Genomic DNA, 57,936 nt, shown 5'->3' with positions numbered 1-57,936 from the left:
GCTCTTCTCTTCCACCCCCTCCAAGCCTTTGTTTGCGGGGGTGGGGGGAGTTGTTTTGTTTCCCTCCCTACCCCCCTTTCCCCTGCCATAATGAGCTTGTGTAGGCAGGTCCTAAAACTATTGTTGTACCTCTTTGGGGATCTACTGGACATCTCATTAAGCGGCTGAGGGTAGGTGAAGCACTTTTTCAAGAGCTTGTTATCGGCCCTCTTGAGTGTGGGTAGCATCTGTGGTTCGTGCTCCTAGCTTTGTGCATCTTTCTTTTGGAACAGAGGTTTGCTTCTGCCACTTTTGCTTGCATAACTAATTGTGGTCAGTGCCGGAGATGCGCCCACCCACCTCCTAAGTCTCTCTTCAAATCAAAATCTTTCTCTCTCCCCCCCCCTCCACTAACTGAGATGCTTAATGAGGTCCCAGGGGGACCCTGCAGAGAGAGAACTAATTAGGGACTTGGATGCAAAACCATCGAACGGCACAAGACGAAACGAGGGCTTCCTTGAACCCACCTTTTGTGACAGACCATGGGGGAGGAATACCAGATGTCCTCCTTCCTCGTTCTGCACATCGGGGTGAGGCTGAAGCCTCCCCCCAGCCTCCGCTGGCCTGCCCAAGCAGCTGGTGCAGAGGCAGAGGCGACACTTAATACATTTTAATTAGCATCATTAAACTCTTTCAATTTGCTAATTGTTTCTCCTTTTGATCTTCTCTTCTGACCAAATTAACCCTCCAGGGAAGGAAAGGGATGATATGTGTGTGCTTTAGAACCGCTTCCAGCCAGGTGAAGACTTCATTATCCATTGTGATGGAGACCCCTATGGGCAAAGCTGGCTGCCAAGATGGGGTGGGGTGCGGAAATGACCATGGCGGAGGATGCAATCTGAGAGGTAGACCGCAAGATGCTTTGCACTGTTGCAGGGACACTGGGGCACACCTCGGATTGGACATGGTAGCCACTGGAGGCAACAAAACGAATATGCTGTGCTTGTATGATGCTGCAGAATAGATTTTTCCTCCTTGATAGGTCTAGCTAAGATGACTTAATGTTACTTGCATCTAGCTCGGTTGGTTAGAGCACCGTGATGATAATGCCAAGGTTGCAGGTTCAAACCCTGTATGAGGCAGCTGCATATTCTTGAATTGCAGGCAGTTGCGCTAGATCAGCATTTCCCAAACTTTTTAATGTCTAATGTTTTACAGTTTTTTAGGTGTTGTAAGCAACCCAGAGTGGCTGGGGCAGGGGTCGGCAACCCGTGGCTCTGGAGCCGCATGTGGCTCTTTTACACCTTTGCCGCGACTCCGGGGCGGATACTAGCGAGGGGAGGAGGCGCATTGTGCGCCCCAACACTCCCCACTGTGGCGGGTGCTGTATTGGCTGTGACGTCGCATGGGGGCGGTGTGTGCGTTAGTCACGCACCGTCCCGACGTCACCTTCCCGCCCACCCGCCCGCTACATTGTAAGGGGCATGTACGCTGGTCACTGCATTGAGAGGGGGCATGTACGCTGGTCACTGTTTTGAAGGGGAGTGAAGAACACACACACAAAAAAGGTAACTTGTTAATTTAACGTTTATTTCTATGAGGAGGGGTAATTCTGAGGGGTCAAACAAAGAAATAATTTTAAAAAGTGACAAAAAAGTTATTTTTATAATGACGAGTTTTGCGGCTCCCAGTTTTTTTTTCCCTTTGGAAACTGGTCCAAGTGGCTCTTTTTGTCTTAAAGGTTGCAGACCCCTGGGCTGGGGAAACCCAGCCAGATGGGTGGGGTATTATTGTTATTATCATTATTATTATTATTAACAGGAATGGAGGTATATTTAACTAGTGCGGCATTCACATGGGACTGCATCTCTCTCCTAGCCTTTAAAAAAGTCATTTAAACTAGTTCATGAACTTCCTGCCGTGGTGGCCTCCCAGAGTAGTTTGATACTGGAATGCCTGTATGAATGGGTTCCGCAGGAGGAACCAATTAATCCAGCTTCCCTGGGCAGAAATTTATAGCTTAAAGAGCTTCCAATTGTAGTCACATGGCTGCCAGGGCAGCAGGAGGAGAGGAATCTGCAAGAGGATATAGGACGGCTTCCTTGTATTCAGTGTAGTTATGGAGAAAAGCAAGAGGAAGCCAGGACAAATCAGTTCTATATAAGGAATGCATGCAGCCCTGCAGTTTAGTGCCGAAATTAGTTAGGAGAGTTGGTTCAGCATATGCTAGTTAAACATGGGGGGGGGGGAGAGAATCATGTGAATCAGTGCTATTTTTCTAGAAAAAGAGGCGCTGGAACTCACCACGAATGCCTCCCTTGTTCTCTTGTGAGGGCAATGGCGCCCACCTGAGAGGTGCTGGAACTGGGTGTCAGTGAGTTCCGGCTCCCAAAAAGCTCTGATGTGAATCCATCCACTAAAGCACTCATATTTGTTTGGCAGGTGTCAAATTGCCATGCTTCCTTGACTTCTTTTCCTCCCCTGGGACATCAACTCAAGGCCATCATCCAATTATTGAGATCCTGGTTTTTTCCCAGTCTGCAGAAACTTATATGTACACACACACACACACACACACACACACAGAGCAGCCGGCAACATTCTGCAAACCCTCCCACCCCTGGCAGAAGCACCAAAGAGTCAGCTTGCTGCTTAAAAATAGCGGAGGTCATATCCATTACGTATATGTGAGTTTTGTACATGCATATGTGAGTTTTGTAGAATAAACTACTGTACTCATTGTTTGTTTCAATTAATTTGCACAAGGGTGTGTGTGTGTGTGTGTGTGTGTGTGTATGTGTGTGTGTGTGTGTGTGTATATATATATATATATATATATATATGTATGTATATGTGTGTGTGTGTGTGTGTATGTATATGTATGTATATGTATATATGTATGTTTCTAGTGAAATTGAGTATAGCACTATAACATCATTCCATAACTTTTTCTCTTTTTTTCCAAATTAGTTTTTAAACCATTTCTGGTTGCTGCCATTAACCATGTTTCTAAAATGTTGGAGACTGGCAAGTATTTATTTCTTTTTGAAAAATAAAACAAAATACAGTGGTGCCCCACAAGACGAATGCCTCGCAAGACGAAAAACTCGCTAGACGAAAGAGTTTTCCGTTTTTTGAGTCGTTCCGCAAGACGAATTTCCCTATGGGCTTGCTTCACAAGACGAAACTTCTTGCGAGTTTGTTTCCTTTTTCTTAAAGCCGCTAAGCCGTTAATAGCCGCTAAGCCGCTAATAGCCGTGCTTCGCAAGACGAAAAAACCGCAAGACGAAGAGATTCGCGGAACGGATTAATTTCGTCTTGCGAGGCACCACTGTAGCACTTTGGAATTGTACTGCTCCAGCACCCACCCACAGCATCTATGCCATGCCCACTGGTGTGGACAGAATATTGTGGGGTAATGCTACATACAGTTTGGAAGCAAACTGCCATAGAATTCCACATGTGTTAAGACCTATCATTCCTGCTGGGAAACAGATTGTGCCTGCTGTTGCATTGTTAGTCTTTATTTTATGATGGCCTAGAGAGAGAAAAAGAAAGTTGTCGGCAACTAAATCTCTGTCTCTCTACACACTCTGATTTCAAGGCACCTTCAAAGCACCTTCTTTCCCTCAAAGAATGCTGGGCGCTATAGTTAGCTAAGAATCATAATTCTGTGGGTGGTAACCCACAGTGCCCATAACTCTTCTAGGGAAAGAAGGTCCTTTCAAAGATGCTTTTTTAAAGGCGCCGTGAGTGCACAGCCTGGTTTTTGTGTTGGTTAGACCTAAAATTGTTTCCTGGGAGGGCAGCTTTGCTGTAGCATTTGTGTGAGCATTGCGGTGCTAGCAGAGATAAAAATGAGCTTGTGTGTTGATTTTTCTGACTGCTCAGGACAATTTACCGTACTTTTCTGTGTATAAGACTAGGTTTTCTTTTTTACTAAAAAATTATGTTAAAAAAGGGGGGTAGTCTTATACATGGGGGCACTCCCCCCCCTTTTCTTAATTTTGAGTTCCCCAATATAGAGGGTGTCTTATACATGGGGGCGTCTTATAGGCGGAAAAATACGGTACATAAGCAACGCATAGGGGTGTGTATTTCTTCTCCTCTGAAAAGCCAGCCTCCTCACTGCTGAGCGGCTTCTAACTGTTACAGAAAAGTTAAAATCTTATTCATGCTAAGAGTTAGCACACTCAGATCTAAATTATTGTATAAATCTTAAGGATAAGGTAAAGGTAAAGGGACCCCTGACCATTAGGTCCAGTCGTGACCGACTCTAGGGTTGCGGTGCTCATCTCGCTTTATTGCCGCGGGAGCCGGCATACAGCTTCCGGGTCATGTGGCCAGCATGACTAAGCTGCTTCTGAAGAACCAGAGCAGTGCACGGAAATGCCGATTACCTTCCCGCCGGAGCAGTACCTATTTATCTACTTGCACTTTGATGTGCTTTCGAACTGCTGGGTTGGCAGGAGCAGAGACCGAGCAACGGGAGCTCACCCCGTCGTGGGGATTTGAACCGCCGACCTTCTGATTGGCAAGTCCTAGGCTCAGTGGTTTAACCCACAGCACCACCCGCGTCCCTAAATTCTTGTATAAATGCCCAAATAAAGAGAAACTGAGGAGCAAGGGGATTCCGAGGATTTCTGAAACATTTACTTAGAGCCATGGGTGCCCCAAGGATTTTCAGGTTTCTATTTTGAAGGCATCCCGCCCACCCAGACCACTGATTTACAAAGCAGACCTTGCAAAAAGTTGCTGCTCCTAAGTTTACAACATGATGATGATGATGCCTGGGACCCTTATAAGAAAGAGCAGCTGCCCAGGTGTTGTTGTTTTTTTACTTTTGCTCTCTCTCAACACTTTTGTGGGGAATGCTTTCTGCCCTTTTTTCAGGCACAGGAATGTACATTTTTAAGGTACTTTTTCAATACCTTAAAAATGTTAAATACATTGTTTTTGAATTTTTATCCTTTACATTTGTGTGTTTATCAGTCATGCATGCTTTAGTTGAGATTCCTGCATTGGGGGGGGGGGGGGTTTGGACTAGATGGTCCTTCGCGCTCTTACAGTTATGTTTTTCTATTCTTTGTGAGCTGCCTTGAGGGGCTCTTTTGGCTGAAAGGCAGCATTTAAATAAATGATAAGATCTTAAGAAGATAGGATATAAGATAATGGATTGTTAATCCTGCCTCCGCCTAGGCTCTTGACAATTGCCTATACAGTCATACCTCGGGTTACAGACTTTGGGTTGGGGCCGAAACCCGGAAATACCGGAATGGGTTACTTCCGGGTTTTGGCAGTCGTGCATGCACAGAAGCGCTGAATCGCTCTTTGCGCATGCACAGAAGTGCTGAATCGCAACCCGCTCGTGCGCAGACGCGCTGCTGCGGGTTGCGGACGTGCATCCTGCACGGATCACGTTCGCAACCGGAGTGTCCACTGTACTGACATTGACAAGACTATGGCTCAGCCGCACAAGCATCAATGGCTCATATCATTTAATGTAATATCAGTCATGCCGCCTGAGCTTACATGTATGTATACTCTGAAACAGCTCCTTCATCGTTCACCTATTCCCGGTAAAGTCTGCATGGGATCACAATCATGCAATGTAATTCTATATTTATGCAGAAGTTAAGGGTCCAGGGGGGCTTACTTCCTGGTAAGTGTGCACAGGATTCAAGCATTAATAGTTTGTGATGCGTCTCTCTTACTGGTCTGGTGGACCCAAGAAAAACAACAACTGATTCTTGGTAGTTCAGCATAAACCTCTAGGTGAGTCATTCAGTGTCCTAGATTCTGGTTTACAAATTCATCATGCACGGTAGCCGAACAAATTGAAACTCAGCAGTGCCAAATTAGCTTCCTCTGGCTAACCAATTTCTTTCCTACAGTATAAACTCACCTGCTCTGGCTCAGTTTTCTCTATGTGGGAGCATATTCAGCAGTGTTTGCATGGAGGGAACTATTCCAAGCTCTTCATCTTTTCTGGATGAGTTCATTAGGCACAGCTGCAAAATATAATGCTAATTCTCTACATTTTATTTCCAGATGAAAAAACGGTCTCCCTTGCATACACAAAAGAAACGTGCTGATCGTAAAGGAAAAGCTGGCTTCGAAAGGAGTGTTCCCATAGCCCATAGCCACGTTCACGGAAATGAATATTTTTGGTAACCGGTTGTGGCAAACCCATTTAAAAAGCGTGGCGAAACCAAAGACAATGCCATTTAGGTATCATTTGTAGGGCTGTTGGAGCCGTCCCATCCAGGCTGCTCCGTGCAGAAAAATCTTGGCAAAGGTTTCGGTTTGGGGGAAATCAGGATTCGCATAGCAGGCTTAAAAATCCCTGGCTGTTCAGAGACTTAGCAGAGACCGTGACATTTCACAAAACCACAAAGTCATGAGTGAAATCCTATCAGTCTCCTGTGGCTCAAATAAGATGCGGTGGTGATTCTCTCCCTCCCTCCCTCCTTCCCTTTCCCCCTCCCCTCAACTCATGTGGGTATGTCCTCCAAAGTATGGGAAGAGCTCCAGACGTTCTTTTCTAAAGATTAAAAATGCCAAGGCTCCAATTCTGGCCAGTGCCTTTAAATCAAGCGAGGGCAACCCGCAATCCAAAGGAGTAACATTCAGCCTAATTTCATGTGTGTATCATGTATGAGTGAGGTGGGGGTGGCAGAAAGAGAAAGGAAAGGCAGCCTGCTAATTTTTGGCTCTGCCAGCTGCTGACTTTGGCCATGAACTCCAATGGTGTACATCTTGCCAACATATTACCCGCAAGGAAACTAGGCCCTCAATGGGGGAAAAATGGTTCTGCATTCCTGTTACAAATTCTCTGCGGCAGCAAGAAAAGCTACATACCCCAGTCATGGTGACAGCTTCCTTTTTTCTCCCCCTTTCACTCAGAAAATAAAACTTTTCCAATTTAATAGAATATCTCTGTGATTCCACAGGTGAAGGTGACCCAACCTGTCACTAGGTTATGGCCTATATTAAACGTCTCAACTGTTTTCTAGGTTGCGTTCGAGCCATTTCCTTCATTACGGTCCAACTCTGCTCTCTAGGAATCCACTCGTAAGCCTACCCTATCCGAAAGGCATTGCTTTCATGCTGAATTTGTGTGTGTCCCCTGACATTAAATTGTAGCTTGAGTGTGGAGTAATCGTGATCCAAAGTAAATTGGGGGGGGGGGTATTTAAACTTCTCATCACAAACTGTGGTCCCAATGCAGATCACCCCGATTCCAACATTTGGGGCTCACTAGACTACACATTGTTAGACATTTTGCAACTGAGTTGCTATTCTCTTTCCATCTTAAAGCCATGATGTGGTGCTGCTAAAATGTCCACGTCTGGAAGCACCCCAAAGTTTGGGCCATAATTTTATGTGTTGAATTGGCCTTAATCCATGAAGAAAGGGCAAAAACATGTGTGTGTGAATCATATAAACATGCTTTTATTATTATGACACACTACACCAGCTGTAATAATTGTTAAATTGAGACAAAGTATAAATATGCCCACATTTATATTGATTATTTGTAATTAAGATAGTATATGAGAGGATTAACAACATCTGGAGGGTTATGGTCTCCCCACCCATTCCCAGCATTATTCACTCAAACAAAGGCTAAGGAGACTACATTGTTTCATCTTAGTACAATGATGCTAGTATTTAATGACTCTCCCTAGTTATTTTCCCTTCTCTATTTTCCGCCTTAGAATAAAACCGTGAACCTTTACTATAACCAAAGAAGGGTAAATGCCTGATCCAAATGAGTTTGCAATTATTATTTTTGAATCCACTTTTAAAAACCATGTAATGTGAATTGTCTCTCTTCTTTCTAAGTTGATATCTTGTGTTAATTCCCCCGCCCCCCCCCCAGAATACCATAGAATTGGGGGGAGGGGGCACCAGGACAAACTTCTCAAAGATCTGACAACTCTCTGTCTCAAAAAAAGAACCCCGCCAGTTTATGGTAAAATCTAAGCTTTTCACTCATTCCCTGATTTTTAAGAACTCAGGAAGCATATAGGCCACAAGATGGCGCTCTATTACCATTGTCAGAGTAATTTTTTAGACCTTCTAACAAGCTTTGATGTACATATAGCAGACGTGTATGTGCTTTAAATCTGGTACCCTCCCCGATGACTGCAGTGGACTCCAGTTGGCAAAAGCTTACACCAACAGAAACCTGTTAAGTCTTAAAAGGTCTTCATCACATGCATTGCTGTAAGAGATTATCAGCACATTTACCCCTTGGGAAGAGCTTCTCTAAGCCCCTTGATCCATAGTAAAGGTAAAGGGACCTCTGACCATAAGTCCAGTCGTGACCGACTCTGGGGTTGCACTCATCTCGCTTTATTGGCCGAGGGAGCCGGTAAACAGCTTCTGGGTCATGTGGCCAGCATGACTAAGTCGCTTCTGGCAAACTAGCGCAGCGCACGGAAACGCCGTTCACCTTCCCGCCAGAGTGGTACCTATTTATCTACATGCACTTTGATGTGCTTTTGAGCTGCTAGGTTGGCAGGAGCAGGGACCGAGCAATGGGAGCTCACCCCGTCGCGGGGATTCGAACCGCTGACCTTCTGATTGGCAAGTCCTAGGCTTTTTGGTTTAACGGTTTAACCCACAGCACCACACGCGCCCCTTTGATCCATAGTACTGTACAGTTAACTGCTCCTTTCAACACTGAGGATGCTAAAAAGCACACACTGCGATTTAGCCCATTCAGGGGCAGCCAACGTGGTGCCCTCCATTATGTTGCGAACGAGAACTTCCATCACCCATGACCACTGGCCACGCTTGTCGCTTCCACTTTGTCCAGGTATCCAACTTCGTCTAAAAAAAATTGCTTCCATTCATCTTTTCAGTAGGAACCTATTCAATGGTGTTAGTATACCTTTTGGTTCTCGGGAGCAAAATTTCCAATAGCTCAGCCAGGAATTCGTAGTTACACCATCAGGATTGTCCCTCACCATATCATATTCCAAGGGGGGTTGAGTTTGCAGCACTGCATCTATACACTTAAAAGATCCTCTGGTAGCTCTCTTCTTAGCTATAAATTTTGGAGAAACAGCTTGTGGGCAAAAAGTTTGATTGGCCATTGGCCATGCTAGCTTGGGGTTGATGGAAGTACATCACACTGGGCTATCCTTTTAACAAATTTCCACGCTGCGATCTTTTTTGATCGACATTCGTTGTCCCTCTCTAAGTGGAGGCAAAGGAAAAAGCACTGTTGCCACAAAAAAGCGCTGCAGCCATTCAGACCATATAAGAGAGCAAATGTCGGGGGGGCGGGAGGGTGCTCATCAGACAAGAAGCCATCGCTTGTGTTCTTTAAATGACAGCATGCCCTGAAATTTTTTACGGATTATCATGGTACATGGTCATGCATTGCAAGCAGCCCATTTTAATTTCCTGAAACCAAATTCATTGCAAGTTGTAGAAGCTGAGTCCGCTCCATTCTCCGCATCCTCTCACTTCGCTTGCCCTAGGCCATGGGTAGGCAACCTAAGGCCCGGGGGCCGGATCTGGCCCAATCAGCTTCTAAATCTGGCCCACGGACGGTCCAGGAATCAGCATGTTTTTACATTAGTAGAATGTGTCCTTTTATTTAAAATGCATCGCTGGGTTACTTGTGGAGCATAGGAATTCACTCATTTTTTTAAAAAAATTCAAAATATAGTCCGGCCCCCCACAAGGTCTGAGGGACAGTGGACTGGCCCCCTGCTGAAAAATTTTGCTGACCCCTGCCCTAGGCGCTGCTTTGGAAAAAGGCCAAGGCCAACAACTGCTGGGGGATCCCACACGCTCGCCCTCCCCTTTCCAATCCATTTCAAGGGCAGCTTTTGAGGGGGTTGTTGTTGTTGTTTTTAATTCAAAAAATCCGGGCTGCGTGTCACTCTACATTTTTTTCTTTTCGTAGCTCTACTATCGGCCCGCTCCTTCGCTCCTCCTCCCAAGCGTTCGCGGCGGAGAGTCGGGGCCCCGCCCCGCCCCGATCTCGCGAGAGCAGCGGCTTCAAGAACGCGGACAATGGGGGGGGGGCGCACCGGAAGTAGACGTCTCTCTTCCGTTTCCTTGGCCAGAAGCGGAAGGAACCCCTTCAGGCCGGCATGGCGGCTGCGTGGCTGGGCTTCCTGCTCCTATGCGGCCTGGTTGCCTTCGGCGCTTCGGCGCCGGCGGGCACAGAGGAGGATGCCTCGGAGAAGGAAGGGATTGCTGACCCAGGTAGGTGGGGAGTTTGTTTCCCGCAAGCGTCCCTCCCAGCCCCCCCCCCCTTTTGAGAAGCGCTGAGGGAGAGCCGCGCTCTTGGGCGCTCTTATCCGAGTTATTTTGCCTCCTGCGTTTGACGGCGTTTCCACCTCTTTCTCCTCTGCGCCATTGGCCCTTCCGTGGGGAATAAGTTCAGGGTCTGAACTCTGAACCCGCATTTCCCTGGAGTTAAGGCCAAGTTAAGGTGTTACGGGGGGGGGGCGTTACTGGTTGTGGAGGCGGCGGCGTAGTATGGTCAGAGCAGGCCTTTTGCGGGGTGGGAGCAGTGCCGGATTTACGTATAAGCTAAACAAGCTATAGCTTAGGGCCCCACTTTCTTGGGGCCCCCCAAAAAACTAAAGAAAAAAACTGGATGTACATTTCCAAAATATAAGATAAAAAAACAAATAAAATAAAACCTACGTACAGCAACAGTGTTTTGTGTTGTGTAGGCTCCTATTTGTTATGTGCAAATGGCTTTAGATACCTACTAGGTCCATAAGTTACTATATAGCATATAGTAAAGGTAAAGGGACCCCTGACCATTAGGTCCAGTCGTGACCAACTCTGGGGTTGCGGTGCTCATCTCGCTTTATTGCCGTGGGAGCCGGCATACAACTTCTGGGTCATGTGGCCAGCATGACTAAGCCGCTTCTGGCGAACCAGAGCAGCGCACGGAAATGCCATTTACCTTCCCGCCAGAGCGGTACCTATTTATCTACTTGCACTTTGACGTGCTTTCAAACTGCTAGGTTGGCAGGAGCAGGGACCAAGCAACGGGAGCTCACCCTGTCGCGGGGATTCAAACCACCGACCTTCTGATCAGCAAGTCCTAGGCTCTGTGGTTTAACCCACAGCGCCACCCACGTCCCATATAGCATATATTCAACACAAAAAACAGTGACAATTTGTTGTTGACAAAGGACAGCTGGACATATAAAGGGCCCCATTACCTTTAGTAGCTTAGGGCCTCATCAAACCTAAATCCGGCCCAGGGTGGGGGTAGAAGTGGGGCCAAAACAGTGGGAGGCCCCTGACCACAGCAGAGCTCTCCAACCATGTTTAGCGACAAGCGAGGCCATCCTGGATCAGCCATGAAGTCCATTGCCTAAAATTGCTTGTTAGTCAGTAGTTACTCCTTAAAGTTGGCTACCTGGACCCTCTCTGGGAAAGTGGCTCCTTTCATTTGGGAAGATGGTGAGGTGCAAGTCGGTTAATGGGAGACACAGGGCATATTAGCGATGGGGGATAATGGGCGCTGTGAAGATGAGATGAGCTTTGATGAATGCACAATTGAACTGCAGTATAGAACACTGCACTACTCGTTTCTGTAGTAGATATGCTTCAAAACATGCTTGGCAGAATGGAAAAAGACAACAGGGGCACACCTCAAGAGATTTAGAAAGTGGAGGTTTGAGCACCAGGTGGCCTACCAGTTCAACTGGCGCACAGCACAGCAGTATATTTACATTTGTGTGCAAACTACATGGTGTGACATACTAAATGTTCTTTCTTTTTTTCATTTCAGGGACTCCCATTGGGAATACAGTTCATGAACAACCCCAAGGTGATGAGTCTCTTCCCAAAGAGCTAAAACCTGTTGATCCCAAGCAACTCCTCCAACAGGCAGATGCCCCTGGAAGCTCCCACGGTCTTGAGTCTCATGCACAGTCTTCTCCCGATAAAGCAAAATCTGTTGATTCCGATCGACCTCCCCAACAGCCAGGTGCCCCTGGAAGCTCCAAAGGTGATGAGTCTCAAGCACAGTCTTCTCCCGATAAGGCAAAAACTGTTGATTCCGATCAACCTCCCCAACAGCCAGGTGCCCCTGGAAGCTCCAAAGGTGATGAGTCTCAAGCACAGTCTGCTCCCGATAAGGCAAAAACTGTTGATTCCGATCAACCTCCCCAACAGCCAGGTGCCCCTGGAAGCTCCAAAGGTGATGAGTCTCAAGCACAGTCTTCTCCCGATAAAGCAAAATCTGTTGATTCCGATCGACCTCCCCAACAGCCAGGTGCCCCTGGAAGCTCCAAAGGTGATGAGTCTCATGCACAGTCTTCTCCCGATAAGGCAAAACCTCTTGATTCCGATCGACCTCCCCAACAGCCAGGTGCCCCTGGAAGCTCCAAAGGTGATGAGTCTCAAGCACAGTCTTCTCCCGATAAGGCAAAAACTGTTGATTCTGATCGACCTCCCCAACAGCCAGGTGCCCCTGGAAGCTCCAAAGGTGATGAGTCTCAAGCACAGTCTTCTCCCGATAAGGCAAAACCTGTTGATTCCGATCGACCTCCCCAACAGCCAGGTGCCCCTGGAAGCTCCAAAGGTGATGAGTCTCATGCACAGTCTTCTCCCGGTAAGACAAAACCTGTTGATTCCGATCGACCTCCCCAGCAGCCAGGTGCCCGTGGAAACTTTCAAGATGATCAGTCTGAAGAAGATCAAGAGGACGACAAAGAAGGTGGAGAGGGAGAGGGGACTCTTGAAGACACCCAGCCTAAGCATGATATGGGGAACTCCCGGGCTAGTCCAACGCCCAAGAATGGACCTGAAAACAGCCACTTCTTTGCCTATTTGGTGACCACAGCCATTGTTGTTGCTGCCTTATATATTGCTTACCACAATAAACGAAAGGTGGGTGTTTTAACTTTTGTGAGTGTGAGCCAGTCTTGGTGCTTGGCAGAATATGTGCAGTAGTGACAGAAGTTTGGCTAGACATAATAGTGCTGTGGTCATTAAAAGAAGGATCATTATATTTCTCAGTCAAACTTACCGTATTTTTCGCCCCATAGGACGCACTTGAAGGGGAGATCTGTGTGCGTCCTATGGGGCGAATGCAGGCTTTCGCTGAAGCTGGGAGAGCGAGAGGGGTCGGTGCGCACTGACCCCTCTCGCTCTCCAGGCTTCAGGAAGCTATCAGCAAGCCTGGGGAGCGCGCGGGAGTTCCCGCAGGGCTCCCTAGGCTGCGGATAGCAGCCTGCTGCCTGGAGCACGGGGCGCCCTCCGGAGGGCACCCCGTGCTTCGTGCAGGTGTCCGCAAGCCTTGAGAGCCCGGCGGGAGTTGCCGCTGGGCTCGCAAGGCTTGCGGATAGCAGCCTGTTCTGGGGTCGGGGGAAGCTCGGGCGTCCCCCGCCCCAGCCCGGTGGCTGGGGGGGGGGAAATAATTTTTTTTTTATTCATTCCCTCCCCCCCAAAAGGGGGTGCGTCCTATAGGCCAGTGCGTCCTATAGGGCGAAAAATACGGTATTTTCAAGTGAAGGCTGGGACAAGAAGCATTCATTGACATTAGTGTGATAAGTGGGCTTTTCTAATTACAGCACATTTAATCTACCCCCCTGCTCTCTGTGCAGGATTATGCTCCTTGGTCTGACTTTCTCCCATCTTCCTGAGTGGTGCAGAATATAAGAGTTTCCATTAAATTAGTGGGATGTGTAGGGATGGATTGCCTTCTCTTACTTTGTTTTAGAATTTGTAGCTCGTTGTGCATTTCCAGGGAGGTCCTTTGGAGATGTGTTTCCGTATACTAAACTTAGCCATCACCAGTCCCAATATGCGTCATGGGTGTGTAGTGGGACCACTTTCTTGGACCAATCAGAGGTGTGCTTTAGGCCTGTATGATACATCGGCGAGGACCAGGGCCAGGATACATTGGTTTGTGTATCAGCACTGTATCTTGAGTGAAACTGCCAGTGTTAGAAAGGGGATAGAAAAGCTAGAAGCCAAATGGCTCCGGGGACCTGGGTTGTGGGTGCCAGAACAGAATGTGTAGTTGCCACTGCGGGGTGTGTGTGTGTGTGTGTCAGCAACACTTTTTATTTATTAGTTTGATAAGCATGAATTAATATGCAATTCACATAAGTGACACATTGTTAATATAACACTTTTAGCGGAAATTGTTAATATGTGTTTAATTTGGTGTTTACAATACAATTATTGGTACTACGGTTTTCAAAACACACTACTCTTTATTGTTAAACTCCTTAACATATTGTCCATCTTTAACATATACAGTGGTACCTCAGGTTACAGACGCTTCAGGTTACAGACTCCGCTAACCCAGAAATAGTACCTCGGGTTAAGAACTTTGCGTCAGGATGAGAACAGAAATTGTTCAGTGGCGGCAGCAGGAAGCCCCATTAGCTAAAGCGGTACCTCAGGTTAAGAACAGTTCCAGGTTAAGAACAGACCTCCAGAACGAATTAAGTTCTTAACCCGAGGTACCACTGTACTTGGAGGCTTCAGTCATCCTTGTTTCAGTCATCCTTGAGTGTCACCCAGGCGAAAAAAAATGGCACCGAGACTTTTTGAGGTGCTTGTAAATGGAGAATCTTTAGGCGCAAAATGTGTCTGGCTCCCTGCTAATTTCGAACCCTGGAAACCGCTGCTGCTATTTGTTGAAACTTTGATTCAGATACTGTGTAGTGGTATAATTGCATCAATTCATATGATTTCCTGAGGTTTGTGGTAATGCAGTTCCTCTTACTTTGAGCAACAAGCACCTTGCAGTCCTCTTGTTCCAGCTACATGCTTGTAATGTTTAAGAAAAGTCACAGGAAATTTTGAGGGGCGTAGTAAAGTCAAGTGTAAGCAGGGGTGTGTTTTGAAGTGAAACCAGAAGAATGCTTAATGTTTCTAACTTTCTGGGGTTGCTTTGTAACTTCAAATGAGATATATTTTTTTTTTTGTCAGGGATATAGAAGTCTGGAAAACATGGAATGAAGTGGGAAGAGAGGGAAATCATTATGAAAGCCATATGCAGTCATAAATGTGTACAGTGGTACCTCAGGTTAAGAACTTAATTCGTTCCGGAGGTCCGTTCTTGACCTGAAACTGTTCTTAACCTGAAGCACCACTTTAGCTAATGGGGCCTCCTGCTGCTGCCGCGCCGCCGGAGCCCGATTTCTGTTCTTATCCTGAAGCAAAGCTATTAACCTGAAGCACTATTTCTGGGTTAGTGGAGTGTCTAACCTGAAGCGTATGTAACCCGAGGTACCACTGTACTAGGGAGTAAGCCTGAATGTTGTTGAACTGTATTTCTCATAGCTCTGTTGGCCGTACTGGCTTGGAATGATTGGAATTGTTGTCCAAGGACACCCAGAGGACATCCCATTGGCTTTCCCTGCTGTTGGCTATCTTCTGACCTCTTTCCTTTTCATCTTGTTTTATGCTGTGTTTTCTGTTTTAATTGTAGGTCTGCACATTTTAATGAAACATTGGGATATAAATGTTGATAAATCAACTCTAGCTGCTGTCAATTTATCTACTTGTTTGTTCTTCCACCCATAGATTATTGCCTTTGCTCTCGAAGGGAAAAAATCAAAGTTAACCCGAAGACCCAAATCCAGTGACTATCAGCTACTGGAACCAAAGGTATGTTCTTGCCCTATAGCTTCTTAAGCAACTCCTCTGAAGTTATTGACCAGATTGGATTGGATTGTATCTCTGAGCAACTGCAGTTAAAATCTGTACAAAGGTACAATATAAGTCAGGGATGGGGAGCCTCAGACTTGGGGACCACATTCAGCCCCAGGCCACACCCCTCATTGGCTTGGCTTTGCACCATCTTTGAGTATTTTTGCCTGGCTGGAGTGTTTCTTTGAACTGGTGTGTGAACAAAGCTAAAATCCCCAGTTTTTGCTCTGCCCTTATTTGCCTCTGGCCTCACCCACCACTGACATCTGCCTCCTGAAAGCTTGCTCAGATGGGAATGCAACCCTTGGGCTGAAAAAGGTTGCCCATCCCTGATACAAGCCAGACATTTCTCTCCAAAGACAGCTGCAGGTGAATTTAAGGGTAAAGGAGCCAACTTATTAAAAATCTGTAGTCTCCTTTTGTTCTCTCTGTTCTTAAACAGCGTGTCTCTTTTGCTGATTACCAACTGAGAATGATAGGCGCATGAATATAGTTGCATGAGATACATATTGTGTTTGTGCGGTAATTCCTAATCAACACTGAAAGGACCAAACCAGAGGCAGGAGTTGAATGCTTATTGTGCAAGTTTGGCAAAAGCTTTATGGTGGAAGCATAGAACTGCTCTTCAGCTAGAGTGGGAAGAAGTCGGGTCTTGGAATAAAGGATATGCCAGGTCAAAGCATTCCATATTGAGTAAATTACAACAAATGCAGCAGGCCAAAAAAGATGCAGCATTAATCTGTAGCTTATTAAGATTTACAAGTTTATCCTTGTTCATAGATGAATGAGTCGTTTGTGCTGTAATGTTAATGTGTTTAACAACCTGTGGAGGGTTGCAGGTTAGCCATCCCAGGTCTTCAGGACATTCCTTCAAACTTGTAAGAAATCTGTTAACTTAACTTTACATACCCAACATTGTGTAATATTAAATGTCTATCTCTCTCTCTCTTTAATCTGGTGTAGAATACCATCAGTACATTTGTAAATTGATTTAAATCTGTTTTTTCTTTCTTTTTTCTTTCTCTCTGTGCAGATCTAAAGTAAACCCAGAAATTCTTACATGATGCTGTGTTGAATAAAAAAAACCTTGTTCCCAGTATGGGCACACACAAAACATGGAGGAAGTCTTGCCTTCCGTCATGCATGAGTACAGCCCTGAAGCCTATCAGCTCTGCTGTTGTGCCCCGGGGGAGGGAGGAGCAAGAAGTGCTTTTTCTTGTGCACGTGCACTTTGGAAATGATTATGCCTCAGTCTTTCTATCCAGTGTTTGTACACCTTTTGGCTACTTGAAGTTGAACTGTGTCCCCCCCCCTACTGCAACAGAAGAACCCAAAGGGGATAGTGTGTGTGTGTGTGTGTGTGTGTGTGTGTGTGTGTGTGTGTGTGTACATCTCTCCAAATGATGTGGTAAATGATTTCTACTGTGTCAAAGGGCTGGATTTAGGAGGCACTTTGTCTATTGAATTCACAGCTTGGCTTCCTTGCCTCCTGGCTTCCTGGCATTTTCCTAAGAATTGACCTGGTGAGTTTGTAGTTGACTTTGATGAAGGCTGTCGACTGCTGTCCATGGTATTGAACCAGAAGTTCCCTTTGTGCTCCATTGCAGTAGCCGAGGCATGTTTTGCCACACAGACCATTTGGACGTCTTCTGTTTGTAGATGGCAATTTTGAGAAATAATTATTCAACAACAAAACTGCTAGAGATGTCAGAATACGTGAAAAGGCAGGATCATCATACTCGGCTTGTGACTTCCTAATTCTTGATAGATTTGGCATATTTCTGATTCACTAGAGACTAAATGTCAAATGATCAGGAGGCTGCTGGTGTAAAAGACTTTGGGTTGGGGGTGTTTGAATCCCTTTCCTCCCCTCCCTCTGTGCCAAACTTCTTAGAGAAGAATCTTGATTGATTTGTAAATCGATAGTGCCATATCCCCATTCCAAAATGTCACAGGAGGATGGCAGTTGTGTCCGGGGCTGTTCCAATCCACCGCAGGCCACAAATAATTTAAAGATTATATACCCTTGGCCGATCATTTTCAAGGAAAAGAAAACTGTAAATATTTGCTGTTTGATGTCACAAATGCACTGTCTTAGCACTTAAAGAGACCCTCGCTTCTAAAAACCAAGAATTTAATTGCTTGTTACATAAGTCTAAAAGTGTTTCTTCACTTCAGAAACCTAATTTGAGGCACCACTTCTTAATTGTGAAGGGCACTTGTGTAAAATAGATCACCAATGCACCACTGAAAATGGTAGTTCATGAGTGTGTGTATGTGTAATTGCATAGCAGTGCTGTTTTCTTTCCTAAATCTGAATTTCTGGTAATTCCACAGAGCAGGTTGTAATGCACAACAGCCTGTTCTATATAATGTGAGTTTAGGTTTGGTGGCTTTCACCACACTGCAAGTGTTCTTTTAGGCTGGTTTTATTTTTATTCACCACGAGGAAGTGGAAATGAAATGTGAATGAGAAAGTAGTTTTGATGTTTGCCTGAGGTTGCATTTTGTCTTGTGTATTTCCTCTCAAAATCCTTTCCTTTCTCAAATGGCATGAAACCTGTTAAGCCACAAGTTGTCCCTCTCCGAAGGACAGTGGGGGCCCCCATCCTTTCTGCAGTTCCTTTCAACCGATTCCGCCTGCAGAAATGAAGCCAGTTTGTGGCATGGAGTCCACTTCAGATGGAGCAATTGCATTTTTGAATGCTCTTCTGTGGGAAACTTGCTTATCTGGTTGTCTACTGTGCAATGATAAATTTGCAGGCCGTTATGAGCACAGGGGAGCCTTCAAACCCGATTCTCTCCTTGCAACCCCCCAGCAGTTCAATTCCACCACATCATTCTGCCGCATGGGTAGACTAGACCCAAGACAATTTGCCCATGAATCTTTGCTATCTCATGGAAGTCCATGGGCCAGCTGTAGACCATTTGGTTTTTAAGTAGCCATACAGATAAGAAACACGCAACAAATGGAGAGGATGGGTATTGCGTGTCCCCACCGCCAACTGGCCAGTAAATGACCTCTTGGTTTGCAACCAGCAGATGAAGTTCCTCTTCTGGCACATAGTGTAAATTTCTGGAGTGCAGTAGGATTTCTGGCTCCGAGCTGTTGGTGAATAAGCACTGGTGGGTGGATTCTGTCATCGTGCTTGTTTCTCTAATTCTAAAAGAAAACTGGGAATGTCCCCCCCACCTTTCATATATTTTGTGGTATTTTTACCTCAGGCAAAAGGCTAAAGTTTTAAGCAGGTAAAAGCTTGCCTGCTATTTCTGCATTCAATTTTTTAAAAAGCTGAACATCACTTGAATTGAGTTCCGTTGCTGGATCACATTCCTGTCGTGGGGGTGGGTGGGGTGGGAGAGGGGCTTTCTCTCATTTTTTTTTTTAGGTCACCTCCATTCCCTATTTGATCCCGTAAGTGTGCTTCTGGTTTTTGCAGCTTTTAAAAAAAGACACTTTAGGAAAAAAAAGTTCAGGCTTGTTTTTAATCAATTTGTATTTTCCCTTCTGTGTGGTGAATTAAATAAATGGATACATGAAACCTTTTGTTTTCTTGAAACATCAATTTCTAAACTGTCATAGCTAGGTAGAGAGATTATAATGAGATCTTTTCTCCGGGCCTCTGCACTCTGTTCCAACTATCCAATTTCCCCTATTTCCTATTTTTCTAAACTGGAAAGCCCTGGGTGTTGTAACCCTTTTTCACAGGGGAGTTGCTCCAGCCCTGTGATTAATTTGGTTGCAAGGTTACAAGATCTAAGCGTCTTTGTTCTGAAAACACATCTCACACTCCTAAGTCACCCCACCTCAAATCATCCCTATGGAACCATATAATGCTATTTACTTTTAGTCATGTGAATGCAATCTCCATTAACTTTGTAGGGTGGAGAAAGCAGTTTCCTTAGCAGGTGGTTCATCGGTTTGGCTTTCACCTGCTAACAGACACAAAAGCAAATGTACAAGTCTAACAAAGCGAAAGCTGCTGACTTCCTGGTGCCATTTAGCGCATTGACACTGTGTACATGTTAGTTGTCAGGATCTTCGCGTCCTGGAGGGAGATCAATCTGATAATGGTCTGGAACAGGTGTAGGTTACATGGTTCTCTCCAGATATTTTGGACTACAGTCCCCATTCTAGTCAGTGTGGCTAATGGTCAGGGATGATGGGAATTGTAGTCTGCAATGTCTGGCAGGCACTTGGTTTGCTGCTCCTACTCTAGGGCAAACAGCCAGGCCACAGCAGGTCTAGATTCCACTGTAAGGAATGAATTTGGCATCTTCTGCATGCAGCGCTTGTGCTTGCTCGCTCCCCTAAGGGAGGTGCTGGTTTGTTGACAACACGTCATCGTTGGAAAGTCCGATGATGAGGTGGATCTCACATGGCCCAAGTGATAGAGGTTATGTTAGCTTTCAGTCAACAAGAGTACAGTAATTGCAACCCAGTCGGGTCCTGGGAAATTCCAACACAACCTAGGAAATCACATGCAGGATGATGAGTGGTCGAGGCCCCTGCTCCTAACAGCTAGGATCCTTTGATTTTATTTTAAAATGAAATAGTTCCAGTGCTGCCTCATAAAGGGGGGGGGGTAGGGTAGAATCAAAATTGTAGTGTTGGATGGGACCCTGAAGGTCATCCAGTCCAACCCCCTGCAATACAGGAATCCTGCCCACAGCCATCCCTGGGTGGGCCTGAACCACCCGGTTAGCAGCCAGACACACTGACTCCTTGCGCCACAGGAGGGCTATCACTTTGCAAGAAGGAGTTGCACTGGCTTGGGATGCCTAGCCCTCAAAGTTGGTATGGATGTCCTGTATGTTCACCTCAAACGTATTTTAAGCTTTCAAGGTGTCTAGGGGCACAGAAAGAGGCAGCCTGCAACAGAAATTTGAGATAACTGATCATGGTCACTGACTGCATTACCTGGCCAGTTTGGGCCATTCCTTTGAGATGATAAATACCTTAGTTAATTGAATCCAGGTCACAGGCCTACCCTGTTCATACACAAAATAATGCCCTTAAGATTGGATCTGAAAGATTTTTAAGTCAAAAGAACCATTGGGAGATGTTTCCCCAAGATACTTCCTTTGGCAGAGGAAATATTTGGGTCAATAAGAGTCAAGATTGCTTCAGGATTGCTCTCCTGTCTATTTCAGACGTGGTTTATGTACTTATTTATGTGTGCTTACCTTGTGCACTTAGGAACTTTCATTTTATTTATGGCACCTTAGAATTCTTGTCACACAGGTCTTCTGCCCATTTCAAATCTTTCTAGCCATTTTATTTTAAGGGTGTTAGCTTTGGTTTGGCCTAGTGCTTTCTCTGCTGCTCCCATTATGTGTGCATTTTCTTATTCATCCTTGCTAATGTTCCTTCTGTTGAAGCAAAGTGGAGCCTTCCATGCTCTGAATAAACCTGTCCTTAAATGCTTAATTTCTGCTGCCTTTTGCAGTGCAAGATCTGAGGGGACTGGCAGACTCTCTGCCACTTTCCCACCCTCTGCCATTGTGAGTCTTGCCCTGTGCTCCAGAGCTGCCTGCAACGTGAAATGGATAAAAGTTGCTACTTGTGCTTTTATTTTTTAAATAATCTTTATTAATTTAAATTACACACATATACAAAGAATTTACAATCTCATACTACAAAAAGAAAAAACAATTAAGAAAAATGAAAATACAGAAAGAAGAAAAAGCAGATTTATGTGCATAAAAACAACTTAATCTTCCTAATTAATACTTAAATAGACACTTAAATAAAAAAGACTTCTGACAAAACAAGTCTTCCAATCATTTTCATTGTACTGTTTATACTGTTGTTGTTTTCCCCGCACAGTTTTATATACTTTAATATTGTTCCCATCTACTCCACAAATGGTATTTGTTGTGTTTACAAGTATCACTCAAGTTCTGCTAATATGGTGTGGTTGGTACAATGTGATCTTATATAATTCTTAAATATTCTCCATTCTCCAAATATTTTCTGGTTCAATACTCCTCTAACTTTTCCCGTCAGTTTTGCTAGTTGTCATAGCTGTCAACTTTCAGATTTGAAAATAAGGGATCAGCAGCCTCACCTGTCCCGGGGATAGTCTACGGGATATCTAACAATCCGGGATAGCAGCGGGAAACGGCGCTGGAATAAGGGATTTTCCTGCAAAAAAAGGGAAGGTTGACAGCTATGCTTGTTGTAAATATTCTAACATGAGTATCTGCCAATCTGCGATTGTCGGTATTGTTTTGTTTTTCCACTTCCTCACCACAAGAATTCTTGCTGCTGTGGTGGCATACATGAACAGTGGCCATGTCTTTTTAAATTTCTAATGGTAAAATTACCACTGCTACTTGTGCTTTTAATTGACTTATGTTTCTCTCTCTCTAATCTCGATCAATGTCAGCCAGATAACTTTTCACTACTGCTTCTGCTGAACTTTGGCTTATTTTGGAAAGAAAAATAGCTTTAAATAACTTCCAGAGGGCTCTCAGGGCAAGCAGTCATCTTGATTCAGCATTGCTCCACTCCTCAAAGGGCACCGGTTCCTCACCCCTATTTTAGGCCTGTGCCAACATCACCTACTTGCCATTGTGCAATTTGTTTTAAAGCACAGTTTCACTTTAAACGAAGAGCCAGGGCCCATTTTATCAACTTGCTTGAAGATAAGCAAACCAGGCCACCCGCAGGTTGATCTGATTAGCTGGAGCCGATTAGCAAAGCTCAGACAGACTTTGTTAGGAGGGTGCAAAGTTTAGGGCACTAAAACCTGGGTGACACTGGTGCCTGCCTCCTGTTGTTGGTATAGTGGCACCATCACCTAGATGTTATTCCTGGAAACACAAGGCAGAGCAGGAAACGGCAGCTTTAGTTGCCAACTGCTGGTTTTATTTTCCCCGTAAATAGCAGGGAGAGGAAATTTGTTCTTGTAATTGTTTATGGCAACCTTACAGAATGAAGTCTGTAGTGGATTGCAGGCATCTAGCGTTTGGAGCCCAGATAATTCTTGGATAATTTCAGCATGATCCTAGCTAGAAGTGCGATGTCTTGACCTGATCACTGCAGAAGCTTGACCTGATCACTGCAGAAGCTTGACCTGATCACTGCAGAAGCTTTATAACTGCAAAAAAAGGGGAAGTGCCTTTCTTACCATAGGATTAAAGGACATTTGGGTAGCAGCAGCTCTCTTGACTCATAGCATCGAAAACAAGCCTTGACAACTACTGCAATTAAGGGCTGGCTGAACGTGTGATGTGGGGAAAGGAGATATTGGGGGCGCGAGGCATAGTTTGTGCCTCGTGTCCAAAGTGTGCACAAGTTGTATGTGCATAAGATCTCTCCATGTTCTCTGGGACACTGCAGAATCTTTAGGAATTTTTAGGAGAGCCAAGATGGCTTTTGGATTGCTCTCCTGTACTATTTTAGGTCCGTATAGTTAAAGCTATGGTTTTCCCAGTAGTGGTGTATGGAAGTGAGAACTGGACCATAAAGAAGGCTGATCGCCGAAGAATTGATGCTTTTGAATTATGGTGCTGGAGGAGACTCTTGAGAGTCCCATGGACTGCAAGAAGATGAAACCTCTCCATTCTTAAGGAAATCAGCCCTGATAATAATAATAATAATAATAATAATAATAATAATAATAATAATAATATAATATAATGATAATTTATTATTTATACCCCGCCCATCTGGCTGGGTTTCCCCAGCCACTCTGGGCGGCTTCCAACAAAACACTAAAATACAATAACCTATTAAACATTAAAAGCTTCCCTAAAAAGGGCTGCTTTCAGATGTCTTCTAAAAGTTTGTTAGTTATTTTTCTCTTTGACATCTGATGAGAGGGCGTTCCACAGGGCGGGTGCCACTACTAAGAAGGCCCTCTGCCTGGTTCCCTGTAACTGAGTGCTCACTGGAAGGACAGATCGTGAAGCTGAGGCTCCAATACTTTGGCCACCTCATGAGAAGAGAAGACTCCCTGGAAAAGACCCTGATGTTGGGAAAGATGGAGGGCACAAGGAGAAGGGGACGGCAGAGGACGAGATGGTTGGACAGTGTTCTCGAAGCTACCAGCATGAGTTTGACCAAACTGCGGGAGGCAGTGGAAGACAGAAGTGCCTGGCGTGCTCTGGTCCATGGGGTCACAAAGAGTCACACACGACTAAACAACAACAACAACAACTATTTTAGACATGTGGTCTATATACTCATGTATGTGTGTTTACCTTGCACAGTTATCTACAGTTATTCTGTATTTGAGTCCTTAGAATTCCTATAGCAAGCATCTGGATGACCAGCCATGAAATTCACTGGGTGACCTTGGGACATTTCACTGTCTCTCAGGTGAAGAATAAGATAACCAGATACACAGTGCTATTTTTCTAGAAAAAGAGGTGCCAGAACTCACCATGAACACCTCCCTTGTTCTCATAAAAGCAGTGGCGCCCACCTGAGAGGTGCCAGAACTGGCTCCAAAAAAAAAGCCCTGCACATGTTCTTCCTTGAAGGAAAGTTAGAATATAAACAAACAAACAAAAAATGTAGTTATTTTCTTAAAAAACAAAAACAAAAATCCTTTTCGACATTGAAATAAGGATGTAGAAACTGGAGGTCCCTCTCTGTCATCATCACTAATTCTTGCTATTTTAAAAAATGCCATTGTTTTTATTGTAAACTGCTTTGAGCTCAACATCGCTGTTGGAAAAGTGGAATACAAATACTATCGAATCACATTATCAAATCAAATCACAAGCTTTGAACTTCATCCTGGCTGCAAAAGGGGCTAGTGAATTTGAGAGCAGCGTTCGAAACTCCCGTTGTTCTGGGCGCGTTTTGCGACAGGGAATTCCATTAATGCGAGCAGTTTCTGAGCCTAAGATTACAGATTAAAACTGCCACTGCTGGAAGAAAAGGAGGACCCTTTTCTGACTCCCCACTTCCAGCCACTCTCTGAAGACTGGAGAAGGGATCTTCACAAGAATATTAGGGGGGCGGGCAGGGGAAGTGTGGGTTTGTTTTTTGCAGTCTTCAGATGAGGACTAGACCATGTGAAAAATGAACATAAGATTTTAGCTGCAGTTTATTCATTTTCAGCTTTGTATTTTTATTTTAAAAAGCATGCCTAGACTTTGCAGTGCCCGTAACCTAGGTTTAAGGTGCCATTTAGCTCCTAGCTTTCATATCCCAGTTTTTAACACTGCTTGAGAGATGATTAGCTACCCTTCATAAATTTTGCCTATCTTCCCAGAGAGGGCTACCTGGTGTGATGGCCTGGGATTCGGACTCAGAGGCTGAACCTGAGGGATCCCAGCCTGCACAGGAGTCCCCGCCTCCAGAACCAGCTGAGCCGGGGCTGGGGCTTGAGCCTGAAGGGTCCTCACCTGTGCTGGACCCTCAGGTGCAGGCATCAGCTGAGTCTGCTCTGGCTCCTGAGATGATGGAGGACCCATTGCCTGCAGGTGCTCCACTCTCAGCCCCGTCAGAGGAAGCTGAGGTTGCCTCTGGGTCCGGTAACCCTCCAGCCTCTCCTGAGCTGCAGAGGCTCAGGGCAGAGAGGTGGAGGGAACTAAGTTCCCGCAGGAGGAGTCCCCGCCTCCAGGCCAGGAGAGGTGAGTCACCTGTGGACCAGGACCGCCCTATGCCTCGGGGCAGATAAAAGCCAGCCAGCCCCAGTCCCAGGTTGCGGGAGCAACATTGTTGGTAACCTGTTCCTGCCTGCACCCAGTCCTGCTCTTCTGTCGGAGCTCCTGACCTCACCTGACTTGCTGCCTTGGACCCAGCTTCAGCTTTGACAGACAGCCTCCATACCGCACCCTTGACCTCGGACCAGACTCGGACCTCGCCGCACAGATAACCCTCGGGACCAGCACACCTACTCTATTTATCCATTAGGCAAAAACTGTTTTTATTTTACCAAGCCTTTAGGTTTTCTAGATCTCAGCCTGCTATTTCCATAAGGGGTTTTATGCTATTATATTTTATGGTTTTATTGATTTGTGTGTGTAAAACAACCTTGGAATCATTTGTGATGAAGGGTAGCATAGAAATAGACTCATTCACTCTCCGATCCATCCATCTCACTCATTTTTTATCTATGGAAGATCGATAGACACGGCTCTTTATAAGCAAAAACCAAGTCTTTATCCTAAGGAGTTTATATTAAAATTTAGATTTGGAGACGCCAAGCCAGGGTAGCACAAGTGATGAATATGAACACATCCATTCTTGCAATGTTCTTGCAATGTTGTGGCTCAAGAACAACATTATGTATCCTGCATTTTAGAATAATAAATTATCTATTTCCATCTCACTTCACCCCTAGGGCTTCGGCAGGTTGTAGCAGTTTAAAATATACAACACAATAAAACCAGCTTACGATAATGCTCCACACCCAATAAAACTACACTCGGACTGTTCTCTTAGTAAGCACATGACAAGTCTTTTAATTTTCTTGGCTGGTGGCAGAGAGCCGAGTGTAATTTAGAATCTAATTGCTAGGGCAACTAGCCAGGGGAGCTGAGTTTTCTTTCTGGTAGAGAGAGGGGCAAGGATGCAAACTCCCTGCAACTGCCCCTTCCCTTGGTGGTTGTTGACGTCAGGATCATTTCCCCCTTGCTGTAATGTTCTTCCTGGAAGGCTAGAGTGCAACCTTACTGTTTCCAGTAAGTAAGTATAGTATAGTAAATATAGTATAGTACAGTAATAGTATGGTATACTTCCCTGGTGGATGGGGTTTTTTTTTTGGAAATCGTTTTTATTTGATTTTACAAATATAAATTTATAACATTCCAAATGCATATCCATATATAGAGATTACTCTGAATCTCGAGACTTCTCCCCATTCCGTCCATGGGTCCTATTGTCAATGTTTACAACTGCATATTATTCCATATTCTATATTTTTCAATCCATATCATCCATAGTATTACATTGCAAGTGGGTTTCAAATCCCGCTAATGTTTCCATTTGCTTGCAGTGGTCTCCTAGATGAATTATAAATTTCCCCCCATTCTTTTTAGAAATTTTTGATGTCTTGGTTCCTGAGTTTTCCAGTCAGCTTTGCCATTTCAGCGCAGTCCATCGGCTTAACTTGCCATTCTTCTCTGGTACGGACTTTGTCTTCTTTCCATGGTGAATGGTTAAAGATTTATTGAAAAACCAAAAATCTCCTACCGTGGCTTATTATCAACTGTTGGAAATGAACACCACCCTTCATTACATGCTAAACAGAAGGCTGTCCTTGGAGTCTTAGTGCTCATGCACACACAGCCCACATTAAACAGGTGTGGGAAACTGGGGGTCTTCCAGGTGTTGCTGAACTGCAACTCCCATCAGCCCTGACCATTGGGCTGCACCTGCTAGGGCTGATGGGAGTTGCAGTCCATCAACATCTGGAGGACCAACAGTTCCTCACAGCTGCATTAGAGACATGCAGTAACCCAGACTGGGTGCCTAGTGGGGCTGCCCCTGTTCTATAGAATAGCATTCCTTTCAAGATACAACAGGTGCTCACTATCTGCTTTCTGGAAACAATTGGAGACATTTTTGTTTTGACGGGCTTCCCCAACTGGATAAAATGGGTGTTTGTCACAAGTATCTACCATATTTTTCCATCTATAAGATGCCCCCATGTATAAGATGCCCCCTATTTTGGGGGATTCAGATTTAAGAAAATGGGGGGGGGGGGGAGAGATGTATCCATGTATAAAACACCCCCTAATTTTTGACATTTATTTTTTAGGGGAAAAACCTAGTCTTATACACGGAAAAATATGGTACTTTGCTGTGGTTTCAGTCTTGCTTAAAATATATTTGCTGCTATTGCGTTTTGTTCAGGGTTGTTCAGAAGGCAGTAATAAATCAACGATTATTAAGAGGTGTCCATCTCTCTCCTCTTTGGAGACCGTGCAGAAGAAGCTGAACCCTGAAGAACGACAGTCGCGGCAACATGATTTTAACAAGGCGTCTCCAAAGGGAAAAACAGGGACGAGAATAGGAAACAGCTAAACAAGAATAGAGGCTGCCCCTGGCAAACAGGATAAGTTGAGGCCAGGTGAGCTGTATACCTGCTCAGTCTGCTGTCCAGGTACTCATTGTTGATGGACAACTTCAAGGTTCACTCCTGATCTCTGTTCTTACACTTCTCTTTAAACCAGACTGGGACTGGACAGCCTTTCCGGCAGAGGACTGTCCCATGGCAATATTTCATGGACAGAATTGTCTCAGTAGCACATGGGGCCACCTTGTTCTATACACTGACCATGAAGTCTTTTTCTAAGTGTGGATCTTTTAAGTATGCAACATAGCACCCCAGTAGGGTGGTATCAATAGGGAGAGGGAAATAGATTCTGCTGAGATATATTTTCTTTTTCTAGCAGAAGCCCTAGAGGTAGGGAACCTCAAAGCAGCCCAGTGCATGGAGTATAGAATGTTGGGAAGGTGGAAAGGAATGGAGTAGCCTTGAAGAAGGCATGGAACCCTGAACAGGAGCACTCCATGCTGTAATGTTTTGCTGCAGGTTCCGCAGGTCTTCATCGAAGCAGAGGGAGCAGGAATTCCCTTTTCTTAGTTCTGGGACAAGTTGGGTGTTTAGGCCACCTCAGATGTTAGGCAACAGGTTCATTAAATTTTGAAGACTGAGGGAAGAGCAGAAGGCACACATACTATAAACCTCCATCCTATCAGATGTGCTTGTGTTATTCACCCTTCACTGGAGAGCAAAAAGGCCATTATTGCCCAGTTTGCAACAATCGCACGTTTCTCATGGTGGAGCTGCTTCCTGGCTTCACAGGAGTCCTTGTCCAGACAAGAAATGCGGCTGATTCCTTACGCTTCGTTGCTGCTACACTCCCTGGTGGAACTGGAGAGATCACCTGAGGCCTGTCTTCCTTGTGAGAAGGGGTAAACCTCTCTCACCATCTTGGTGACGAAGCAGGGCATTTCTTTACCTCCTCTGTATTTCCCTTTCGCTTCCTGCAAGGCGACTGTCCCGCTAATTCGGGTCATCAAACTGGCAACTTCAAGATGGCATTCCTCTCCTTCTAGCAGGTCCAGCAAGGCCTTGAGGAACATGGATTCCCACCGATTGATGAACGAAGCATAGCCTGAAAACACCAGGAAAAAAGAACTTGAAGAGCACTGGTCTCCTTCAGCAAGGTGGTGCCTTGAAAACAAATTTCTTGGCAGCAATCATGCTTCTTCTATTAGAGCTACTCTAGTACGTTTCAGCCACAACCCCACAAATCTACCCATACATATGCACACTTCAAAATCGGAAGAATCTTTATTTGCATCGGCCACTAGCCATAGCAATGAAATAAAATGTACTGAAGATAGAGGTAAAAACTGAACTATAGAAAATCCATTCTGGGGTTTTGCATCAATAATCAAATTGTAGATCTTATTCTAATTGCCCCCGCTAAAAACCTTGCAGTTTTTGCTGTCACCTGATCATCTTGATCTGCTAAAAGAAAGGACACAGTAGCAATGGTTGAGCGACCCAACATGGACAATAATAGAGGGGTAAGGTAAAGGACCCCTGGACGGTTAAGTGCAGTCAAAGGCGACTATGGGGTTGCGGCGCTCATCTCGCTTTCAGGCCGAGGGAACCGGCGTTTGTCCATAGACAGCTTTCCGGGTCATGTGGCCAGTATGACTAAGCCGCTTCTGGTGCAATGGGACACTGTGACGGAAACCAGAGCACACGGGAACGCTGTTTACCTTCCCGCCACAATGGTACCTATTTATCTATTTGCACTGATGTGCTTTCGAACTGCTAGGTTGGCAGGAGCTGGGACAAAGCAACGGGAGCTCACCCAATCACAGGGATTTGAACCGCTGACCTTCTGACTGGCAAGCCCAAGAGGCTCAGTGGTTTAGACCACAACGCCACCCGCGTTAGAGGGGTAATAGAGGGGTAGTAACCTCACTCCTCCAATCTTTATAAAGAGTGCACACTTACTTGGGCATACTTGGGTGAAATTTGCTTCGATCTTGTACAGCGCTGGGTTGCTAGGCATACATAAAGAAGAGTCCTGCTGGGTCAAGCCAGTCCGGCATTCTTTACTCACAGCGGCCAATCAGATGCCTTTGGGACGCTCTCAGGCAGGACCTGAGTGCAACAGCCCTCTCCATAGCTCAGTCGGTAGAGCATGAGACTCTTCATCACAGGGTCTTGGGTTCGAGCCCCATGTTGGGCAAAAGATTCCTGCATTGCAAGGGGTTGGAATAGTTGACCCTCATGGTCCCTTCCAACTCTACAACTCTGTGATCCCAGCAGTTTGGTATCCTGAGGCATACCTTTAAAGCCGTATGCAGGACCCACGTACCTATAGGACCGCCTCTCCCTGTATGCCCCACGGAGGACCTTAAGGTCCATAAACAGCAACACTCTAGAGGTCCCGGGCCCTAAGGAAGTCAGATTAGCCTCAACCAGGGCCAGGGCCTTTTCAACATTGGCTCCAGCCTGATGGAACACTTTGTCTCATGAGACCAGGGCCCTGCGGGATCTGATTTCTTTCCATAGGGCCTGTAAGACAGAGCTGTTCCACCTGGCCTTTGGTTTGGACTCAGTCTGACCCTTATGTTTCCCTCCCTTTATGTGATCTATGGGTTACTTTTTAAATGAGGCTGCATTTTAAATTGCACTTTAACCTGCATTTTAAATAGGGTTCCCCTCCTATTATGTTTTCACTAATTTTTACTGGTGTTAGCCGCCCTGAACCTGGCTCTGGCCGGGGAGGGCGGGGTATAAATAAAATTTATTATTATTATTATTATTATTATTATTATTATTATTAAACCTCCTCTGACACTGCAGGCAGACGAGAAACTAGGCTTTATTTCACCCGCGTCAAAGACCCAGTTTGGCACACCCCCCAACATGCATTTGCGTATGGGGGGGTGAGCCTCAATGGCACCCCTCTGATGGTTTCATCAGGGGCAAAGAAACCCAGCTACCCCCCTCCATAGCTAGGGTTGGAGCTTTGAAGCTAGTAGCAACAGACAGCCTTCCCGTCCCCCTATTTTTTCCTCTCTTTTTTAGTTTTTTATTGTTATTTTTCAATTTTATACATTTCATTAGTTTGACAATGCATTTAACATTTCAAAATTTGACTCCCCCCTCTCTCTGCGGTTCCTTAAATTATTTTTTTTAAATATCTTCTGCATATCCAAATTCATTTAACTTGTTCATTTAATTATCTACTGTAAATATATACTCTTATAAAACTGCAGGTTATTACAATAAGCTTGCTAATGAGCAATGGACAGCCTTAATCTACCTGAACATGTCTAATAATAAAGTCATTGAGGTTGATGGTCATCCTGACGTATTGTGGGAATGAATTTCATAGCTTATGCGTGGGGAAAAGGAATTGTTTCTTTGGCTGTCCCGAGCCTTTCAACATTCCATACAGGACTTACATACCTGGACAGCAAGAATACATCACTGCAGTGTCTTGAGGAACGGAGAGATAGTGTGAGAAACACTCAGTCTGTGCTTCACCGCTGTCTGTCTGCAGCCAAACACCTTGATCAATTTCCACTCCACGGCAGGCCTAGAAAGCACAGCAAATGCAACCGCTGTATGGCTGGAACCTGAACAGGAGTTTTCTACGCTGCAACATTTTGTTGCAGCAGGTCCAACATCCTAGCTAGCGCTTAACAAACAATACTGGACAATCTGTTATTGATAAAAAAAAATACAACAAGCAATGGAGCTTTTTGCAATGTGTGTCGTTTTGGGTGTGTGCCCTGGGTGGTGGTAAGAGAACTGGGGTCTGTGAATATGCCCCTATTTTCATTTCTGAAATGTTTATGGCTGTGCTTTCCCCACCAGAGTTATATTTCTATTCAGTGTTTCTGTGTGTGCTTCTAAAAGCATCCTTCTTGTCCCATGTGCCTAACCCAGAGAATAAAGCCTAGATCCTCTGTATTCTGCCTTCATTTGTTGCTTTGAGTTTTTTTTTTCCTGTCCCAGAACACATTTATCAGAAGCATGATCCCTTTGCTGTGCAATTTTGCTGCCTACCCATTTGTTTCCAGGCTCAGTTCAGTTCAGTTTCCAGGCTCATGCCTATAAGATGTGCTGCTTCATTTAACATGCAGGTTTTTGTTTTTTTAAAGTGCAAATAGCATCACTCAAGAGGGGATAATTATTGGGAGAAGGGGAAATGTAACTCTTTCCTCCCTGCTGTGGTCTTGAGAAGGATGCCTCTTCTGAAGCTGGTACAGTGGTACCTTGGTTCCCAAACTTAATCCGTTCCGGAAGTCTGTTCCAAAACCAAAGTGTTCTAAAACCAAGCCATGCTTTCCCATAGAAAGTAATGCAAAATGGATTAATTTGTTCCACACTTTTAAAAACAACCCCTAAAACAGCAATTTAACATGGATTTTACTATCTAACAAGACCATTGATCCATAAAATGAAAGCAATAATCAATGTACTGCACTATAAAATAAATAAGACAGAATTGTAGGTGATAAAAATTAAAATTATTATTTTTTCTTATGTGCACTGATGATAGTCATTATTTGGTTGGGGGGCTTTTATCCATTTCTGTAGTCACACAATCAATCAATCAATCAATCAGTAGCTGAACTGGGTTCCACAGAGTCACAAAAACAAGTCACAAAAATGAAGTCACAAGCCACAGTCACAAGTCAGTCCCATAAAACAAAGAACAAGTCACAGTCAAAAAAATGAAAAAGCCACACAAACAAAAATGCAAAAAAATACCAAAAACAAAAGCTCCAAATATCACCTCTGTTTTGCGTAGGTGCTCAGGACTCAACAGCTGACAGACTCAACAGGAAGCCTCTGAATAGCAGCGGGGACTTACCGTATTTTTTGCTCTATAAGACTCACTTTTCCCCTCCTTAAAAGTAAGGGGAAATGTGTGTGCGTCTTATGGAGCGAATGCAGGCTGCGCAGCTATCCCAGAAGCCAGAACAGCAAGAGGGATTGCTGCTTTCGCTGCGCAGCGATCCCTCTTGCTGTTCTGGCTTCTGGGATTCAGAATATTTTTTTTCTTGTTTTCCTCCTCCAAAAACTAGGTGCGTCTTGTGGTCTGGTGCATCTTATAGAGCGAAAAATACAGTAATTTAAAAATGGAACACACTCAACAGGAAGCGGAAAATGTTCAGCTTCCAAAGCAAAGTTCACAAAGACCTACTTCCTGGTTTGCAGCATTCTGTTTCCAAGTTCTTCATAAACTAAGCTGTTCTAAAACCAAGGTGTCAGGGAACTGACATCGGAGCTAGAGGCGGAGGGAAGGCTCTCAAATGATGCTGGAGAAGGGCCCAGCAGGGAGAGAGGCAGCTCAGCAGATGGGGAAGCAAATCAGCGCAACACCAGGGATAAAGGGGGGCAGATGGGGGAATCAGCGAGAGGGCTCCAGGACTCTTCACCGGACACCAGCGGGGAGAGCACGGGTCCTCCGCTACCCACGCCCTCCCTGCGCAGAAGACTTCCGCGCAGAGAGAGTAGGAGGAGACTGGGTGTCAAACAACTTTTATGTTGGAAAAGATTTAAGAAACGCCCACTGACGTATTCTGCTAGCGACTGAGGCAGCCACAAAGTGAAGGGCTGCCCAGACTGAAAGGTTTAACAAGGCAACAAAGCCAGGAGAGGCGGCAACTTACGCACGAGCAACCCATACTCATTACAGCAATCCGTCAGTCCCTGACGTCGCTCGTGCACAGCGACAGGCAGGCAGCATCATGAGCAAAACCGGAGAAGCTGGCGCCACAGAGGGAGCAGCTGGAGGGCAAAATCTGGTGGAGAGGAACCGAGATTTGGAACAGCATGTGGCTCTGCTGACGGCGCGGCTGGACGAAAGGCGGTCTCAGGATGCTCAGGTCAGACCCACCCCCGTAGCAAGGAAGGTACCGGGACTGGTACACAAGTTTGGAGGGAAACCCCAGGACTACAGTGCGTTCCGAATGGAAATAGAGTACGCGTTGGAACTGCAACAGAATGATTTTGCAGACGATGGGGAGAGGGTTGCCTATATTGTTGGACATCTGCAGGATGGGGCCAGAGAATGGATCAGGCCCCTAATGGCAACGCAGAATGCCGCCTTGAAAGACCTGAGGAAATTCTTCCAGGCGATGGATGCGATGTATTCCAGTGATGTACAGCAAAGTGTGACTCGGCGGGAACTGATGGGCTGCAAACGGGAACCAGTCAGTTAGAGACTACTGGTCACGCTTTGCCATGTTAGTCCACCGGCTCGGGTGGGATTTAGACTCTGAACCCATTCAAATGCTGTTCAAGGAGGGGTTGTCCCCAACGGTGAAGGACGAGCTTTCCCGCGCACCCCGCCTGCAGTCAATGGATCAGCTGACCAAGGCTGTGCTTGCGATTGGTGTAAGGCAGGAAGCGCGGGCCCAGGAGAAGCGGGAAGGGAGAGAGCAACGTTACCATGACTACCGCATTCCTGAAATACCAAGGCAGCCTTCCCCACCGGCGGAGCCAATGGAAATAGATGGGGCACGCACGCGGGAGATTTCAAACTCCAGTGAAGGCCGCAAGAGGGAGGGAAAGGATGGGAAAACCACCAAGAAGTGTTTTCTCTGCCAGCGGCCAGGACATTTTGCCAGGGTCTGCCCGCAAAGAAAGGCCTGGCAAGGGATAGTGGGAGCTGCAGGGGGTGAGGAGGAGATGGTAAAGGAGCAGGGAAACGCCAACACTTGGCTGCCACTCAGCGGGCACAGCAGCCAGGCCAGCAACCAATAGAAGTGCCCCGACCAGACCCCCCCAGGGCGGCTATAGCCATAGAAGTGGTGCTAGAACTCCCAAATGGGCACCCAGTCAAGGTGAAAGGGCTGTTGGATTCAGGCAGTTCCTGCAATTTCTTCAGCAAGGACTTTGCACTAGAGCACCAGCTCCACCTGCTGCCCCTGGATTTCCCCTTGCAAGTAACCACCATTGATGGCAGGGAGCTTCTGGGAGGGGAAGTGACGCACCAGACCCTACCAATGAGAATGAGGGTTTCCAGGCACACGGAGACCATCGCCTTTCACGTAGCCTCACTGGCAGGGCCCCCAATAATATTAGGGATGAGCTGGCTAGCACAACATGATCCAGTGGTGGCATGGCATCAGAGAACGGTCACCTTTGGGTCCGCTTACTGCTTGGAACACTGTCTAGGGGGAGAAACCCCAAGAATGACCGTGGCCAGGGTGGCTGGGATAGCTGTGGAGCCGAAAGGGGAGGTGCCACCACAATATGCTGACCTGCAGGAGGTCTTCAGCGAGAAGGAGGCAGATAGACTACTCCCACATAGGCCCTTTGACTGCCAAATCAACTTGCTCCCTGGGGTGCAGCTACCGGTGGGTAAACTGTATGCCATGTCGGACAAGGAGATGAAGGAGTTGCGGGAGTTTATTGACAAGAACCTGAAGAGGGGGTTCATAAGGGAATCAAAGGCGGTGGGGGGCAGTCCGGTGTTCTTCGTGGACAAAAAAGGGACTAACCAGCCCAGATTGGTCGTAGATTTTAGGGCGTTAAATTTGGTATCAGAACCCGTGACCTTCCCAATGCCCAGGATTGACGACATTTTAACACGGGTGAGGCAGGGAAAGATTTTTGCCAAGCTGGACCTCAGGGGAGCCTACAATTTGATTAGGATGAGGGAGGGGGACGAATGGAAGACCACAATGTTCACTCCCCTGGGGGCCTTTGAGTACTTAGTTATGCCCTTTGGATTACAGTCAGGCTCCGCCTGTTTTCAAGCTTTCATGCACCACGTGTTGGGGTCCCTGCTGTACAAGAACTGCGTAGCCTTCTTGGACGACGTCTTAATCTATTCGGACAATGAGAAGCAACATGTCAGAGACGTCAGGGAAGTGCTAAAGAGACTGCAGAAGCACCAGTTGTGGGTCAAGCTGGAAAAATGTCAGTTTCACGCCAGAGAAGTCGAGTTTCTGGGGTACCAGTTGTCAGACAAAGGCTTAGCGATGGACCCAAGCAAGGTGCAGGCAGTGCTGGAGTGGAAGGCTCCCAAAACCCGGAAGGACGTGCAGAGGTTCCTAGGGTTCAGCAACTTCTACAGGAAGTTCATCAAGAACTTCGCCCACTTGACAGCACCCATCACAGATTGTCTCAGTAGAAAAAGGAAGTTCGCCTGGACAGAGGAGGCCCAACAATCCTTTGAAAAACTGAAGAAGGCGTTTGCATCGGAAGAGCAGCTCCTGCACGTGGATCTGGAGAAACCCATGAGGCTAGAGACCGACGCGTCCGACAGAGCCATTGGGGCGGTTCTTTTGCAGCCAGGGAGGAGCAAGCAGGAATGGAGAACGTGTGCCTTTTTCTCGAGAAAGCTGAACAAGTCGGAGCAAAACTATACTGTGTATGACCGCGAACTGCTTGCGATCTATGCGGCGTTTCGTCGATGGCGACATCTACTAATAGGGGCGCAGCACAAGATCCAGGTTTGTACAGATCACAAGAACTTGGAATACTGGAGGACCGCACGAGTGCTCAACCAGAGACAGATTCGATGGGCACAGGAGTTCTCCAAGTTTTCCTTCGAAATCCGATACGTGCCAGGAGAGGAAAACGTGAGATCAGATGCTCTCTCCCGGAAACCGGAGTACTTGGAAGGAGAGGGGCTACCAGAGATACGACACGTGATCCCCGAGGACCGATGGGTGTGTGGGGGAACCTTGGTGGGGCAACGAGAACTGGCTGGACTTACTAGAAACGACATGTTCGCACAAACTAAAATCCGGGAACTCCGAGACGGAAGAGAAACCCAAGGAGGGTTTGAGGAGAAGGAAGGGGTGCTGTACTATAAGGGGGAGCTGTATGTACCGGGGGAGACCCTACGGGGGAAGGTACTCAAACAACTCCACGACAACCCCACAGCTGGGCACTTTGGACAGCACAAAACCATGATGCTCGTCACCAGGCAGTTCTGGTGGCCCAGGGTGAGGGAGGATGTACGGGAATATGTACGGGGTTGCGACCGCTGCCAAAGGGCAAAGGGGGAGCGGGCTGCCCCCGCAGGATTACTGGAACCCTTACCCACGGCGGGGAAACCTTGGGAGATGGTGTCCATTGATTTTATGACCAATTTGCCCAAGTCCCGGGGGAAGACAGCGGTCATGGTAGTGGTCGATCTACTAACAAAAATGTGCCATTTTATAGCTTGCTTACATGCGGTCACGGCAGAGGAAACAGCCAGGTTGTTTGTAGATCACATCTTCAGGTTGCATGGGGCTCCTTCGAAGGTCATCTCCGACCGCGGGAAACAATTTACTTCCCGTTTCTGGAGGAAGCTCATGAGCTTGCTGCAGGTCGAAGTGGGCTTCTCAACGGCGAGACACCCGGAAACCAACGGGCAAGCAGAAAGAGCGAACAGTATACTCCAGCAATACCTACGCTGCTACGTCAGCGAGAGGCAGAACGATTGGGTAGAGAAACTAGCGCTGGCTGAATTTGCGTACAATAACGCTGAACATGTGTCAACGGGAATGAGCCCGTTCATGGCCAATTATGAGTGTCACCCCAGGGCCTTCCCGGGGAGTGGGGAGGAAGGTTGGAGCGTACCGGCGGCAGAGCAGTTTGTGGAAGAAATGGAAGCCCTGCACCAGCAACTTAAGATGAACTTGGAGCGGGCCAAGGAAATTTACAAGAGGCAGGCAGACAAGCGCCATAGGGAAGGGGAGACCATACGGGTGGGAGATCGGATGTGGTTGTCAACCCAAGGGTTACCTTTTAAGGGGGGGTGCAAGAAGTTGCAGCCCAGGCGGCTGGGACTGTTTGAGGTAACACAGCAGGTGAACCCCGTGGCATTCAAGCTCAAATTGCCAGACAGCATGAAGATACACCCGGTGTTCCATAGGTCCCTACTCTCACTGTACAGGGAAGGACGGGGATTCCCGGGGTGAGAGGGAGAAGTCACCACACACCCGCAGGTAGAAGAGAGGGAGCACCACAACTTGGCCACGGAAATACTTGATTCAAGGTGGCGAGGGCGCCAGGTGGAGTACTTGGTGGCTTGGGAGGGAGAACCCGGGTCAGAAAACACGTGGGTTCCCGCGGAGGCAATCACTGACGGGTATCTGGTGGAGGAATTCCACCGCCTGTTCCCGGACAAACCCAAACCACTAGCGCGATTCTGGGAGGAGCAATTTGGAACCACAGACAATGAAGAGGATTTTGTGGGTTTTTCTGTCTCCGAAGGGGAGGGAGATGAGGCTTCGGAGGAAGAAGAATCAGACTGGGAGGCCCACCCCACGGGAAGGGATCAGAACGGGTGGGAAGCGGGTTTTGAATCCTCAGAGGATGGCGACAGCTCCTTCCGGGGGTTCCCCGCATCGTCGGCCGAAGAAAGGGACGAAGTTGGGTCAACAGGTTGGGCCGGGGGTGGAGGGGGTCCTGGGGGGGAGGTGGATGTCAGGGAACTGACATCGGAGCTAGAGGCGGAGGGAAGGCTCTCAAATGATGCTGGAGAAGGGCCCAGCAGGGAGAGAGGCAGCTCCGCAGATGGGGAAGCAAATCAGCGCAACACCAGGGATAAAGGGGGACAGATGGGGGAATCGGCGAGAGGGCTCCAGGACTCTTCACCGGACACCAGCGGGGAGAGCACGGGTCTTCCGCTACCCACGCCCTCCCTGCGCAGAAGACTTCCACACAGAGGGAGTAGGAGGAGACTGGGTGTCAAACAACTTTTATGTTGGAAAAGATTTAAGAAACGCCCACTGACGGATTCTGCTAGCGACTGAGGCAGCCACGAAGTGAAGGGTTTAACAAGGCAACAAAGCCAGGAGAGGCGGCAACTTACGCACGAGCAACCCATACTCATTACACAAGGTACCACTGTATTTGCCTTTGGGAGGAAATCCCCCATGTTGAGACCAGCCACGATGAGTCAAACATCCGGGAAGGTTCAGAGAATATAGGTTACACTGATACTATGAGTCTAGGAAATGCAATAAAGTTAATGCAGATAATTCCTTGATGAACAAAATGAGTTTGTCCCTGATGACAAATGGGCAAGAAAATAAACCTTTTCCTCTTCCTTTTGGCATTAGAGTCATACACTCTAGAACTGAAACCAAGCACATTCTGAGTAGCTTTATTTTTCCAGAATGCAAGGTTTTACATGGGTTAAGGAAGCATTTCATGTATTTTTTTTAATGTGTCTCGATATAAGTGGAAAACAGTGCTTGGCTGGAAGTGAGTGCATGGAAAGGGTGGAAAACCAAGGAAGGAGAGAAGGAACAAAATGGAGTAGCTGGAAACCTGAACAGGAGCCTTGAACACCGCAACATTTTGCTGTAGCAGGTCCAACATCCTAGCTAGCTTATGGTTGCTAAAATGAATACAACATTTGGTAGAGCTTTTAGCAACATGTGGCATTTCTCTGTGTGTGCCCCAGGCAGTGATTTTTGGTAAGAGATCTGGGGTTTATGAATATGTCCCTAGTTTCATTTTTAAAAGGTTGAAGACTGTACTTTCCCCACCACCATTATGTTTCAATACACCACGCTGCGGAAAAGCTGGCATGCTTACGGGACAGAGAAGACTTTCCTCTGCTCATAATCACTGTGACCATTTAAGCAGTGAAGTCACAAGCCTGCAGCTACAGAGATTGTCTGAATTTCCCCATCATCCTCACAGACGGTTTACACACGTTGAAGTCAACAAGCTTGCAGCTCCAGATGTTACCTGAATGAAGAAGATTTTGGGTTTCCCAGCCAGTTTGTGACACCTTTCAGGTTCTAATATCTGGAAAATACGCTTGAGCTGAACTGGCTGTCCTTCGCAGTCATAGATAATCCCTTCTTCTCCGTGACTGGACAGAATGCTTACAAAAAACTCCCCGTGATCTGCGTGACATTCTGCAAAAGATACAGCACACAGTAATACACTGCCACCATTCATATTATCTTATGATCCAAACTGATACCCCACCTTTCCAGGCTAATAATAATAATAATAATAATAATAATAATAATTGTTAAGTTATGGGTGAACATATCAGACAACCCAGCGATTCTTCAAACAGCTCTTGTTTATTCACAGGCCAGAACAGAACTGAACTGAAGGGGTCAGCCAGCCTGCTTATATAGAGCTCCACTAGAACGCAACAGTAACCATTTTCTGTAACTAGCCAATCACTGAACGTCACTTTCGACCCCCTATTTGCATATGTGGACCTGAACTATCTACAGTATCCCCCTGCTGGCCCAGGGTGAGAACTTCAGTACATAACAACAACAACAACAACAACAACAACAACAACAACAACAACAATTTATTTATACCCTGCCCTCCCCAGCCAGAACCAGGCTTAGGGCGGCTAACACCAATAAAATTACAATAAAACATAATAGGGGGAAAAAACCAGTTAATTAAAATATGGGTTAAAATACAATTTAAAATGCAGCCTCATTTTAGTAGTAGCCCATAAATCATGAGCGCTGCAACCCCATAGTCACCTTTGGACTTAACCGTTCAGGGGTCCTTTACCTATTTACCTTTACTATGGGGTCATGCATTTATATTAAAGGGTCTCTAAACCAGCTGGATAGCTATCTATTAAATTTTCATTTTCAGTACAAAATTAATGCATGGAAATAAAAGACCTGCTCTCACTCTCTTTTTAAAAAGTCATCGGTTTACATAATGTTTTCCCTTCATGAGAAAGTTACCGACCCTTTGCAACTACGCATTATTTACATTCACATGGGCAGGCGAAGCAGGGTGGCTGGTTATGCCCACGATTTTGGCAGCTTTTGCACACAGCTCAGCTACTGACGCTGGATGAAAAGGTAAGAGGTGGGGCATCATGTGCGAAGCGAAGCAGGGATCCAAAGTTCAAATTGATCTGCTTGACGACGAGTCTCTCGTATGAAGTTCTAAGTGCAAAAGGGGTTTTGTGCACAGACAGGCGATGGCGAGGGGCTTAATCTTTACTATGGTCAATTACTAGCGATTCATTTAGTTGTTTTAGATATTTGTAATCCACCCTTCACCAAAAAGGTCCCAGGGCGGCAGACATTAAATTTTAAAGTATCAAAGTTGGCTCACGATCCGGATTAAAACACACAGTAATTTAAAACAACAAGTTCAAAAGATGGGTCTTGCTATCTTGACGATCTGCGTTTGTGACAAACCTCTCAGATGTGTTGTTTGCAAAGATTAGCAATTGGCACACAAATATATTTTTGCTGAATCTGGCAGACCAGGAAGCAGATCCTGTATTGGCATGCTATTCTATTTCCCAAACACAATATAGGCTACACACTCCTGTTTACTCTGCATTGGTGTGCACCCATTGCTGGTTTAGAAAGTGCTGTATCGAAGACATTAGTCGCGATCCACTATCTATCCTGTTGTGTCTTATGAAATACTGTGTTTTGATGCCTCCCCTCCCACCCCCACCCCCAAACTGGCTTCAATCTGAATTGAGGAAAAAGCTTGACGTAGCTGCATATTAAGCTGGTAATGCGTGCACAGCCATAGAATCACAGCACTGGAAAGGGCATCCCTGACCCTTGCTGGGTGCAAGATCTGCAATGCAAGGTGCAACTGCCGCACCCCTGACAGGTAGCCCTGAAGCCTGTGCCTCAATACATGCAGCAAAAGAAGAGCCTGCCATCTCCCACGGCTGCTGAACAGCACTTGCTGTTAGGACGTTTCTCCTAAAGTGAAATCTTGCTCCACTCATTTATTCCAGCTCTGGAACCGCAGAGGATAAAATCTGCTGTGTATTCTGAATGACAGCCCTTCAGATATTTGAAGACCACTATTAAAGGTAAAGGGACCCCTGACCATTAGGTCCAGTCGTGGCCGACTCTGGGGTTGCGGCGCTCATCTCGCTTTATTGGCCGAGGGAGCCGGCGTACAGCTTCCGGGTCATGTGGCCAGCATGGCTAAGCCGCTTCTGGCGAACCAGAGCAGCACACGAAACACTGTTTACCTTCAAGCCGGAGCGGTACCTATTTATCTACTTGCACTTCATGCTTTCGAACTGCTAGGTTGGCAAGAGCAGGGACTGAGCAACGGGAGCTCACCCTGTCATGGGGATTTGAATTGTCACTTCTTCAGAGTAAACATACAGAGCTCTAAGAACCCAAGAAAAGCCTTGCTGGTTGAGGCCAGTGGCCCATTAGATCAGATCCTCCAAGTGTCCCTATTTTTCAGAATTCTGGATTTACAGAAGCCAGTTTCTGATTTGATCCCGGAATGTCCTTAGGACATCTCTATTTTCATCAGAGAAATGTAGGAGGGTATAGAGTTATCCAACCCCCCAAGCCATCTGAAGGTAGCTCTGAATAGGGAAGTTTTAAAAAAATGTTTAGCGTTTTATTATGTTTTTATATATGCTGGAAGCTGGTCTGAGTGGCTGGGGCAACCCAGACAGATGGGTGGGGTACAAAGAGTACAATTATTCATATAATTATGATGAAATAGGACGTCACTATTGGAGAAATGTTGGAGGGTATGTCATCAGGACCGGCACCCTGTTCTTACACCAGCCAACCAGATACCTATGGGAAGCTCATAATCAAGACCCGAGTGCAAGAGCTTTTTCCCCTCCTGTGGTTTCCAGAAACTGAAGCCCTGTTCTTAGGACACGTTCCAGGCTGTCAAACACGACAGAAGCCAAGCCGTACACATACCTTCCTCATAAAGTTCTTCTATTTTTTTAGCTGTCAAGTCAAGGTGAATTTTCACGGCATAATGGCACTTGGATAATGCTTTGAAAATCCTGTCTGCTTCCTTCCTGGCTCCCGGTCTTGGGCTGAGTTCGCTTCCCGCATTTCTTCCATGGAAATTGTAATTGACAATGATCAGAGCCCTGTTCTTCGTTTGGCTCGCCATCCTAGGAATCACCTCCGCTGTCACCAAACAGAAAGTGTGCACACCTGTAGATATATAGGGTATATATAATCTTTGCTCAGCTGAGCTGTACTATGACTCAGCTTGAGGGTGGGGCTATGAAAGAAAAACCACAGTGAGTTTGATTAGGCAGGCTTGGTTGCGTGATATGAAGTGCCAACTAGACACATAAGGACATATGAACACAGGCCACAAATGCACTGTACATTTAAAACAGTAACATGTCACTTTAAACTGCCAGTGACTTCCCCCAAAGAATCCTGGGAGCTCTAATGTGCTCTAATATAGCAGGGGTGACTGGCGTCTTTTGGCCTGAGGGCTGCATTGTCAACCGTCCCTCCAAGGGCTACATGCCAACGGTGGGCAATGCCCAAGTATACATGTGTGGGCACGCCTATTGGCCACACTTGCGCATTCATGCACACAGAGCACACCCATTCGCCAGACACTCAAGGGCACAGCCCTCTCTTCCTCTCTTTGCCTCAGACTGGAAGATAAAGCGGGCAGGGTGGGCAGGGGCACCTTCTGGCAGGTGAAATTTGACCTGCAGCCCACAAGTCGGCTCCCTTTCGCAATACAATCACAGAATGGCACCGTGGGAAGGCACCTTGGAAGAGCTTGTGCTTGCTGCTCCTGGGCCCCAGTCTGAAGTTTGGCTTCTCCGATTTACCTTTTCTATTGTTTCCTTTTAAAATCTAGTACATCCACTGCGTACTGAGTATATCACCGCCAAAGAAGACTGTGCAGACAATTGCTTAGGAAGTAGAATCAGTGTCTGATTTCTCTTGCTTTTATTTTTATTGTTTCCAATTCCTTTCCTCTTTTGTAACATGGGCATTAGACTGAGAGCCTGTGGGCAGACACTTATCTTTTATTTTATTTTTTAATAAGATTTTTATTAAATTTTCTGTTTTACAATTTCAAATAAACATTTTACATACTTAAGATAGCAATGATTTCCCTTCTTCTCTTTTCAGGGTTCATTTTACATATCTTATAACCCTGCACATTTTACGAAAACTATACCAATCGGTTTTCCATTATTACATCCATCAAAACTTATTTACACTCTCAAAGAATTATGGGCCTTGTAGTTTGTTAAGGGTTGCTGGGAACTATAACTCTGTGAGGGGCAAACTGCAGCAACCAGAATTCTTTGAGAGGGGAAAATGTGCTTTGAATGTGGTTTAAAGGTGCATACTCCATCTCAGATCTTTTTCCAGGTATGCACAAGTTCTTCCTTTAAAGTTCAGCCACACTGCATAGCTGCTAAGACCCCCTTAGATCTATTTGCTGAATTTATGCTCCAACAGAACTCAAGGCAGCACAGACAGAGTTCCCAGGCCAGTGTTCCATCCAGGCTCTGATGGCTGCTTGGCTTCAGTGAGGTTGCTGCCCTAGGGCTGTATGCCCATTTAGGATCTTGCCAGGAACTCCTAAGATGCCTTAGCCCAGCGTTCATCAACAATTCAGTTCAGAGCTATTTCTACAGTGTGCCACACCACCCAAGACTCCTTTTGTGATGCAGGCCATTGGAAGAGGAGACTCTTGCTAACTTTCTGAATTGGGGACTATTAAGAGGCCACAACTGCTGCGAAGGAGTGAAATCCTAAGGTGGTAGGAATGGAGTAAATCCAAAGGTTTGGATAGAAGAAACAAGTCTCTTACAGACACAATAAGTTCAGCAACTCTTGTGTAAATACTTACATGTGCCCAGCTTAGCTAAAGATGCTATTTTAAACCAATTTAGCTAAGCTGTTGCAATAGCCAACATAGATACTCTTAACTCCATCTGGTGTGTATTGATTTACTTTACTTCAATAAGAAATTGAGCTAAGTATAGTCATGGGCACTTAAAACTGTTAGCAGGGGAATGTTGACAGCCAAATGAGATTAGGTTCTGCCTGCTAAGGAACTTTAGGAGCAGTTGGTAAGGAGATCAAGACATCCAGTCCAAATGGAGTCTTTCACAGCCCAGAGATGAGCAGAAATCTTGTTGCAAGGAAGATGGGTGCAGGACAATTGGCCAACTTTTAAGTCTTGGCCTAACTAAGAACCAGGCATGGAGGTATAGGCTCAGTTCTAAGCTCTAAGCCAAATTAGGGCTTAGTGAGAATTTGTGGACTCCTGAAGAGACTGTGACTGCGTTGTTCCTCCTCTGGTCCTGCTGCTGGGAGCCATGGCTCAGCTTATGGGTGCTGCTTGAATACAGGCTCATGGTTTGTCTCTTCCAGAGATACCATTAGCAGTAAGCCATTGAACAATGATTGGCTGCAGCTCATGGTTTGTGGAGAGCGAGGCAAACCATAAATCAGGATTTGGACAACGCACTGGATGGGATGGAAACACTCCTGTCACTGGTATCACTGCCACTTACCTGGACTGGATGCTGGTGACACTGTGGTCTAAACCACTGAGCCTTTTGGGCTTGCTGACTGGAAGGTCGGCGGTTCGAATCCCTGCAACAGGGGAGCTCCCGTTGCTCTGTCCCAGCTCCTGCCTACCTAACAGTTTGAAAGCATGCCAGTGCAAGTAGATAAATAGGTACCGCTGTGGCGGGAAGGTAAATGGTGTTTCTGTGTGCTCTGGCTTCCGTCACGGTGATCCGTTGTACCAGAAGCGCTTTAGTACTGCTGGCCACATGACCCAGAAAGCTGTCTGTGGACAAACGCTGCCTCCCTCGGCTTGAAAGTGAGATGAGCACCGCAACCCCATAGTCGCCTTTGACTGGACTTAACCGTCCAGGGGTCCTTGACCTTTATTGTACCTATCTGAACTGGGCTGGGGCAGGGGAGCAACGAAGTTGGGGATGCATGGACACAATCATGCAGAGGGACCCGACTTGGGCCCTAGACTGTGGGTGCCCAGCAGCGTGCACAACGTGATGCCATGATGTGCCATCATGTCATCGCGCGCTGCTTCTGTGCTTCCACAGAGGCAACCAGCTGTGTGTGTGTGGGAATAACAGACCATTGGTGCATGTCTGTGGCCCCAGCAGAGGCCCAACAGTGGAGGCAGAGGCCCTAGCCGGTTGCTGCCATGGCACTGGAGGTAAGGTAGTGGACGGCCACGGGCAGAGGCCAGGCACCCACAGTGAAAATTTTGCGATGCTCAGGCACCTAGGGTCCCCTGGAGTTGGCACTGTGTCAGATGAGTTCTGCCAGGGCATGTGCCCTGCCTTGCCCCATCCAAGTCAGCTGTGGCAGTGTTGGGCAGGCAGCAAAGGCAATAGACCCAATTATGTTACAAATGCTGATATTGTCTTGCTTACCTTGAGCAAGAACCAACAAACGCAATAGAAATGAATATACCGTATTATTCGCCCTATAGGGCACATCAGCCCATAGGGTGCACCTAGTTTTTTTGGGGGGGGATAAAGAAAACATTTTTTATTTCCCCCCCAGGCGTGGGGCTGGGGAAGCCCGAGCTTCCCCCGACCCCAGCCCCGAGAACAGGCTGCTGTCCACAAGCCTTGGGAGCCCGGTGGGAACTCCCGCGGGCTCCCAAGGCTTGCTGATAGCTTCCTGAAGCCTGGAGAGCGAGAGGGGTCGGTGCGCACCGACCCCTCTCGCTCTCCAAGCTTCAGCGAAAGCCTGCATTCGCCCCATAGGACACATACACATTTCCCCTTCATTTTTGGAGGGGGAAAAGTGCGTCCTATAGGGCGAAAAATATGGTAGTTTATTTACACAATATCGTTGAAAGCAATTAAAATGGCTTTGCCGGTTGAAGCACCAGTACAGAAGTGCAGAAGAACAAAACAATGCCCGGTTGCCTTGACCAGCCACTTCAGGAGCACAGAGAGAGAGAGATGTGGGGAGATTGTCTTCTGTGGAATGAAGGCAAATGCTATGGGACCATGAGGAGATTTCACCTCTCCCATATCCAAGAATCTGCTGATGTTCTCTGCTGATTCTCCAGAGAGGAGGGGCGGTTTCTGCTCTCTACTTATTCCGCTCCAGCCTCACATAAAAGTGTCGGAGAGAGAGAGACTGAGTGTTAGAGAGAGATCGTGTGTATAGATAAGGTTGCTGCTAAGAGCAGCTGCAGACACTCAGTGCAGTTCAGCATTTTTGTTTAGACCTCACTTAGCTCTGTATATAGTTGTGTATTATAGTTGTAGATAGAATAAAGAAGATATTCTACAGAGCTGCTCTCCGAGTCGTTTATGCTCTGCTATACTCTGCTATACTCTGCTGTGCGACGACTGTCTTCTTGTGGAAGTGAATCCGGTGCTCACAACTCTAAGCTGTGAGTCCACAGCACTTTGACCTGTTCCTGTGCACAAGGTGGTCTCTGGAAGTGCTACCCAGCTCGCCTAGCCCAGTCGGGGCTGAAGTGGATGAGTCCAGTTGGTGGCACTGGCTCAAGGGTGGTGCTGACAGACCAGGCAGCATGCAGTGGAGGCCTGAACTGAATGCAAGCCTGGGGCGAGAAAGCTTCAGTGTGTATGACTGAGATCTGGACTACTGCAAAAGTTCAGAGACCTTAATACAGGGGTCAGCTAGGTTTATCTTGCCTTGGCTGGATGGGTCCCATGGAGATCCCTCCGTGGGCTGGATCACGCCCATCTGCCTGCGGTTTATGGCGTCTGTGCATGCGCAGACACGATTTTCGGCGTCTGTGCATGTGCAGACGTGATTTTTGGTGCCGCGGAAGCGAGTCCCTGTGCCACACTGCTTATGGGCTGGTCAAACGACCTCCGCAGGCCGCTTTTGACCCATGGGCCTTAGGTTACTGACCCCTGCCTTAATACTAGGGAATCAGAAAGGTACAGGAAGCATGGGCAAGGTGCTTATCCATCTCAAGGAATGGAGACAGAGATTGGATGGTGTGTGTGGAAAGGGAAGACTAAATGCTCTGGTTCAACTTGTCCTTCATACCAGCCTACATTTTCTGGTCCTTGCACTTTTTTACTGCAAGCAACACCTTAGGAAAGGTGTTTCTAAGGCGAAGGTGAATGTGTCAAAACCGTTACTTTGCTATTGCCGGGAAGTGTAAGGTTGTTAATGCTATATTTACAGGACTGAAACATTGCGTTTTTAAATGTTATGTCTGCTATTATGTTGTTGGTTTATTATATTACAGTGGTACCGCGGGTTACATACACTTCAAGTTACATACACTTCAGGTTACACACTCTGCTAACCCAGAAATAGTGCTTCAGGTTAAGAACTTTGCTTCAGGATGAGAACAGAAATCGTGCTCCGGAGGTGCGGTGGCAGCGGGAGGCCCCATTAGCTAAAGTGGTGCTTCAGGTTAAGAACGGACCTCCGGAACGAATTAAGTACGTAACCAGAGGTACCACCGTATTATGAAATTGTTCTAGCACTGGTTGGTTTTGAGATGTATTCCTGTTCTCTTTGATGTAAGCCGCTTTTGAGCCTGATTCTTTTTGTGGAAAAGCGGCATACAAATAAAACGATGATGATAGTGTTACAAGACACTCTGGCCTCCCCTATAATGTAATCCATTGAAAACAACCCATTCTTCATTATTAAGCCTGTTTATCTTCTTCTCTCTGTTGTGGACATAGGTCTTCAAGAGCGTCAAAAAGCACAAACATGAGCCAGGTGAAACATGGAGACAGTTGCACCTATTTCTATAACTTGGCAGCTGGAGAAAGTACAGTTGTGATTGCAGAAGTGTATGTATGTTATCTAAATGTGCCATCCAGTTTGTGCCTCTTTTCGGTACACATGCGGTTTGCATGGGTGAAGCAGCTCATTTTCTCCATACCAATACAAAAACTCAAGCACTGGAAAGGAGCACAATAAAGTGTGTTCTCCTTCACGGAGAGCACGAATTGCGGTGGGGTTAACAAGACACCTCTCTGTTGCTGGGCGGGTTAGTTTGGATGGCCACCGTTGTGATTGGGCTCCTCTGGTTGTTGGGGAGAGTTTGATGTTGCCAATTATTGATTGACAGCCTTAGGTTATATATTCCCTGCGTGCAGCATTGAGCTTCTTGGTTGCTGGAGGGGCATGGATTGGCTGTGCCTGCCCCTCCAATGCTGGGGCAGCAAGGGTATTCCATTAAAGGAATCCAGGGGCTCACCATGCTTTTGTCTGCACCCCTGTCAAGGGGGCTAGGGCCACGCAGGAGCCCCTGGGAGCATTTGGGGAGAGGTGAGGGTCTGGTACCCAGCTCCATTTACTCCCCATAAAATGTTTTCCCTTACTGACTTCGCAGGCTTGCTGATGTCAGTTCTGTCCCTGGGCAGGGACAGATAGTCGCAACCAATGCCTAAGCAACCACTCACATTTTTTGTATTTTAATAAAGTTGTGGCCAAAATTATGCCAAAAACATTAAACAAAATTCCTGTGTGAATTTATTTAAGGGTGGCTTGGGACCTTGACACGCAAAAGCACCAAAGCACATAGTTTTGGCACCAGTTAGCATCCCCTGCTGGAGACATGAAGAACCCAGAAAAGAAGGCAGCTTTCAGATCACCAATAAGGCAGGAGGCAGGAGCAACTCTCATTTGTGTGGTAGAGACCGAAGGCTTAGTTTTTCTTTTCGGCATCGCTGGCTTTGATTTTCTTGCCTAGGCACATCAAGTCGATGTAGAGATTACGTCCCAGGACAGCAGAAGCGCAGAGAATGGCTCCGTGAAGGGCTCCTGCGAAACCAGCTAAAAGCACATCCTGGCCTAGGAGAAAACAAAGACATCACTGCCACTTGTCAGTCTCTGCTCGGTCTGTCCTCTTGTTCATCACCTTGTCAACAGCTTGGAATGTACATACTTTCCACTTGGGAGAGCATCACGGGGCTACAAAAAGGCACTTGTGTAGCCAGATGTCAGGGACTGGCTAGACGCTGACTCAGGAGAGGGTTGGGCAGTGGTTTGCAGGGACCTGTACCAGCCAGCTGGCAAGAATCAGAGGCAGAGGAAGATTCAGAGCTGGAGGGTGGAGCCCAGGATGGGTCAGAAGAAGAGGGATCAGGCAAGTGAAGGGCCAAGGGCTTCCCCAGCCTCTCCTGAATGACTGTCCCCTATGGGTAGGCAAGCTAAGGCCAGATCCAGCCCAACCACCTTCCAAATCTGGCCCACGGGTGGTCTGGGGATCAGCGTGTTTTTACATGAGTAGAATGTGTGCTTTTATTTAAAATGCATCTCTGGGTTATTTGTGGGGCATAGGAATTCGCCCCCCCCCCAGTATAGTCAGGCCCCCCAAAATGTCTGAGGGACAGTGGACCGGCCCCCTGCTGAAAAAGTTTGCTGACCCCTGCCCTAGACTGGCCCCCAGAATGCTCTCCTAAATGACTGTCCCCTATTGAAAAGGAAGCAGCCAAGGAAGTTTCCACACAAATGCAGTCTCTGGCTGTGTGCCCACAACCCACTGGGGGAAGGTACATAAACTAGTGGAGGGCAGGGGTGCCCACTTGAATAAAATATTGGGTGGGCCCAATAAAATTATATAACGGAGGAAAAACTGGAGGAGAAAGAATAAGGAACAATTAGAATATGCAGCAGTAAAGGAAAACTGAAATGAACCAGGGAAAGGGGCAGGGAGGGAAGTCGCTGTGCAATGTATCATTTGTTTTCTTGATTTGTGCAGATATTGTAAAATTGAAAATGATAAGAAATAATAATAAAGTTATCTGTGTCCACTTGTCCAACCAAACCCCAAAGGCCTCAGGAATTGGGGCAAATGTAAGGAACTGGAAAGAGAATGTTCAAATGCCAAGACCCACTCAGGAAACTATTCCTCCTCTGCTGGCCCACTCCCTCCCTAATGCCTGCCCCACTAATGTAGTTTTTGTGCTCCTGTGTCGTGTTCATGCCACTGAAAAAACCAGCAACACCCAACTCTGCTCTTGTTTTAGAATTTCACTTTTGCTGCCTTATTTTCCTCACTAATCAGCAACAAGATCCCCAAATCTTCAACACAGGCCTAGTGCGGAAAAGTTATCTATTCTATGCCCTTGAGATGAGGCAGGTTGATAATAATAATAATAATAATTTATTATTTGTACCCTGCCCATCTGGCTGGGTTTCCCCAGCCACTCTGGGCGGCTTCCAACAAAACACTAAAATACAATTACCTATTAAACATTAAAAGCTTCCCTAAACAGGGCTGCCTTCAGATGTCTTCTAAAAGTTTGGTAGTTGTTTTTCTCTTTGACATCTGGTGGGAGGGCATTCCAAAGGGTGGGTGCCACTACCGAGAAGGCCCTCTGCCTGGTTCCCTGTAACTTGGCTTCTCGCAGCAAGGGAACCGCCAGAAGGCCCTCGGCACTGGACCTCAGTGTCCGGGCAGAACGATGGAGGTGGAGACGCTCCTTCAGGTATACTGGACCGAAGCCATTTAGGGCTTTAAAGGTCAGCATCAACACTTTGAATTGTGCTCGAAAACGTACTGGGAGCCAATGTAGGTCTTTCACGACTGGTGTTGTGTGGTCTTGGCGGCCACTCCCAGTCACCAGTCTAGCTGCTGCATTCTGGATTAGTTGTAGCCCCACATAGAGCGCATTGCAGTAGTTGAAAGTAGTTGAAAGAAATAAGAGTCATTATAACGGCCAACAGTTGCGGTACACTGGAAAAAGTGAGGAGGTAGCATTTACCTGTAAGGTAGAGGTTTGGGACAGGGGTCTGAGGTCGTACTGTTGCCATGAAGTCTGGCTGGAAGCGAGCCATACTGTGGTTCATGCCATACATCTCTCCTCGCGGAGAAGCTATGTAGTGCTTATTGGTGAGAGGAGTTCCTGCAGAGACACACGCAATCTGAACAGAGAAAGATAAAATGTCCAGGGAGCATTATTACTGTTAATTCATTTTCACCTCATCAGACAAAAAATAGAAAAGGTACTCCTCCATTTCCATTGGACTACAAGAACTATTTGCCCCGTGGAAGGAGAAGAAACCAACGCCATGTTTCTGGAAGAGTCCTAATCTACATAGTAGGGACAAGAGAACATTTGACCTTGTGGATGTTGCTGGATGCCAACTCTCGCATTATTGCTGGCCATTGGCCGTAGCTGATGGAGGGCAGAGATTCTTCATTCCTGATCCATACTACAGTGGTACCTCGGGTTAGAGACGCTTCAGGTTACAGAGGCTTCAGGTTACAGACTCCGCTAACCCAGAAATAGTACCTCAGGTTAAGAACTTTGCTTCAGGATGAGAACAGAAATCGTGCTGTGGCGGCAGCGGGAGACCCCATTAGCAAAAGTGGCACCTCAGGTTAAGAACAGTTTCAGGTTAAGAACGGCCCTCCGGAACAAATTAAGTTCTTAACCCGAGGTACCACTAAACCCATTCTCTGAACATTGACCCTTACATAGCCAAAACGGCACCATCACCGTACAAGAGCAGGTGACAGCAGGCTTGGGGGAACTCTGTGTGGATAAATACGATAACATTTGGAATGAATTTATACAAAATGTAGTAGGCTGTTAACATTTACATAAGCACTAGGACAATGACACTATGCCAATTTATACAAGAATGTATGGGAATATCGTATATTGCTTTTTGTGTGTGTTTATTTTCATTTTTATATGTATCTTTGTTGTAGTTTTTCTCCCTCTCACTTTTCTTTCTTTGTTTTCTGTATCACTTTATTTCTTTTAACTGAAATCACCTTAATAAAATATTTAAAATTATTTTTTAAAAGGTTTGCAGGAGGACAAAAAAAAAGTTATTAAAAAAGAAGGCAGCATTAGGAGGGAGGAAGGAGTGCTCAGGGCCTGTAGAATGCAAACTGAATACTGGGGTGGGGAAATGGAACGGAGCAGCCAGCCAAAGCTTGCTGGCCAGCACCCTGACTTTGAACACTCTACATGGCTACTCTTTGTTGCAGGTCCCACTTGCCTTTCATAATGTTCGTTTATTTATTTAGTATATTCAACTATGATTGCCTTGGCAGAAGGGCTGTACAGAAAATGGATGACAAAATAAAATAAAAGCTGCTTTGCATAAAAACCAGGATTATAGGAAGCAAAATTCAGCCTAAAGACAAGCAAGCTAGCAAAACTAACATCTGTTTAAAACCGGTAACGGAATACACAATAAAACCAAGATTCTGAAAAAAGCCACTTAAACCAAACTTTCACTCTCTGCCTAAAAGCAGGAAGCAAAGGGGCCAGGTGTACTTCTCTCGAGATCCTGGGTACCACAACTGCTAAGGCCCTCTCCTTTATCTCAGGCTGTGGTGGACCTGAACTCCTAGGTGGAACGAAGGTACTAGGCAGGCTGGTCTCAGACTGTTGTAAGGCTTTAAAGGGGTTATTTGGACCTGAACGAACACGTAACCAGCGAAACATCAAATAAGTGGTCAGCAGGACTGAAGCAGAGTTCAGTTTACTGCTTGCTTATTAAAAGAATGTGCAGTGGTAGTTGGAGAGGAGGAAAGTCAAACCAACGCCGCTGGTTGCAACATGAGTTAGTTTCCTTTTTTGACCACGAAATACCCACAGAAAATGTTCCAGACAATAACGGGAACTCTCGTAACCACAAGGCAGTGGAAGAAGCTGTGGTTAAGCTATGTGTGAAGCAAAGTTCATACCAAGGATGAGAAACAGCATCAAAGTAAGGTAATAGGTAAGATAAAAGACCCCATAATGGTTAAGTCCAGTCAAAGGCGACTATGGGGTGCGGAGCTCATTTCACTTCAGGCTGAGGGAGCCGGCGTTTGTCCACAGACAGCTTTCCGGGTTATGTGGCCAGTAGGACTAAACTGCTTCTGGCACAACAGAACTCCGTGACGGAAGCCAGAGCGCACGGAAATGCCATTTACCTTCCTGCTGCAGTGGTACCTATTTATCTACTTGGGCTGGCGTGCTTTCGAACTGCTAGGTTGGCAGGAGCTGGGACAGAGCAACAGGAGCTCACTCCGTTGCGGGGATTTGAACCGCCGACCCAAGAGGCTCAGTGGTTTAGACCACAGTGGCACCTGCGTCCTAGCATCAAAGTAGAGCTTGCTAACTGTAAGATAAAAAGAAGGCTTACGGGAATGGAAACCACAAAGAAATAAAGTACAAGGTTGCTTAGCAAACATTATGACTGGGATATAACGTCTGCATAAAAGGCGGGGCAAGCTGGGAGGGAACGGGGTTTTGAGCGGCTTATGTGAAATTATAAAAGCTGATGTTTAAGGGGACATGGGTGGTGCTGTGGGTTAAACCACACAGCCTAGGACTTGCCGATCAGAAGGTCAACAGTTTGAATCCCCGCGACGGGGTCAGCTCCCGTTGCTCGGTCCCTGCTCCTGCCCACCAAGCAGTTCGAAAGCACGTCAAAATGCAAGTTGATAAATAGGTACCGCTCTGGCGGGAAGGTAAATGGTGTTTCCATGTGCTGCTCTGGTTCGCCAGAAGCGGCTTAGTCATGCTGACCACATGACCCGGAAGCTGTATGCCGGCTCCCTCGGCCAATAAAGCAAGATGAGCACCGCAATCCCAGAGTCGTCTGCGACTGGACCTAATGGTCAGGGGTCCCTTTACCTTAAAGGCTGATGTTGCCGTTGGATTAGGGTCTCTCTCTTCTACATCAAGAGGTAGAGAAGACACCATTCTTGTACAAGAATAAGAATCATTTGCTGACACACTAAAAGTGGTCTTACCTGATCTTTTATTTGAGGGTAAACCTTCAAAACCGTGTCCATTATGTTGTCCACAAAACTGTTTTTGAAGGCCTCATACACCGCTCCCCTCTTAGAAACCTTTTCTTCCTTCCATTCCTCAAACCATTCATACTTTGCAGCTGTCAGGACAATTAGAGTGGACTTGCCTATAATGAAAGGGATATGAAGACATTCATTAGCGATGTAGTTGTCACAAAGCGGCATCTCACAATCCTATATGCACAGATTTGTAAGGTGTCAAGTGAGGATATGACTCATGCTGGGGTTTCCTGAGGCATCATGCCTCTTCTACTACAGGCACAGCCAGGCTGCGTACAGCAAGGCTGCCCTCTAGGCTGCAGAACTGGCCTGAATGCTCTCAGCAGCTGTTACAGCTCTCTGAAGAGGAAACAGTTCTTGGAATCCATCCGTCTTGAGAAACAACAGAGTTTTCATCCAGGGCGAAGTCACAAAGCTGCCTCAGCAGCACCAAAGTGATTTTCCCAGGGTGCATATGGAGCTCCTGGGCTGCCCAGAGGATAAGACCCCCTTTCTCAATGATGTGGTCCAAAGGAAAGCAGAGCTTCACACAAAAACATCTTGGTGGTCCCGGGCCACAGGGAGGTTAGGCTGGCCTCAACCAGAGCCAGGGCTTTTTCGGCTGTGGCCCCGATCTGGTGGAACGCTCTGTCACAAGAGACTAGGGCCCTGCGGGACTTGACATCTTTCCTCAGGGACTGCAAGACAGAGCTGTTCCACCAGGCCTTTGGCCAAGGCACAGTCTGACCCCCTCCTTTGGTAATCCTCACAGAACTCTAGCCCAATGGTTGCCATTAATTTGATTCTGAATTGATTTTAGAATGAATTGATTTTAGAATGCTATGTTATTTTTATTGTTGTTAGCCGCTCTGAGCCCGGCTTCAGCTGGGGAGGGCGGGGTATAAATAAAATTTTATTATTATTTATTTATTAATATGTTTGGCACCAGCTTAAGGAGACATACAAGGCGCCACCCAACCACCTTAGGGACTCGACTCTGAATTTGTATAGGGTTTACTCCTTAGCCTTTTCTTCTTCCACAAGGCAACGGAAGTTCAGGATCAGAGTCTTCCTTCTCCTAGATGGGTTACCTTCCCAGGCTGAGGCCCATCTGCCCCTCACTTCCTCTACAGCACGTGCAGAAACTTCCTTCTTGACTGTTGGAAGCAGGCCCTACAAAAACCTTTCTTCTAGGCTGGTAGTTTGTTTTTTGTTTTAAATTTTTTTAATTATAAATTTTATTAGTATTTCCCACACAACAACAGCACAAAAAATATCAAAAAATAACAGTACACAAAACACAAAAACCAACATTCAAAAACAAAACAAAAACAAAACCATATCTTACAAGTTAGTAATATAAACACTAAAAGGAAAAACAAACATTGACTTCCACCAATCCCACAGCACCTCCTTTACCTCTCATTGTGTCTTCCTGTTTTCCTTATCATCTCTATCCTAGCATCCAGATATAAATCCCTCTTTCTTATCCTTTCACTTCACAAGGTTATTCCAGACTCAGCCAGATTTCTGTCCTCGAACCTTGACTTTTAAGGTATTCATTTAGACACCCCCATTCCTTTTTCACTTCACTTTTTGATTTTTGTCTTATTATATCTGTCAATTTGGCTAATTCTAAATATTCTGAAAGCTTACAAAGCCACTCTCCTTTAGGCTGGTAGTTTGAGTAATTTCCCCCTTTGAGTAATAACGCAGACTCTGTCTCTTTATGCTGCTGCAGTGATCCAGTCCAGTATCATAGCTGTCAACTTTCAGATTTGAAAATAAGGGATCAGCAGCCTCACCTGTCCCAGGGACAGTCTACGGGATATCTAACAATCCGGGATAGCAGCGGGAAGCAGAGGGAAATGGCGCTGGAATAAGGGAATTTCCCGCAAAAAAAAGGGAAGGTTGACAGCTATGTCCAGTATCTGTCTGACCTCCAGCCAGAGGTGGAGCTAGCTGCTCCGGCACCTGGAGCGGTGCACAGGGGTGGGGCTAGCCCATAGCTGTCAACTGTCCCTTATTTGGCGGGAAACTCCCTTATCCCAGCGCTGTGTCCTGCTGCTGTCCCTTATTGATGATGTCCGTTAAATTTCCCGGGTTTCAAAGGAAGCAGCTCCTCTCCCTCCCTCCCTGCTGGCCAGGGAGGAGGGAGGCTCCAACTGTGTTGCTTGGCTGCGTTGCTCACCCAATAAGGAGTCTAAGAACGACTGGGGGGTGGAGCTTGCATGCCTTGTGCTGATCAAATCGGCTGCGTTGCCTGGGGACTCGCCTTTGCTCAGCGCTTCCCAGCAGAGAGGTGACGGTGGTTTTCCTTGCTGCATCCCCTTTTCTGGGTTGCTGCACTGTGGGAACCACCGCTTGAGGCTTCGTTTGGCTGCTGGCTGGGCTTTCTGCCTTTGGCTCGGAGGGGCTCAGAAGCTGAACATACCTGTGCCCTGAAAATCCCTTATTTTGGCTGCTGATACCTTATTTTCGAGGCTGATGGTCCCTTATTTTCAAATCTGTAAGTTGACAGCTATGGGCTAGCCACCCGCGGGGGCGGAGCTAGCATCCCAGGCAGTGGGGCAGCGATGTCACCCCCCTTCAGGGATGACACCCGGGGCAAACCGCACCCACCACCCACCCCTTCCTCCGCCAGTGCCTCCAGCCTGTCCTTGAGCAGGCCTCCTGCTATCAGCTCTCGTTTCCTTGATCTGATAATCTGATCTCCAGCTCGTTCATGACCATGTCTCTGGCTCATACGCCCACCATCCTGGATCAAACCCAGACTGAAGCAAAACAGGATGGATAAAAAGAAAGTCATGCAGGGCACAGTTAAACGATGTAAATCCCTCCCACAGGAAGCAGCGATGGCTACCAACTTGGACGGCTTTAAATGAGGTTCAGACAAATTCATCGAGGAGAAGGCCAGCCACAGCTGCTAGCCACGATGGCTGTGCTCTACCTCCATGGCTAAGAGGCACGATAATAATAATAATAAATTTTTATTTATACCGCACCCTTCCCAGTTCAGAAAACCGGGCTCAAGGTGGCTAACAACAGATTTAAAACACTTAATTGATGCAACAAAAAACAGCATAAAATACAGTATAAAAAGTGAATAACAATAAATTCAGAATTCAAAAATCAATTTGGGGGGAAATCCATTCAATTAACATTAGATGATCACCAGGGCTAGCTGGCTAAATTAGTCCTATTTGGGCCAGCGAGGAGACCAGGGGAGAATTAGCTGTGGGATCCCAGAGTGGGTAATCTCCATAAAAGGGGAGTGGGAGGGAAGGAAGGGGAATAAAAGATCAGGCTAAGTTCAAATTGAATGCCAGACGGAATAGCTCCGTCTTAGGCCCTGTGGAAGGAAGTTAAGTCCCGCAGGGCCCTGGTCTCATGGAACAGAGCATTCCACCAGGTCAGAGCCATCACTGAGAAGGCCCTGGCCCTGGTGGAGGATAATCTGACTTCCTTAGGGCCCGGGACCTCTAAACTATGATTATTCATGGAGCTTAAGGTCCTCTGCAGGGCATACCAGGAGAGGCGGTCCTGTAAATGCCCCCAAATGCCAATTGCTGGGAATACCAGATGGGAAGAGCACTCTTGTGCTCATGTCCTGCTTGCAAGCTTCCCATGGGCATCTGACTGGTCACTGTGAGAAGAGGATGCTGGGACTAGATTGACCATTGGCCTGATATCCAGCAGGCCGGTCTTCTATTAGGGGCCGGAAACTGTTTTTATGCTGAGGTCCACATTCCCTCAGGGCCACAGCGGTGAAAAAACTATCTGACTTTTAGAAGACATCTGTTTAGGGAAGTTTTTAATGTGTGATGTTTTGTCGTGT

The 57,936-nt window shown here is 46.5% G+C and overlaps 3 protein-coding genes and 1 long non-coding RNA gene across 4 annotated transcripts in view; 1 reads left to right on the top strand and 3 right to left on the bottom strand.

Annotated features, from left to right (window-relative positions):
- The first annotated feature begins 10,054 nt into the window (after positions 1 to 10,054).
- On the top strand, positions 10,055 to 19,187 carry TGOLN2 (trans-golgi network protein 2). Its single transcript, XM_080982514.1, has 4 exons — positions 10,055 to 10,212; positions 11,765 to 12,867; positions 15,520 to 15,603; positions 16,679 to 19,187. Exons 1-4 carry the CDS (start codon positions 10,098 to 10,100, stop codon positions 16,682 to 16,684), a joined length of 1,308 nt encoding a protein of 435 aa, XP_080838640.1. The 5' UTR covers positions 10,055 to 10,097; the 3' UTR covers positions 16,685 to 19,187.
- On the bottom strand, positions 16,953 to 23,246 carry LOC308463900. The gene is made up of 2 exons (XR_013979804.1): positions 22,728 to 23,246; positions 16,953 to 22,683 (listed from the first exon to the last, which is right to left on the bottom strand). It is a non-coding gene; the product is annotated as an uncharacterized lncRNA (long non-coding RNA).
- A 3,117-nt stretch (positions 23,247 to 26,363) lies between these two features.
- Positions 26,364 to 42,544, bottom strand: LOC308463834 (caspase-3-like). Its single transcript, XM_080982621.1, has 4 exons — positions 42,272 to 42,544; positions 39,312 to 39,484; positions 31,059 to 31,188; positions 26,364 to 28,734 (listed from the first exon to the last, which is right to left on the bottom strand). The coding sequence occupies exons 1-4, from the start codon at positions 42,471 to 42,473 to the stop codon at positions 28,457 to 28,459; spliced, it is 783 nt and encodes a 260-aa protein (XP_080838747.1). The 5' UTR covers positions 42,474 to 42,544; the 3' UTR covers positions 26,364 to 28,456.
- A 6,205-nt stretch (positions 42,545 to 48,749) lies between these two features.
- LOC308463769 (all-trans-retinol 13,14-reductase-like) overlaps positions 48,750 to 57,936 on the bottom strand; it is a 24,292-nt gene continuing 15,105 nt past the window's right edge. Inside the window, exons 9-11 of the mRNA XM_080982458.1 lie at positions 54,060 to 54,226; positions 51,061 to 51,220; positions 48,750 to 49,144 (exon numbers count right to left, since the gene is read on the bottom strand). Of these exons, the coding sequence (XP_080838584.1) occupies positions 48,999 to 49,144; positions 51,061 to 51,220; positions 54,060 to 54,226 (473 nt within the window). The 3' untranslated portion in view covers positions 48,750 to 48,998. The remainder of the gene's footprint in view (positions 49,145 to 51,060; positions 51,221 to 54,059; positions 54,227 to 57,936) is intronic.

Source organism: Podarcis pityusensis (genome assembly GCF_964106645.2).
Source record: "Podarcis pityusensis genome assembly, chromosome: 15".
Classification (NCBI taxonomy): domain Eukaryota; kingdom Metazoa; phylum Chordata; class Lepidosauria; order Squamata; family Lacertidae; genus Podarcis; species Podarcis pityusensis.
Note: the sequence above shows the minus strand (reverse complement) of the source record. Positions and strands in the feature narration are given on the sequence as shown.

Bases quoted from the DNA above. Each gene is read 5' to 3' on its own strand.
- TGOLN2 (XM_080982514.1), top strand. From the start codon at position 10,098: ATGGCGGCTGCGTGGCTGGGCTTCCTGCTCCTATGCGGCCTGGTTGCC. The intron at 10,213-11,764 runs GTAGGTGGGGAG...TTTTCATTTCAG, and splicing joins GGAAGGGATTGCTGACCCAG to GGACTCCCATTGGGAATACA. The intron at 12,868-15,519 runs GTGGGTGTTTTA...TTCCACCCATAG, and splicing joins CTTACCACAATAAACGAAAG to ATTATTGCCTTTGCTCTCGA.
- LOC308463834 (XM_080982621.1), bottom strand. From the start codon at position 42,473: ATGGCGAGCCAAACGAAGAACAGGGCTCTGATCATTGTCAATTACAAT. The intron at 39,485-42,271 runs GTATGTGTACGG...TATCTTTTGCAG, and splicing joins AGAAGAACTTTATGAGGAAG to AATGTCACGCAGATCACGGG. The intron at 31,189-39,311 runs GTAACATCTGGA...TGTGCTTTCTAG, and splicing joins CCAAAATCTTCTTCATTCAG to GCCTGCCGTGGAGTGGAAAT.